The sequence below is a fragment of the Phaenicophaeus curvirostris genome, chromosome 1 (genome assembly GCF_032191515.1).
Source record: "Phaenicophaeus curvirostris isolate KB17595 chromosome 1, BPBGC_Pcur_1.0, whole genome shotgun sequence".
Taxonomy (NCBI): Eukaryota; Metazoa; Chordata; class Aves; order Cuculiformes; family Cuculidae; genus Phaenicophaeus; species Phaenicophaeus curvirostris.
Window position 1 is genome coordinate 41,234,978 of NC_091392.1, and position 58,522 is coordinate 41,293,499.

At 42.2% G+C, this 58,522-nt stretch overlaps 1 protein-coding gene across 3 annotated transcripts; it reads left to right on the plus strand.

Moving 5' to 3' along the window:
• Positions 1-262: 262 nt before the first annotated feature.
• On the plus strand, positions 263-57,761 carry IFT56 (intraflagellar transport 56). 3 transcript variants are annotated; one of them, XM_069854826.1, is made up of 19 exons: positions 263-332; positions 1,735-1,872; positions 3,032-3,124; positions 9,563-9,677; positions 16,723-16,772; positions 18,390-18,535; positions 19,795-19,966; positions 20,417-20,491; positions 21,687-21,789; positions 30,470-30,525; positions 32,255-32,308; positions 32,732-32,795; positions 39,378-39,466; positions 46,441-46,524; positions 48,666-48,735; positions 51,484-51,590; positions 55,120-55,253; positions 57,093-57,227; positions 57,308-57,760. In XM_069854826.1, the coding sequence occupies exons 1-18, from the start codon at positions 330-332 to the stop codon at positions 57,202-57,204; spliced, it is 1,665 nt and encodes a 554-aa protein (XP_069710927.1). In that variant the 5' UTR covers positions 263-329; the 3' UTR covers positions 57,205-57,227; positions 57,308-57,760. The 3 variants fall into 3 exon arrangements, with proteins under 3 accessions (XP_069710927.1, XP_069710928.1, XP_069710926.1); XM_069854827.1 differs by having other exon boundaries at positions 57,564-57,755; XM_069854825.1 differs by having other exon boundaries at positions 57,093-57,761.
• The last annotated feature ends 761 nt before the right edge of the window (positions 57,762-58,522 follow it).

Sequence of the window (58,522 nt, forward strand, 5' to 3'; positions counted from 1 at the left end):
GTGGCACCCTGGGACACGGTTCAGTCGGCACCGCAGTGTCAGGCTGACAGTGTGTCTGGATGATCTTAAGAGTTCTTCTCCAACCCTAACGACTCTGTGAACCTACGACTGAAGGTCCAGCAGCTGCAAACATTTCCCAATTCAAAGGGCCCGCACCCGGACACGCGGACAGGCGGACCCACCCTTAGCCCCCGCTCCGAGGGTGGAACCCTGGTGCGCGGCGCCCATCCCCACCCGGCGTCTTTTCGGTGCTGCTCCCGGCGCTGCGCCGCCGCTGCCCTGGCAACGGGCGCCGTCCGCGGGGCGGGGAGCCCGGGCCCGGCGGCAGGATGGTGAGGGCGGGGGGCGAGGGGCAGGGTGGTGAGGGGACAAGGGGGGCAGGATGGTGAGGGCTGAGGGCGAGGGGCAGGGTGGTGAGGGGACAAGGGGGGCAGGATGGTGAGGGCTGAGGGCGAGGGGCAGGGTGGTGAGGGGACAAGGAGGGCAGGATGGTGAGGGCGGGGGGTGAGGGGCAGGGTGGTGAGGGGACAAGGGGGGCAGGATGGTGAGGGCGGGGGGCGAGGGGCAGGGTGGTGAGAGGACAAGGGGGGCAGGATGGTGAGGGTGAGGGGCAGGGTGGTGAGGGGACAAGGGGGGCAGGATGGTGAGGGCTGGGGGCGAGGGGCAGGGTGGTGCGAGGACAAGGGGTGGCAGGATGGGGAGAGCAAGGGGCAGGGTGATGAGGGGACAAGGAGGGCAGGATGGTGAGGGCGGGGGGCAAGGGGCAGGGTGGTGAGTGGGCAAGGGGGGCAGGATGCTTAGATGTGAGGGTGGCGGGATGCTGAGGGGCTTGGGGGCAAAGGGCAGGACGGTGAGGGGCAGGGAGAACAAGGGGAGCAGGATGGCCAAGGTTGTGGGGGAAAGGATGGTGAGGGGCAGGGAGGATAAGGGGAACAGGATCGCGAGGGGTGTGGAGGGACGGGACGGCGAGGGGCAGTGGGGCGAGAGGGAAGGGATGGTGAGGGGCAGCAGGGTGAGGGGCAGGATGGTTAGAGGTGCCAGGGTGAGGGATGGTGGGAAGTGGGGCAGAATGGTGAGGGGCAGGGGCTGTGATGGTGACAGGCACCGGAGTGAGGGGTGTGGGGCCAAGGAGGATGAGGAGGGGAGTAGAGGGGGTGTAGGGGATGAGGGGTAGTGGAGGAAGGGGCAGGATGGTGAAGTACAGGGGCAAGGAGCAAGGATAGTGAGGGGCAGTGCAGCGGGATGGTGAGAGGTGCCAGGTTGAGGGGTGGTGGGGCACGAGGCGGGGGGCAGGATGGTCGGGGTGGTGACATGAGGGGCAGGATCAGGATGGTGAGGGGTGGGAGGCTGGTGCAAGATGATGAGAGGTGCCAGGGTGAGGAGTGGTGGGGCATGGGGCAGGATGGTGATGGACAGGGAGTATGGGGCAGGTTGATGAGGGACAGTGGGGTGGGAGTGGGGCAGAATAGCTAGGGGCAGAGGCAAGAAGCTGAGGGGCAGCGCGGTGGGGGGGGCACGGGACAGGATGGTGAGGGGTGAAGGGTGGGAGGCACCAGGTGAGGGGGTTAGGATGGTGAGAGGCGTGGGGCAAGGGGGTCAAGATGGTGAGAGGCACCAGGGAGGGGGGCAGGATGGTGAGGGGCGTGGTGGCTGTGGCATGTCACCTCCACCTCAGTCAGGCAAGGTCCCGCCAGGGCCCTGCTCTGATCCAGTGCCACTCTGCTCTCTGCCCAGATGCTCTCTCGGGCCAAGCCAGCTGTGGCAGGTACCCCACCGCCAGAAGAAAGGGGAAGGAAGAAAGGAAAGAAAGTGCCACAGCTGGAAGAGCTCCTGGCCCGGAGGGACTTCACTGGCGCGATTGCCTTGCTGGAGGTAACAGCCGAGGCGGGGGCCCCAACTCAAGGGGTCCCCTGGCACCCCAACTCTCCCACTCCCCTCAGGAAAGCAGTACTGGCATTGCCAGGCCTGTGCCTGATCCAGCTGCAGGGCACCCCCTCGCCTCCTTCCACACCCATTAGGCCCTGTTGCAGCAGCTTTTCCCCTCACTTTGCAGAATGAGGTTTGAAGCATTGAAACAGGCTCCCCGAGGAAGTGGTGGAGTCACCATAACAGGAGGTGTTCAAAAAGCATGTAGATGTGGCACCTCGGGACATAGTTTAATAGGCACATTTGGGCTGATAGTTGGACTGGATGATCTTAGAGGTCTTTCCCAAGCTTAATGATTCTATGTGAGGATTGCCTGCTGCTCCCCTCAGAAATGTGAAAGCAGCCCCAGCCCACTCTCATCCACAGGTGTCAAACCATCTGCAGCATGGTGACTTCCAGTAGTGTGTATAGGTGGCCAAGAAGGCCAACAGCATCCTGGCCTGTATCAGGACAGTGATGCCAGCAGGACTTGGGAGGTTGTCCTTCCCCTGTACTCAGCATTGGTGAGGCCACACCTCAAATCTTGTGTTCAGTTTTCGACCCCTCGCTACAAGAAGGACATTGAGGCACTGGAGCACGTCCAGAGGAGGGCAACAAAGCTGGTCAAGGGGCTGGAGAACAAGCCTTACAAGAGGGAGCTGGGGTAGTTTAGCCTGGAGAAAAGGAGGCTGAGGGGAGACCTTATTGCTCTCTACAGCTACGTGAAAGGAGATTGTAGTGAGGTGGGTGTTGGTCTTTTCTCCCAAGTAACAAGTGACAGGATGAGAAGAAATGGCCTGAAGTTGTGCCAGGGGAGGCTTAGATTGGATATGAGGGAAAATTTCACTGAAAGGGTTGTCAGGTACTGGCACGGGCTGCCCAATGAAGTGGTAGAGTCCCCATCCCTGAAGGTATTTAAAAGACAGGTAGATGAGGTGCTCAGGGTTATGGTTTAGCAGTGGAGAGAGATGGCTGGACTCGATGATCTCAAAGGTCTTTTCCAACCAAACGATTCTATGATTCTATAAGGTGACCTAGCGTTACTTTTTTTTATCTGTGGGGCTTTATAAACTGTGTGGCAACTGATGAAAAAAGTAATTCCTAACATCTTTTCTTCTCTGCAAAGTTTCAACGGCAAGTTGGGGAGCAGGAGGAGGATGCTGACCTTTGGATCGGGTACTCTGCCTTTCATTTGGGTGACTACAAGAGAGCACTGGAGGTAAGGTAGAGAAATTCTGCTCCCCAAGTTTGGAAATCGGGATGTTGGGATAAAGCAATGACAACAGGAGGAAATTATTATGAAATACGGAACAGTTCTGACAGGCATTTAAGGTACAATTGTACAGTAATAAGGCAGATGGTGTGGAAAACATTTTGAAATAAAAGAAAAAAGCTATTTGCCTGTGTAAATAGACCTTTTTTAATGTTATCTACTCTCTGATTTTATACTAGGCTCAGTAGCCTAATTTGTTTGGGGCAAACCAAGTTCATGTCCTATGTTTTCCATTCCTTCTTGCAGCTCGCTTTCCACAGTTTTGTTTTTCAGATTTAATTATGTCTTTGTTTTCATTGTGCAGGTTATCTGCAATGTGTGTGCTTTATTCATTCGTTCTTTAGAGTTTGAGGTCCTTGACCATGTCATGTACATTATCGTTATTCTTTGTTTTCTTGTACTAGGTAGTAAAATGAGATGTTTTTATTCTCCAGAAGGGTTAGGTCACTAAAAGACATGCTCATTACTCAAATATGCATATGGTTCTAATATTTGCACCACATAGTGCAGTTGTGTCTCTTTGCATGACTCAGTGTGTGAGTCCATATCATGGAATCATGGAATGGTTTGAGTTGGAACGGACCTCAAAGATCATCCAGTACCAACCCACCCCCAGCATGGTCAGGGACACCTCCCACCAGACCAGGCTGCTCAAAGCCCATCCAGCATGGCCTTGGCTACCTTCAGGGAGGGGACATACATGAGGTAGAAGTAGAATTTCTAAAGCTTCAGAGTAAGTTCACAAGGCACTTTTTCCCCTTAAAGTTGGAAGAGGAAATATCCGTTGGGGTCGTTGGGAATGCTCAGTGAATCAAATTGGCGATATGCACAGTATAGAATTTAGAATATTAGCATAGGACATAGTGGTAACTCAATATTCATGTTTAGAGTTGTGGAATTTAACGATTATGAATGTAACAGTTGCTGTGGTTAATGTATATTGAGATGTTAGGTGTTAATAGCAAGTGGAAATTTTAAAAAAGAGGAGTGTTTCTATATAAATGAAAAATAGCTTGCCATTTCTTTGAAATAAATTCTGCTATTTGGAATACCCAGTTGGTGCTTTTATAGCCAGAGTAGATGTAAATGTTTCCCTCTATGAAACGGTAACAGCATTTTCTTTTAAGATATAGGTTTTGCATGTGGTGTTTGATTCACCACTAGGTGATGCTGTTGATTAAAGCTTTTAAAACGGCAACATAACCGTCTTCATTGCATTTTTCTGCCCAAGCAGGGACAATAAAAGGTTTGTATGCATGGTTTGTGGTTGGTCTGCTTACGTGTGTGTTTTGAGTCATCACTGAGCTTATCTTTTCAGATTTAAGACTGATTTTTGGCACAGTGATGAATCCTGATAACTTTGTCATTTTGTGGTGGCATATGGGGAATGACCCTGTGCATTTTGACCTGCTTTCTTTTCGGGACAGAACACTGTAGTTCTAATTCCCAAGCCTGTAATAATCATGGGAAAGAATGCTTATTGTTGAGGCTGAATTGTCACTCAGTTATCAGCTTCAAGGTTGAAGTGCAATGCTGTATCTTCTCCAGTGTGTTACAGGGGCATTGTTGCTGTATTCCCAAGGACAAATTCCTTGATTATCTATACCCTCTAGGTCTTGGAACACTCTATGAGGACTGCCAAGAGCACTGTAAATAAAATACTATAGATAGAATATTCTGCAGAATTCTCCAGAGTAACCTTACACACAATCTAAATTATTTGCACTCCTAAGTGCCTGCAAATGACAATGCGTGGTTGGTGTCACTGCAATCCCAGCTCACGGTTTGTATTCCATATACTTGAGGAGGCTCTTGAGAAATTCTGCTGCTCAAATATGCTTTTGTTAATAATGATACTTTCATAATGAGAAAGGTGTGCTGGTTGCATGGCAACTTTTGGAGAGGCTTGGGAATATGGGTTAGCTGGCCATCACCCACTACTGGGAGAAGCAGGGAAAGAATGAAAAACGTGCAGACTTCCAGCTCCAACAATATCTTCAGAGAGAATGACAGCAAAGTATCTGGCACATTCACATGAGAGAATTCACGTTCTCTTATCATAGGCATGCCAACAGTCAAGTAGAGCGCTAGCCTCGGCTTCCCTGAGAGTCACACTTTCCCCTTCCTAGTAGGTAGATGTTTTTTTCAAAGGATATGCCACCAGCACTGGTATGGTGGGATCATCCCTGCTGCTGTACACCATTTTCCAAAGGGTACTGCACTGGACTCATCTCCTCCAGCAGTCACAGTGGCAGCCCCTTTCTGAGGACTGTCTGGCTTCCTTCATTGATGAGAAGAGCAACAAAGCTGGTGAAAGGGCTGGAGAACAGGCCTTATGAGGAGCGGCTGAGAGAGCTGGGGTTGTTTAGCCTGGAGAAGAGGAGGCTGAGGGGTGACCTCATTGCTCTCTACAACTACCTGAAAGGACGTTGTAGAGAGGAGGGTGCTGGCCTCTTCTCCCAAGTGACAGGGGACAGGACAAGAGGGAATGGCCTCAAGCTCCGACAGGGGAGGTTTAGGCTAGACGTTAGGAAAAAATTCTTTACAGAAAGGGTCATTGGGCACTGGAACAGGCTGCCCAGGGAGGTGGTTGAGTCACCTTCCCTGGAGGTGTTTAAGGCACGGGTGGACGAGGTGCTGAGGGATATGGTTTAGTGTTTGGTAGGAACGGTTGGACTCGGTGATCCGGTGGGTCTCTTCCAACCTGGTTATTCTGTGATTCTGTGATTCTGAGTGATTTTTTACTGAGTGGCTGATGTCTTCTAGGCATCATATGGCAACCAGAACTCCCCTAGTGGCTGGCAGCATCTGATTAGTTTTCTGGAGTTTTTCACATCTACAGTCCCTGGTGGGGAAAAAAACACCTACCTTTCTGCCCTGGATTGTTCGTAGCACTAATCTTAAACCTTTCCTGAAAAATTTCCCAGTGCCACACAAGGACCACAATCTGACCATCAGTTGCATGGCTCTGCTTCTGAGCTGCCTCATCTGGCCTAAGAAAGGGGGGAGCGTAAGACACACTTGGAGTATTGACCATTCAAGAGAGGAGCTGGCAAGGGCAGGGGCACTGCTAGGCTGGGTGGAGTGGAACAGGTTTCACATTTGCCCTCTGCTCCCTCTGACTAGGCTCAGGCATGCAGGGTGCTGGCACCGTACAGCAGCCAGATGTGGTAGTGCCACTTAGGCCCAACAGCTGCACCAGTGAGAACAAAGCCTGATTCCCAGTCCAGAGCCTGCAATGCATTGTTCCTGTCGAAGTCTCACAAACCGCAGCCAGCGATTCCGACAGTCTCTTCTGTCTGCTGCCTCCCTCCTAGCAGAGAATTGGGAGCCATTCTGCCTTTTCGCTGGACAGGACCTCCTGCCTACCTTCACTTTGATCAGGATAACTTCAGACAAAAAGGAAGTCATGGAGGGAACAGGGCTGTACTAGGGTAGTGGCTCGTCCATGAGCATTATGTGGTCTTGCTTGACAACTTCTGTTATAAATGTGGGAATACAAGTACTCTCAAGTTCCTGCCAGCTGAAGCTAGAAAGTAAAAAAAAGGATTTTTACCTCAGGGAAGTTCTGTAGGCTTCTCTGTCATGACTGTAGCAAGGTGATGATGAAGTATCTCCACACCTTCTTTGAGAACTTGTGGGGCAGCCCTATAGGTTGGCCTGTTTATTGGCTCCTCAGGATTAGCGTTTATGAGCTTGGAGTTTTCTGCCCTGACCCCAAACAAGTAATAAGGGCACTTAGCAGATTCCTGCTGGCCTCAGAGTTGTCAGTAGGCGTCCACGGTTGCAGACAATCAACGTGGTGGCCTGCTTTGGAAGGAAAATGTATGTGTCTGGTGATAGGGGTGAGAGGTGGAGGAAGGTGAAATAGCAAGAAGTTATGTTCCTGAATGGCAAAAATATGCCACAGGTTGACTGTTGGGAGAGCTTTTGGAGTATTTAGTTTGTTTGGTTTTGTGGGTTTCTTGGAAAGGAGGGGAAAAGGCATTCATGAAGTAGCCCTTGAGTGAGCGATTGCCTTCTCATGAGGGAAGGGGCAACAGTGCATAGTCTGGGCTCGTGGCCCAGAACTACAGGGTAAGGGGCACTAATAGGCCTCATTTTTATTTACCGTGTTTCCATAGATTCACACTGGTACTGCTAGAGTGCTCTTTATTTATTGCTTGCTTTGAATGTCCAAGACAGAACACGGCTTGTGTTTATGCACCTTGTCTTTACTAATTAATCTGCCCGAAGCCATAGCTGGAAGAGACCTTTGGGTGCATTTAATCTAAATGGATTTTGAAAGATTCCAGATGGTCCCAATAAACAGCAGTGGCCTGTCTCAGAGCTGCGTAACAGGCCTACATCGAGGTTGAACTGGCCTCAGTAGGGAAGGTTGGCCTATATGTAAATGTTTTCTTCTTTAGCAATTTATTTTTATTTATTTTTATTTAGTTATTTTAAATCTTCTTGAAGGACAGCCATTCCCTGAAGTGGTAGCAAAACTGAGCTGGCTTTTAATGGCATGCCTTGCTAGTAACTTCTCTGCTTGGGAGTGCAGTTTACTTCCACTTGGCAACAGAAAAAAAAAATATTTCATGCTTGCAAATCATAATCTTTATTGCTGTCAGCTTGTTTCTGTTCCTGGGATTCACTGTCCTTTGGGCATGGCTATTTTTATCTAGTGCTGTATATACATCTGTGCCTGTCCCCTGGAACTAAGAAGTCTTCCACCCATAGTGGCACAATCTGGTGAACTCTCCCTAGGCAGAGGGAAATTCCAGTTCATGGAGGAAGAGTACTGAGCTGGCAAGGAGTTGTGTTGCTGGGAGGGATGAGAAGTTTATTGTGACTGGGAGTATGTGGATGGCATTCTTTCAGCAGGTCTTATGAGAACCTTGCGTGACCCTGCCTGCTTTGCCTTATGCTGCCTGTTGGACACGGCTGGATGGAGAGCAAGAGCACCAACAGAAGAAACTTCCACTGGGGTGGTCCTTCCTTGTAATTTAACACACATCTGACAGGGAAAAAAAATGGCATTGAGATGTCTCCCTACCTCTGTTGTCAGTACCTACAGTTACACAGGACAAATATGTTTATCTTCAGGAATATCGCTGTTTGGTAGCTGCACAGTTTTTCTTGATTAATTATTTGAAAGATTCATCTGTTAAGTTCTTACTACTGCACAAATAAAAAGAAACAAAGCAGTTTATGTAACACTGTTAAGGGATATGTCATGAATGTGGATGTGTAAGAATAAGGTATCTAGTTGTTTTCTATAGCTGTTGGCTGTAAGTCTTAAAATGGGAAATGGTGGTTAGGGACAGTGTAGTAATATTTGCTATAATTATATCTTTATCTATTAGGAAATCTTGAGTACTGACTTGTAGGCTTGTATTGTAATGCAGTCATCTCCAAGCAATTTTGGTCATGAACCCCTATCAGTAAAAAATTCTTGAGCACCCTCCTCCAGTTTGCAATCATACACATATATATTTATGCCCCTCCCCGGAAGTGTTCAGGGCCAGGTTGGATGGGGCCTTGAACAGCCTGGTCCAGTGAGAGGTGTCACTGCCCATGACAGGCGGGTTGGAACTGGATGATCTTTAAGGTCTCTTCCAACCCAAACCATTCTGCAATTCTATATACATGTACTACTGCACGAATGTATTATGTAAATATAAATTATAAACAAAAATATAAATTGAAAAAATATGAGACAAAGATGAAATAAACACTATTTTAAAAATATTATAGTTATTAATTGTACCCAAAAAAATTTTCTTCCTGCACCCAATGATATTGTCTTACACAGCTGCTGGGTGCGCTCACCCCACTTTAGATACCACTATTTTAATCTATGCTCAGACATTACCTACAGAGTTACAAAAGAACATTTAATGCTTGCTCCAGTAAGTGTTACAAAGATATTTCCCTGGTGTTTATGGCTACCAGGCTTTGACTGGAGGAAAAGTTAGGAAAGCAGCAGACAAAAACTGAGAACAAGTTGGTTATGTCAATGCCTTTATAATTTTAACATATTAATCTTTTATAAATACGAATAATACTATGTTTATAATACTATATAACTATATAATAATCTAAATAACAGTTATATACTTATAACTTCAATATTGACGGAGTTCATACTCCTATGCTGGAGATTTGTAATGCTGCTCGTCCCTGTTTTCTGCTCTATTATGGTAAACAAGAAGAGTTAGATAATATACCTTAGGTTAAAATGTAATCATTTAGTTGTGAGAACTCCAGTGAACTTGAGAATAAACTATGTGATCGCAATAATTTAATGATACATTGTAAAATAGTGGGGGAAAGAATGATATTTAATACAAGTCTGTGCTCTTATGCATTTTTTAAAAATCAGACTTCTCTTCTGTACAGGAATACGAGGCCTTAACCAAACAACCAGCTTGCAATCCAGATGTTTGGGTGAACCTTGCCTGTACGTACTTCTTTTTGGGAATGTATACGCAAGCTGAACAAGCGGCCTTGAAAGGTGAGATGTGCCCCTTTGATGGAAAGGACTTGAACACTTACAAGGGGTTTCCAGAGAAAGTATTCCATGCCTTTTTTTTCCGTAGAAATAAGGGAAACTTTTGAGCAAAATTTTTCAGGTTCAGGATTTTTTTATTTGGTTTGGTTTTTTTCATTTAACAGAAGAGTTATGATGCAGTTTGATTCCTAAAAATATCTTGGGCAGGTGAAGCAGCTGGAACTGAAAAAAAATCTGGAAAATAATTTCTAAGTAGAAATAATAGTAGTGATGTGCTCAGCTGACCTCTGACTCTTGCCTTTTTAGGAAAAAACTCTTATTGAAGTATAGTTTTTCTCTTTTCTTTCTTTCTTTAGTCTCCTAGTCTTGGTTAAATCACAACAGGCTGAAAACAATGTAGGAATTAAATAATTCTGTACTTCCTCCTGCTGTGGAGGAGCGCTTTCAAAAAGGATGGGCTTGTGGTAATATTTAGGAATAATTAGATTCTCATATCCCTTTGAAATCCTCTGGAGATCATGCTGAACGTGAATCGCACAGCTAGAAATATTTTCTTTCCAGCTGTAAAAAGTTTCACGCAGAACTTTGTGATCTGTATTGTTCAAGAGGTGCGTGAATTTGTAATATTCACAGCTAATAATTTAATGTACCACAAATTTGGCTTTGGAGATTACAATCTAGGATTTGAACTGGAATCTAAAAATAATTAGGCAGTAGATCCTAAGCTCTTGCTTTGAGCTAAACCATGGAGGAGGAGAGCAGCTGGATCCTGTACCAGTTGGAGTCATTGTCATATATTTCACATCATTACAGTAACCCATCCTAGAGATGACAGATACACAGCTGGGCCTGCCTGCACCTTTATTAACTGTGAGCTGGAAGTGAGGGAAGGTTAATTTTTTTGTGCCCTTTCAGATTAGTTCATAGTAGCGTGGTGAATGGCAGGGTAGGGCATGTGGTTAGTGATTCTCTGGTACTGAAAGAAAGGGCAGGAATATTAAAGGAGTGCAAGAGCAGGGAATGTAGTTGTGTGAAGAAACGGAAAAAAATGAGTGCTCACGCTAGTAATATCAGTTCCTGATTGTATGTAATTGCTTAAGGAGGTTGCATACTGTTTTTTATAGTGAGGTGCTAAAACTTTTGTGACTACTGCAATACTGATGATTTCTGGGTACTTAAGCTTGGTGGGAAGGCAGTGACAGCTGAAGGTTTGTAACACTTGTGCTTTCTCCATTGAAAGCTTCCAAGTGTTGTATGGAACCCTTTCCAATCCTGTCACTTTGGTCTTTCTTACATTTTTGCTCAAGGGAGATCCTCTTTTAAGTTTTTTTAACATCTTAGGATTGCATCAGTGATGGCTGTTTGCAATATGTCATTGACAGCTGAGGCCATTACATCTTGTGATGTCTTACATGGTTTTGCAAAGATCCTGAAGAAGCAAAATAGTTCTTTGGATGTAGGCACAACAGATGAGGTATCTAGAAGAACACCGTTTATCCAGTAACCATCTTGAATACTGCTGAAAAAAATTATAGATAGTCTTAGTGTTGGGCTGCTTACCATTGCTGGTTTGGGATTATTTTGCCTAAATTCTTACATAATGCTTGCTGTTTGCTGCTGCAGTTGTGCTGAGCCCCTTAAAGTAGCATAATGCTAAACCAAACAAGGGGAAAATAATTTATTTTCACATCTAATTCTAAACTTCTACAGTGATGGAATCTCTGTGTGAAAGGAAACATAAATGTCAGCTAGCTTTCTGGAACAGATTTTCCACACAAACATGTAAATAACTAGAAATCAGTCAGAAGTTCTTTCTCACCATGTACTGCTGCTTATAAAGATTATTGTTAACTGTCTGAGGAAAAATGTGCAGGATACTTAAAAGTTAGGAAATTAACATTAAAAGCCATGATGTAATTATTGCATTTCATACAAGATATATAGTCCTCAGTCTCTTGTAGATCAAGGTTTTATGTTTGTTTTATAATAGATGTGAAGTGTTCTCTTAGCATGTCGTTACTTAATTCAAACTTCATACTGCATTCTCTCATGAATAAATCTATATATCAGAAGTCATATAAACCAGAATTACTGCAAGTATAAACCAAGTAGTAGAGCAAAAAGACAGCCAAGAAAAATCCTTCTTTGAAGGTTTTTCATTACAGTTGTACTTTATCTCCTCTGGGCTTTCTTCCAAATTCCTTTCAGATATTTCTGGCTTCTCCTTTTTCCCTGCTGTCCCTTTACATAACAGTTACTAATGTTTCTGGATCTGAAGTGAAGGTAGAGTTACTTCGAGTCAGCTACTGTTGTTTCATCATCATCCCATAGCAAAGCTGCCAAGTGACGCTTTGTTTACTCCTTTTGCATCTGTGCTGTTATGCATTAGCTACAAATGCTTTCCATGCTGTGTGCTACCCTATCTAGTCTTGGGAGAATGAGGCTGCAAGTCTGCACCTTGGTTTAGTTGTTAATAATAATAATAATTATGATGATGATTATTATTATTATTATTATTTTATATTGCATTCCTAGTTCTTGAGCCTTACAAAGGACAAGGATCAGCAACTCTGCCTGGCACAGTTGCACAGCAATCCTGGCAACTGATCCTAGCATTCAGAAGCCTGCATGGTGCTCTCAGAAGCTGTTGGCTAGTACTGCATTAAGGAAAACACAAGAGCTAACAGTGTTCTTTTAAAACACAAAATGTGCACACAAGTGGGGCTGCAGTTAAATCTGTTATGAAAAAATCTGTTTAGGATCAATGGAATTTTACAATTAAATTTAAGATTCATGCACAGACAAGTTTGTGTTGCTGAACCGGTCATTAAAGTTCTTTTTTTGGTTTGGCTTAGGTTTTTTTTTTCTTCCCTTCTAAATTTTGACGGGCAAAGCTTTGTAATTACTTTAACTTCACAATTCTATGTGTGTCAGATCTGAATGTGGTTTAACTGAACAGACGTAATTCTCATTTCACAGCCTTTACTGTAAAAAGCGGAACAGAGATGGGTTAGTAGGAACAGTGACATTTTCCAAACCAGTTTTGCTTATGCATGTGCTCATGTTTGCCAGCTGTCAGTTGTCACCAGTGCAAATGGGCAGTTACAATTAGGCATGGAAAAGTTGCTTGTTTTTTTTTCTTTAGACTGCATGTTCACCTACATGCAAAAGTATCTGCTTGAGGCTTTTACTGTGTTTCTTGAGAGCAGTAGTTCATTTTTCATTGTATTAGCTCTGATTTTGAATCAGCAGGGTTTGATAAATGGAACTTTCGAAGTGCACAAGTGAAAATATCAATTTATATGTATTTAAACTTTTAAGAACTACTAATACTGTTTTCTTGGTTTGTTTTTTTAAAGTATAGTAGATGTTACAGAACAGGAAAAATGGGTAGTTTTTTGCTTTGATCATCTTTTACTTGCTGTGCTTAGGCATGGTTGAAATAATGTGTATATATTGCAAGTAACTGAACATAGTTGAACTGGCTTTTAGGTATTTTGGGAATGGGAAAATTTCAATGAATGTCTTCTTTAAATTTCATTCAAGAAAATTCTGAACAGTTGAGCTATTCAAGGCTGTGTATGAACCTCACTGTTGGATGATGGTTTTTCTGAACATTCTTCCCATACCCTTGTATTTTCCTTCCACTAGTGAGACTGCGATTCTGAGGGACAGAGGGCTTCTTTCAGCTGCTGTACTCAGGTGAACAGGGCGTAGTTTCTCAGGGACAGGAGAATGAGGTTTCCTCTGCTCATATTTTCCGTGCTGTCAGGCTTAAGTCTCCTCAGCACTGTTCCATTCCTACCAGCTCCTGCTATATACATTTAAAGTGCTGCTGTAGCATGTTCATTATGTCTGCTGGGTGGGATTATTTAATGTTGGATGCACAATAGTGTTACCTGGCACTCTTACAAGACTGCACAAATGCCGGACTGTCCATGACTGAATTTCATCATCTTCTTACTGCCTGTGGCAGCAGTATGGAACCCACCAAGAGTCTGAGCTGCCATTTCTAGTGAGTTTAACTTTTTGTTTAATGATTAGTGAAGATTACTGTCTTCACTCTCATTGTAGCTGTTTATTATATCTTAACAAATACTTTGCTACATGCCTGTTCAGCATCAGCACATAAAAATACACACAACACTCTTAAGATCGATGTCAGCTTTGTGCTTGAAACATCAGCACTGATCATGACAAAAATTCTAGCATAGGAATGTCAATGTGTTTCCTAGCTGGAAAGAGATATATCCTATCCAACTACCTCAGTGATGTCTTCAACACAAGGCCAATACTAGGCCTGAAGCAGGGGTAGGTTTGTTGCCATGCAGCATTGTCCTCATGTTTATAATCCCTAGATTGCTTAGTACTGATTAAAAAAAAGCAGTAGGGCAGGAAAAGATTGTGCTTCCTTGTGGTATTAATAGATCAGTGACAATGAAATTGTGTAGCAGTAGAGAGTAATAAAAGTCTGAGCCCTTTTAAGCCCCTTAAAAGATCATTATCTCTGATAATGCAGTTGTATTGATACAAGAAGTAGCATTTTTGGTATCAGTATCCCTTCCTGCTCCAGTGATTGACAATAGTTTTATCCAATATTCATAACCAAATTTTTTCTGGAAACCAATCTGACCTTGTTCAAATGGTCCCTTGTCTTCCTCAAAAAATGCATTTGGCACTGGGAGATAATACACTGCTCTTATTGAAGGTTTCCATAGTTCTGCTTACTATATCAACAAGGCTGTATTTCTGGAGCATTTGCTCCTCTCCTCCTCTGGCTGGCATAAAGTAAAACGCCAAATGGGTAGTATCATATAATGTCTTACGAAGCAAGGCATTTTTCTCCTCCGTGCACACTATCAGAACTCAGGTTTTGTCTTTTGCTGTGTTTTAGGTGTAAAATAATGTGGATTAACCCTCCATCTTTTGCCAAGAAATAAAAAGTTATTTTTATGCCAGATCAGATGCCAGGTTTGCAAGGGCAGCACTGCAGTCATTGGTTGACCAGTGAAACAAGAATTCCTCAGTGTAGATTCTTGAGGACATATTGCTTACAAGTCACAAGTTTCACAGTGAAATTAATGCTAAAATCCACTCAAAAAAACCCTAAAACAAAGAAACAAAAACCTACTCAGAAAAAGGAATTTTGGTGTCCTTACCCATAGTACTGTGATTATACAATATGTTATTTTCAATGTAAATCCCAAAATCTGTCCTGCTGATATTTTTGGAGTCTTTGATGACCAAGTGTTTTGAATTGTAAAGGATAGTTGTGGTTGCTTTAAGTTTCACACAAAAGCACATGTGGGGTCCGTATGCTTCTAAACTTTGATATTAAAACCTATCATGTGGAGCTACCACAGTATCATAGCTGACAACGTTTTGAAGAACATGCATTTAAGTTAAGGTGCTTGAACTTTCTAACTTGATGGATGAAGTCATTTCTAGATTGTGCTATGGTGGCAGTTCTTGTGCTGCTGCTTATATACAATAGTGATTGTAGACTAGAAAAACTTTCCGTCCTTAAATAACCAGTGAGAATTCCCACATATATCCTAGACTGAAGACCACTTAGCTTCTTAACAACATGATTTTGTGCTAGTAGTACCTCACAAGATCTTGTGGTTATGTGAGAACTTTTGGGACTTCTCTGGTCTAGCAGTTCTTTAAAGATACAATTCATGAACCTCTGTTTATCTAGGTATGTGGTTAAATAATACAGCTTGGGAAGGAGGAACAAGGAGAAATAATTGCTGTACCTATCAGAAGTAGGTGGGCAGCCTTACACTGCCAATTTGATGAGAATGGCCTTGGTTTGGGCATTATCCACTTTGTTAGAAAGTTTTCTTACAATATTGAGAAAGATTAAGAAGTCTGGAAATCTCTCCCTAAATTGTTTTTAAAAAAAAATCTAACTTATTACTAGAAAATTCTCTCTTGGAGACAGGGAGGGAAGAGGTTTTGGTGGTTTGAACCCTCTTTCATGGTTTAGGATGTCAGAAGAATTATAGCCTTGTGTTACAGGCTGTTGCTTTGCTAACTCTGCACTTTTGTGGCCTCATAAACACAGTAAGTAATTCTGCTTTTTGTAAGGATTCCATGTACATCCTTTCTGTGGAACAGAGGTTGCCAGCTGGTTGGTCTGAGCAAGAATGAGAGTGCTCATTAACTGAGTAGGCTAAAGAAAATACAGGAAACAAGGGAAGGCTTTTTCGAAGATTGCTTGTGAAAGGAATTAATAGCTCTGTTGGACGAGGACCTTTGTCACTATCAGTGAAGTGAAAGGCACTCTAGTGACTCAAAGCTCTACAGTTAACAGTTCATGTCATGTAGAGTGGGTTAAATGGAATTGCTAATCCTGCTACAGCAAGACATTTCATGAACTTTAATGGCAATAGAAAGGAGACCTCTCCCTTAAATCTCTTGCCATGTCATAGTCTGACTGCAGTGTCCTTTGGTGTGCCTTTTGTTCCTAAGAACTGAAGAAATTTTAGAAGGAAGTATAATCTAATGTGCATACGTTACAAAACGGTAGCAGCAGTGGGTTTTGCAATACACTGGATGTTAACAACATGCCTAGAATTATGAATCACAACATACTTGAAATGTGATACATCATAGAAGGAGCCTTGATTAGGAGTTTATCTTTTGCTACTTTTTATTTTGTAGAAGATGCTGTGCTATGTGTCACAAAAAAAAAACCCAGATAATTATCCAGAAGGCCCTGCAGGGAAGTGATGCTGCAATTCGTAAAAATCTTAAGGCTTGTGGAAGACAGAGCAAAGTGAAAGGTTATTTTCAACAAGGATTTCAAAAGAAATGGTCAGGAAATGAAGATAGGAAGCAGGAAGGCCTTTAAAACACTCTTAAGATTGGTAGAACCTGCCCTATGTCATGACCTGCAAAGCCTGTGTCAGTAAAGAACTGTACTTGGAGTGTGTAATGAAGGAATATGAGTGCATGCATGTCTATTGAGAAAGAGTTAAAAATAAAAAAGAGGCAATCTGAGTTATTCTTTGTGGAGATACTTACTGAATTTTCCTTTCAGCACCTAAGAGTCATCTCCAGAACCGTTTGCTCTTTCACCTGGCACAAAAGGTATGATGTCTTTTTTTCACTCATGCTGTGTTTGTTTTCTTTTTGATTCGGTAATGTGTAATTTCTGCTGGCAAAATAATTAAATTGTCTGTGATGGCAGGAGAACAAATGTTTTCTATAACCACCCTGCTGTATTAAAATGTAGAGGAGAAAGTAAGTGTGAAAATATGATCTCAGAATAGATGCCCTCAGCGTCTATCTAAGGAAAGTCTTACCAACACCCTTCATATATGTCATACAGCAGAAACTTGATGGTATTTTTGATCACAAGGAACCTGGAACTTGAATAGACTCAGAAATGTATAAGCCTCTATTTTTCTTTTTCTTTGAAGAATGCAGAGTTTTACTAACTTGCAGCTGTCTTATACTTAGCAATTTGACCAAAATGGTCTATGTGCTATTACTGATCCACCTATGTCACTCAGTATCCAAGAAATGATGCCGTTTATAGCATGAAATTTACTTTAATTTCAACGACAATTTTAAATGCTTATTTCACTTACTACATATAACTGTCTTCCCTTAAATTTGGACTTGTACCGTCCTGTGTTATGCTTACGAAGTATGGTGCTGCTAAAAAGATTGAGTCAACATTCAGGATTTATACTTTCTTTTAGCTTTGTTGTCAGATTCTCTTTACTTGACTCTGAGTTAAGTTTACAACAGAAATTTTAAAACATTTTTATAGTGGCGCTGGCACTTACATATGTCTGTGATAAAGAGAATTGAATAATTCCTGGTTCATCTAGTTAGTCTTTGGAAATAAAGGGTTTTCTGAAACTATGAAGCCCTTTGCCTTTAGTTCTGTTAAGCAACTTCTCTTGCCTTTGTACTGGAGTACAGTTTTGTTACTGGCTTCAAGAGCAGGGGGAAAGGATATACAGAAAACTGAGCAGATACAGTTTGTAGGTAAGAGAAATTCATAATTACTGTTGAATCAGCAGAACCAGCAAAGAGGAGCACCATAGTAAGTGATTTGAGTAGACTGATAGGTGAATAGCCTCAGCTTAATGATTCTAGTACAAATACAACAGGTATGTTTAACCCTGTTCCTTGTTTATATCCTTGTATGTTATATGCTACACAGCAACACTTTTAAAAATAAAGCATTTAGTTGAAGAAGCTGGAATTTTAAGGGTCTGGTGTAAAAGAATTTGTTCATGCTGTAAAAGAGTCATGAAAATTAGTGCTTGTGTGTTGGCAAGTCTTGCCTTTTTCTGCCGTCCATGAGAAATAAGATTTGGATCTACAAACAGCAAAATTTCTGCTGGCTCAAAGAACAGTCAAATCTTGTGCTGCAAAATTCTGTTTATGAAATAATTAATTCAGCTCTTCTCCTCTTATCCATCAAAGCACATGACGTGTAATTATGTCTAAATCACATCTTAAAGGAAAATATGTAGTTAGTTTTAGCCTCACATTTATCTAGTTTCAACTAGTCTGCCTCTTTAATATCTTTGGCTTTCTCCACTGGTCAAATTAACTTTAAAGTAACAGAGCTTTTCCAGATGTTTAATATGAATCACCTGCTGTTTGCCAGCAAGGACAAAACTAATCCAGCTAATTAACATGTTTTTCTCGCTGAACTCTTCTGAGAATGTGTCACACTCTTTTCAGTTCAATGATGAGAAGAAACTGATGAGCTCTCACCAGAATCTGGAAGACATTACAGAAGATCAGCTCAGCTTGGCATCTATCCACTACCTGCGGTCCCACTACCAAGAAGCTATTGGTATCTACAAACGCATTCTTCTTGATAATCGGTGGGCATCTCTACTCTAAACCTTGTTGCAATGTCTCTGATACTGTTGGTACTCAAATTCCTTTTTAGTTGCTTGGTTACTGAAAGCAGGAATTTTCCCCGATTACTACATCCCTTTCCCACCACAAAATGTGCACAAGTTGCAGCACCCTCAGTGTTGTTCATTGCAAAACATTATTGAAAAATTCATGTTAAAAAAAGAAATCTGCTCTCTGTTGCTTTCTTTCAATGACATTTTTGTGTAATTCATTGTGAGATCTTTTTTTAATTTGTTACTTCTAAAATGATACATGGTCATGTACTTACTTTATTTTTTGGGATTTTTGTCCTCTGATGGCCAGTCTGGTGACCCTTGCTTGTGACTGATGACTTCTCTTAGCCTTTCTAAGAAGGGTTCAGCTCTTAGTTTTTTACGTAAATTGCATTCCTTAAAGTCTGAAATACCTTCAGTTTCTATTTATCCTGCTATGACGCTTGTTGATATTTTTTCCTATCACATTCTGCGAATTCTTAGTTCAGAATTCAACAAGGAATTCTTGAGTGGCTGGAAGTATTGTCTAATAAAATAGAAACTGCTGTCCCAGGGTACATGGCCATCTTTCTGCAGTATCTCCTCTTGAATGATTCACAGAGGTCCATCATAATGTATATAAGAGTGTCGTGTAATTCTTGAGGAGATGTTTTAACTTCCAAGTCCTGTAGAAGTTATTGCTCAAAGTTAAATAAGTAACCTTCATAACAATTATCCTTTCATTTACTGTTTGCACAAATGCCTGTCTTATTTCTGTCTCTGGTTCTTCTGGCTTGATAGTTTGTAATGGCAAGGATTTTTTGCAGTAACTGATGTAAGATATTAAGAACTATTAAAATATTTCAAAGTGTTATGTGCATATTAAATGCCTTTGTGTGTATTGCATAGAAAATCCTATACTGCCAGGCCAAATAAAGTGCTCCTATTCGATGCATTTCCTTAGTGTAATGTTGCCACCATTTCCCAGATTTGCAAACCAGAAGTTTTGTAGGTAATTCTTTTAAGCTGCAGTAGCTGCCATTGAAAAAACTATTGCAAATCTGCATCTGGATCTGTGCAATCTTAGGTAAAAACTAGTGCTCCAAAAGCTCTGAGCATTTTTCAAACCCAGTTTTGATGTACTTGTAAAAGATGTATAGACATGTCAGAGCTTTATCACTGATTTTAATGTTCTGCACTATAACTGTCTGGTGGGATTTAAATGTTCTCTTTAATCCTCTTTCCTGCAGGGAATACCTGGCTCTGAATGTATATGTGGCCCTATGTTATTACAAACTGGAATACTATGATGTATCACAGGAAGTGCTAGCTGTTTATCTTCAGGAGTTTCCTGACAGCACCATCGCTCTTAACCTTAAGGCTTGTAACTGTTTCCGACTTTTCAATGGGAAGGCTGCGGAGGTATCTATTGGACAGCCCTTCAGTTCACCTTTATTTTAGATACGGATTCTTTATAGGTTTCTTTTCTTCATTATCTGTTTTAATTGATAATGTCGATGATGGCCTTTATCTTGTCATGATGTCCTTCTCTTAGGAATGTCACCTATTTCGGTTTCCCTGGTATTAACCCATCTATCCACATATGTGTCGTACAGTTTTCCCAGTCCATTTTTGATATTGTATCTATATGTATAATATTATCCAATTGCTAGAACTATCACATAGAAGCAGAAAGGGAAAATCTTGCAGTGACCCAGCACTGCTGGGGTTGTCTTTCTGTCATCTTAGGGGCTCAGAGGAAGCTCCGTTTTATGCTTGTGTGATTGATTTTTTTTGTTTGTTTTGTTTTGGGGTTTTTTGTTGTTTTTTTTTTGTTGGCATGTTAAAATTTTGGAGTGTATGTAATTCCAGACAGAGCTTAGGAACTTGATGGACAGTGCCTCATCATCTTTTCAGTTTGGCAAGGAGCTCATTAAGCACAATCTGGTGAGTAATGTACTTCTCAGATTTAGTATGGACTACATTCATTTCTAGAGCTTTTCTTGAATGGTTCATAAAATTGAATGTTTCGAGAATTGCAGACCCAATTGAATCCCTGCTGCCTTGTAAGTCCCATTCTGTAATTCCTACCTGTATAGTCAATTTGCCATCAAGTGTATTTTTTTTCCTTGGAATTTTTCCCTGTCAGTTTGAGACTGTGTCAATAAACTAATAATAAAGCTGTTGCTTTTACCCCTGGAGGCATATTAAATAATTTATGTCCTGTAAGAATACCTTTGCAAGATACTTTGTGGAGCCCAGTCAATAAGGATACTGTAGAAATAAGTCAGAATGCATGACCCTGAACACTTATTTAGTACAACAACAATGTGAGTGGAATTAAGATAACTCAGGAAAATGGTCTTTATCCAAAAAATACTTAACGAGGTGTTCGTAGGGAAAAGTATGCTGATAAAAGCAATACTTGTGTGTTCTGCCATTACAGTCACCAATTGCCTGTTAATTTTCTCTGCAGTGGTATTATTAGTTTGCTAATTATTAGATTTCTCTTATTTAATGATGGACAGTTGCTTGCTTTCTCTTTTTTCAAGAGCAGTCACCATAAGATAACACTTTTTCCCCCAGGAGTTAAAATTGCTTTCAAACTGGACTTCTGTCAGTTAATGTTCTTTGTTGTGAGTGCTGGTCTTTTTGCCGATGGTTTATTAAATAAGCATGTTAGATTTTGTTGGAGGAACTGTCCTGTGAAACTGAAGTATGAAGAATCAACTGCTCCTGATCACGTCAGGATCTTGTGGCATTCTGAATAAATATAGAGTTGTCAGCCTTATTTTTTCATATGAATACATCATAAGCAAATTCTAGTTCTTTGTGTTCTCCTCATTCTTGTCTCAGACCATATTATTCTTTAAAATCTTTCATATATAATATATCACTGCTCTGAGCTGCTAAAAGCTGAAATAGACTAATCTTTATTGATGGATTAAATACTTGATAATTTTCAGAGTAAGGATAGTCACATGTCGTAATTCTATAGTTACATTAAAGCAGGGATTACACTAATGCCAGTACCACTGGCCTTTTCCTACTGTTGATTTTGGAACTCAAGTATTAATTTCCTTGAATTAAGAGATCATAGACGTTTTGATACAGAGTTATCATATCCTGCTTTTCTCTGCAGGTCGTGTTCAGAGGAGGAGAAGGGGCTTTGCAGGTCCTGCCTCCGTTGGTTGATGTTATTCCCGAGGCAAGACTGAACCTTGTGATTTACTATCTCCAGCAAGGTAAGTACATTTTCCTCTGGCTCTTTCATACCTTCAAGGATGACATTCATTCATCTGATCCCAACTGACTCTTCAATGAGATGCTTTTTTTCTTTGCAGTAAAATCTAATTTATTTCATTTTCTGTTTTTCTGGAAAACAGTGATGTAAGAAATCCCCATGGCTTGCAGACAAGGGTTTTAATTGTGTGCAGTCAAATAAATCTACTTCAGCAAAGCACTGAATGTTCTTGGCTTGTGGGAGATGGCTTTGGGAATGGTAGTGTTTGTGTTTATAGTTAGAGGACCTGTCCTCTGCCTGAATATGCAAGAATGGCAGGCTCGCGTCCAGTGAAGGCAAGAAGGTCTATTTCTGTAAGTATGGCACAAATAGAATATGAGCCAAAGTGATTGTGAACAAGGCAGCTGGATGCAAAGGGAACAGCTGTGACAAAGGATGAAGACCAGGCTGAGGTACTTAATGCCTTCTTTGCCTCAGTCCTTAATAGTAAGGCAAGTTCTTCCCTGTGTGTACATTCCCAGGAGCTAGAGGAGCAGAACAAAGTTCCCATGATCCAAGAGGTGGTTAGAGATTTGCTTGGCCAATTAGACACTCACAGCTCTATGGGGCCGGATGGGATCCACCCGAGGGTATTAAAGGAGCTGGCGGATGTGCTGGCCAAACCACTTTGTCATGTACTGGTAGTCCTGGCTGACTGGGGAAGTTCCACTGGACTGGAGGCTGGCTGATGTTGTGCCCATTTACAAGAAGGGTTGCAGGGAGGACCCAGGAAACTACAGGCCTGTCAGTCTGACCTCAGTGCCTGGGAAGGTCAGGGAACAGGTGGTCTTGAGTGCTATCATGAAGCACATGCAAGAGAACCGGGTGATCAGGCCCAGTCAACACGGGTTCATGAAAGGCAGGTCCTGCCAGACTAACCTGATCGCCTTCTATGACAAGGTGACCCACTTACTGAATGAGGGAAAGGCTGTGGATGTAGTCATCTTGGACTTCAGTAAAGCCTTTGACACAGTTTCTCAGAATTCTGCTTTGGAAACTGTCAGCCTCTGACCTGGACAGATGCACGCTCTCCTGGGTGGAAAACTAGTTGGATGGCCAGGCCAAAAGAGTGGTGGTTAACTCCAGCTAGAGGCCGGTCACAAGTGATGTCCCCAGGGCTCAGTGCTGAGTCCAGCCCTGCTCAATATCTTTATCAATGACCTGGATGAAGGCATTGCGTGCACCCTTAGCAAAGTTGTGGATGACACTAAGCTAAGAGGAAGTATGGATCTGCTGGAGAGCAGGGAGGCTCTGCAAAGGGATCTGAACAGGCTGGACCACTGGGCTGAGACCAATGGCATGAGGCTTAACCAGGCCAAATGCCGGGTCCTGCACTTGGGACACAACAACTCTGTGCAGAGCTACAGACTAGGGGAAGAGTGGCTAGAAAGCTGCCTGGAGGAGAAGGACCTGGGGGTGTTGGTTGACAGCTGACTGAACATGAGCCAGCAGTGTGCCCAGGTGGCCAAGAAGGCCAATGGCATCTTGGCTTGTATCAGAAATGGCGTGACCAGCAGGTCCAGGAAGGTTATTCTCCCCCTGTACTCAGCACTGGTGAGACTGCTCCTCGAATCCTGTGTTCATTTCTGAGCCCCTCACTACAAGGAGGATGTTGAGGCTCCTGGAGTGAGTCCAGAGAAGAGCAACAAAGGTGGTGAAGGGGCTGGAGAACAAGTCTTACGAGGAGCAGCTGAGGGAACTGGTGTTGTTTAGCCTGGAGGCTGAGGGGAGACCTTATTGCTCTCTACAACTACCTGAAAGGAACTCATAGAGAGGAGGGAGCTGGCCTCTTCTCCCAAGTGACAGGTGATAGGACAAGGGGGAATGGCCGTAAGCTCTGCCAGGAGAGGTTCAGACTGAATATCAGGAAAAAAAAATTCACAGAAAGGGTCATCTGGCATTGACAGAGTCTGCCCAGGGATGTGGTAGAGTCCCCACCCCTGGAGGTGTTTAAAAGACAGGTAGACAAGGTGCTCAGGGATGTGGTTTAGAGGCAGATAGGAATGGTTGGACTATGATCCAAGAGATCTTTTCCAGCCTGGTGATTCTATGATAAGGCTACAGTTTGTGAATGAGCCATTTCATTCCAAATCTACTTTACAAGTCTTAAAGGTACGTAGCCAGAATCAGTTGGAGAGTATTTTCTGCTTGTTTCTCTCCTTAGTTGGCCACCTCCTTTCATTTTTATCTGACTTTAGTTTCAGAGCTATTGCTGTTCTCCCACTGTTTTCCTTTATTCACCAGAGGGTTGACTGACTGAGTGATGAGTAGGTGTTAAGTGTAGTTATCAAAAATAAGGTGATGTGATGACTAATTTACCATTCACTGCTATCTTATAAGCCTTGTATTTTGTTGCCTTTTAAATAGTTACAGTTAGTAAGAGTATGTGTTTCAAATTAAGTTCTACTTAGGCAGAAGCAAAATACATCTTCTGCATCACTTAAAAATCAGTCTTGTTTGCTGATTTCGTTTGCTGTCAACCTTGCAGTAATTTTCATTAGTTAGATTCTGTTCTTCACTGGGGTGTACAAATGACATGCACACTGACAAAGGAGGCCAAGGAGGACTGAGGATTTGAACCTCTTTCCTGGTTAGGGTATGTTTCCATTTGAAACTACCTGACAGGAGGTTGTAGCAAGGTGGATGTTGGTCTCTTCCCCCAAGTGACAGGCAATAGGAGGAGAGAAAACGGATTTAAGTTACTCCAGGGGTGGTTCAGGCTAGACATCAGGGAAAAGTTCTTCACTGAAAGTGTTATCAGACACCGGAATGGGGCTGCCCAGTGAGGTGATTGAGTCACCATCGCTGGAGGTATTTAAAGGATGGGTAGACATGCTCAAGGATGTACTTCAGCAGTGGGCAGGTATGGTTGAACCTGATGATTTCCAACCAGATGATTCTATGATAAAGTCTAGCTAGTGTAGTAGCATCCTGCTGAGAATGGGAGAAATGGTTACTCTTACAGCTGTCCTTCCAAAACTTAAAAGGGCTCTAATAGACGTAGGCTTGTGTTAAGACATGCTATGAACTGGAGTGACTGAAGCACAGATGTGCATCCTGTTTTTCTCAACTCTTTAAGTAATAACTTTTCTTAGGGTTGGGATCAGGTATCCAGTCATGATTTGCTCCAGTGAGATTTGCTAGAGGCTTCTGTTGGAGCCTGAAGAGCATTGTTCTGCATTGATGGTGGTGTACACTCTCTAATTTTTTTTTTCAGTTGTTGGTGAGCTGAGCTTGCCTAAAATAGCAACCTATTTCTATTAAAAAAAAAGAAAAGGAAAAGAGCGAAGTGATGACTTTTGGCTCCTCTAGTACCTTGTGCTGGCTCACTAGGGGCTGGATGGGAGCCTGGCAGTTCCAATGTATTTTGCTTTAAGTCACCCTGGAGTGCTGTCCCCACAGTGTTTGGATGGTATGTACTAGCAATAAAATGTTTTGTTTGAAAGGTCTTGTTCTTATGGGCAGCTAGTATGATGCTGTATTAAAAAAATTTGCCATTAAAATGGTATCTTCACTAGGTTGGTTTACAAAGCCAGCCGTAGAAGAAGAAGAAGCCGTGCTGCTTCTTCGGCAGCATCTAGCAGCAGGACGGTGAGTTCTGTGGTGGGGTGGACTTTTTGAGGCGGTGGGAGCTTCCCGGAGCCGGGAAAATCCCAGAAAAAATAAAAAACCCAGGCGGGGGTCCTGACAGCCCCCACACGCCGGTCCCGCGCGGTGCCTGACGGGAGGGGGCGGTCCCGGCAGCTACCGCGGGAGATTTAAACTGCGCCCCTGGGAGCACCGCGACCTGGAGCACGGCGAAGAGGAGCGTGGCAAAGAGGTGCGGGGCAGTTTGAGCGGCAGTTCGAGAAGGCAGGGCGCAGAGAGGACCTAGAGACTAGAGAGAATACACCGAAGACCATGGTGGCCACCCGTCAGAAGGCTAAAGCTGCTCCGTGTGCTGCAGCAGGCAGGGTGGATGCTGCCACCCAGACAGAGCCACAGTGGGTGCATGCAGCTACCCAGACCCTGGGCTGCAGGCAGTGCCCCCCTCCCACACCGGCTCGTGCCTCTGGTCCTGGCCCCACTTGTGAAAGCTGCGCTCGAGTGGGGGAACTCCTTCACATGGTGAAGGAGCTAAGAGAGGAGGTGAAGAGACTGAGGACCATCAGGGAGTGTGAGAGGGAGATTGACCAGTGGAGCAGGGCCCTCTCACTAACTCAGCAGCCTGCTGGGGCTGGAGTGTCCGAACATCATCCACCTGCAAGCTGCAAGGTTGGGGTTACAAGAGATGGGGAATGGCAGCAAGTTCCTGCCAGAGGAAGGAAACCTACTCCCCTCACCCATACAGCAAAGCCCCAGATCCCCCTGGTGAACAAGTACCAGGTGCTGCAGGTGGAATCCAGCCCTGAGGATGAGGATGGTGGCTCCCACAGCCTAGAATCCTTCCCTAGGCTGCACCATTCTCAGAAAAAGATAAAAACATCCTCCATCAAGAAGAAGAGGAGGGTGATTGTTGTAGGGGACTCCCTCCTAAAAGGAACGGAGGGACCCATCTGCAGACCGGACCCGCTCCACAGAGAGGTCTGCTGCTTGCCAGGTGCATCAGGGAAGGAGGTAGCTAGAAAACTTCCTTCCCTGGTTCACGAGACGGACTACTATCCTTTGATAGTAGTCCAAACTGGTAATGATGACCTAACAAACAAAAAGGCCAAAGCCATCAAGAATGGCTTCAGGGCAATTGGGAAAGTGATGGAGGGCTCTGGGGCACAAGTAGTATTCTGCTCCATCCCAATGCTAAATAGAGAGGAGGGGGAAGCCAGGAGGAAGAATTCGATTAATACCTGGCTCCGAGCCTGGTGCGAGGAGAGGGGCTTTGGTTTTTTTGATCATGGGGGGGCTCATGCACCCCCAGGCTTTCTCGCTAAGGGCGGGACACATGGGTCTCCTAGGGGGGCTAAAGCCCTTGCCAGAAACCTAGCCAAGCTCATAAATCGAGCTTTAAACTAGATGTGAAGGGGGAGGGGGTTGAGCCCAGGCTAGACAGGAATGAGCCTGGACGTGGGGAATTGGTGATTGGGAGAGGGTGCGCGGGCGAGGACCACCAGTACCTCACCGCACAAAAAGTGGGGGAGAACACACCTCGGGGTGTTAAGGGAGATGCAGGCACTCTGGTGTCAACTGATCCAGTTACCAGGCAGTTGGGAACGAACCCTGTTCCCTCTAGGAGGGCTGAAGGCTCGGCAGCTCAGCTGAAGTGCATTTACACCAATGCACGCAGCATGGGAAATAAGAAGGAAGAGCTGGAAGCTGTCGTAGGGCAAGGGGCCTATGATGTTGTTGCCATCACGGAAACGTGGTGGGACGACTCATATAACTGGAGTACGACTATGGTGGGGTATAAGCTTTTCAGGCGGGACAGGAAGGGTAGGAGAGGAGGTGGGGTAGCCCTCTTTGTAAGGGAGGACTTGGACATCACTGAGATGGATTGTGGAGATGAGGAGGTTGAGTGCCTGTGGGTCAAAATCAGAGGAGCCCACCAGAAGGTAGATTTTGTGATGGGAGTCTGTTACAGACCACCCAACCAAGGAGAAGCAGCTGATGAGCTCTTCTATAAACAGCTGGGGTTAATCTCTAGATCGATGCCTCTCGTTCTGGTGGGAGACTTCAATCTGCCTGATATCTGCTGGGTGTACAACACAGCAGAAAGGAAGCAGTCTAGGAGGTTCCTGGAGTGCGTGGGAGATAACTTCCTTGCACAGTTGGTGAATGAACCAACCAGGGAAGGTGCCCTCCTGGACCTCCTGTTGGTGAACAGAGAAGGCCTTGTAGGGGATGTGGCGGTAGGTGGACGCCTAGGACTAAGCGACCATGAGATTATAAAATTTTCTGTTCTAGGTGAAGTGAAGAGGGTGGTTAGCAAGACGGTAACATTAAATTTCCAGAGGGCTGACTTTGATCTCTTCAGCAGGCTGGTTGGTGAAGTCTCATGGGAGACAGTACTCAAGGGCAAGGGAGCCCAGGAGGGCTGGGAGCTCTTCAAAGGGGTGGTCCTAGCAGCTCAGGAGAAAGCCATCCCCGTGGTCCGGAAAAAAAGCCGGCAGGGGAGAAAGCCATCTTGGTTGAATAGAGAGATCTTGAGGGATATCAAGAAGAAAAGAAATGTTTATGGCCTCTGGAAGAAGGGACAGGCCTCTTGGGTGGACTACAGGAGGGAAGTGAGATTGTGTAGGGAAAAAATCAGAAGGGCTAAGGCTCAGCTAGAAATTGGATTGGCCAAGTCAGTGAAAGATAACAAAAAATCTTTCTACAAATATATAAATAATAAAAGGCGGACTAGGGAGACCATACAGTCCCTATTGGACACAGAAGGGACAACAGTAACAGGGGATGAGGAAAAGGCTGAGGTACTTAATGCCTTCTTTGCCTCAGTCTTTAGTCGTAAGGAGGGTCGTTCCGCCTGTGTACAAACCCAGGAGCTAGAGGAGCAAAATGAGGCTCCCATGATCCAAGAGGAGGTGGTCAGAGCCTTGCTAGCCCGACTGGACAGTCACAAGTCTATGGGGCCGGACGGGATTCACCCTAGGGTACTGAAGGAGCTGGCGGATGTGCTGGCCAAACCCCTTTCCATCATCTTCCAACAGTCCTGGAAGACTGGGGAAGTCCCACTGGACTGGAGGCTGGCTGATGTTGTGCCCATCTACAAAAAGGGCCGCAGGGAGGACCCAGGAAACTACAGGCCTGTCAGTCTGACCTCAGTGCCAGGGAAAGTCATGGAACAGGTGATCTTGAGTGCTATCATGAAGCACATGCAAGAGAACCGGGTGATCAGGCCCAGTCAACATGGGTTCACAAAAGGCAGGTCTTGCCAGACTAACCTGATCGCCTTCTATGACAAAGTGACCCGGCTACTGGATGAGGGAAAGGCTGTGGATGTGGTCTTCCTGGACTTCAGCAAAGCCTTTGACACAGTTTCTCACAGCGTTCTGCTTGAGAAACTGTCAGCCTCTGGGCTGGACAGGTGCACACTCTCCTGGGTGGAAAACTGGTTGGATGGCCGGGCCCAGAGAGTGGTGGTAAATGGTGTGAAATCCAGCTGGAGGCCAGTGACAAGTGGGGTTCCCCAGGGCTCAGTGCTGGGTCCAGCCCTGTTCAATGTCTTCATCAATGACCTGGATGAAGGCATCGAATGCACCCTTAGCAAGTTTGCGGACGACACTAAGCTGGGTGGAAGTGTCGATCTGCTGGAGGGTCGGGAGGCTCTGCAAAGGGATCTGAACAGGCTGGACCGCTGGGCAGAGTCCAATGGCATGAGGTTTAACAAGGCCAAATGCCGGGTCCTGCACTTGGGGCACAACAACCCTATGCAGTGCTACAGACTGGGAGAAGTCTGTCTAGAAAGCTGCCTGGAGGAGAGGGACCTGGGGGTGTTGGTTGACAGCCGACTGAATATGAGCCAGCAGTGTGCCCAGGTGGCCAAGAAGGCCAATGGCATCTTGGCTTGTATCAGAAACGGCGTGACCAGCAGGTCCAGGGAGGTTATCCTCCCTCTGTACTCGGCACTGGTGAGACCGCTCCTCGAATCCTGTGTTCAGTTCTGGGCCCCTCACCACAAGAAGGATGTTGAGGCTCTGGAGCGAGTCCAGAGAAGAGCAACAAAGCTGGTGAAAGGGCTGGAGAACAGGCCTTATGAGGAGCGGCTGAGAGAGCTGGGGTTGTTTAGCCTGGAGAAGAGGAGGCTGAGGGGTGACCTCATTGCTCTCTACAACTACCTGAAAGGACGTTGTAGAGAGGAGGGTGCTGGCCTCTTCTCCCAAGTGACAGGGGACAGGACAAGAGGGAATGGCCTCAAGCTCCGACAGGGGAGGTTTAGGCTAGACGTTAGGAAAAAATTCTTTACAGAAAGGGTCATTGGGCACTGGAACAGGCTGCCCAGGGAGGTGGTTGAGTCACCTTCCCTGGAGGTGTTTAAGGCACGGGTGGACGAGGTGCTGAGGGATATGGTTTAGTGTTTGGTAGGAACGGTTGGACTCGGTGATCCGGTGGGTCTCTTCCAACCTGGTTATTCTGTGATTCTGTGATTCTGTAGTACCATGATCTTTTTTTGATTTAGGTGGAGTTTAGAATCTTTTCGGTTTACGTATTTTGTCAGTGGGAAGAAAGTTGCTTATTGAATTCAAATTTTACATTTAAACTTCTTCCAGTAGTGCATTTTGCTTATTAGAATTAGTATCAGGTAAGACCTACTGGACAGGCTTTGAAATATTGATTAAGGAAAGATGAACTTTCCCTTCAGAATCATGTTACCCTATCCTTCTTGAGGGGTAAATGAGAAAAGGCAGGAAGATGATGGAATTATTATTGTGACCTTGTACTGTTGAGAAGGCAGCCACTGGATTAAGAACATGGGGGGTAAGTCATCTCTGCTAGGAAAATAGTAGTAATAAAGAAGCTGTTACTCACTCTGTGTTTGTTATTTGACTCCTAGAAAACCATCAACTTTTGTGATATAAATTCAAAATGTTTTATAGTTACCTTTCTCCCTCTGTCCAAATGCTTTATTTTTTGGTCTTTGACTGTTGGGGAATGTTGTGGAGGATGAGTGACTTGTTCTAATACAGTGTGCTACGGATTGTCAAGTATTCTAACATCTCTTATTTCAGATGATGTGCAAGAGGCTTATAACCTGATTAAGGACCTGGAACCTATATTTCCACAGGTAATTAGAAACTGATGTCATGGTAAATAAAGACAGAGTTTATAAGTTGATATGAAATCTGCCACACACAAAACTGGTATCCGGAAGAGAGTTTTCTACTCATAAAACTTTTGTGTTTTCCATCCCCTTATCAACAAAAGAGTTAATGTGCATCCGTAAAGTATTATATATGTGCATATAAGAGTACACAGAAATTCAAGTAAGACTACAGCTCTTTTGCGTGCGGACTTGATTCTGGGGATCTGACCATTAGCGCACAGATAAAAGCCCTCTTCCAGCTACAGCTGCTTCTCACTTCTTGCCCTGGTGATGGTTACCATCCCTCAGATCTGCTAGCTTAGATGCTTTTGTGGTTTGTCCTCAATAAAAATGAGCTAGATTAGATAAACAGTTTGAATAATAAGTCTTTTCTAGTCCCATCTCACGTTGGCTGCAATGAGTGAAAACTGCAGTCTCCCTTGGCTGCTACTGTAATTTTCTTTTGTGGCTGTTCCAGCATCTTTAGTCTCCGATTTATTCCTCTTCGCAGTTTATTTTCCAAAGGTCACATAGCTGGGCATGAAAGGGACTTTTCATGAGTCTGTGTGAGGATTAGTTGGAGGGAGGGAAAAGGAAAATCTCAAGAACAAGGATCTGTTGATTCTGTGCTGATGTCTTCTGCTTTTGCTTTTCACTTCTTGTGTTTTTCACTGTAACAAGATTTACTTGCAGGGTTCTGCAGCTATTGGTCCTTTTGCTTCCATTTGCCCCATTATACATTCCTAATAACATCATTCTTGATCTTATTTCGACATTAGAATATTTGTGGGTCTTTTCCAGTTTTCTGCCTTACACTTGGAAGGAGCTCCCCACTAAGACCTGCAGAATCACTTGTATATCACTCCTTCAGTTCTTCTCAAACTTATTTTTTTGTCGTGATGTCTGTAGGATAATTTGGCATCTGTAAGAAAGTTGGTGTGCTGAAATGATTACTTAGCGTGCTGGTTAGTACTCTTAGATTGTCTCCTTGCACTTCCTTGTTGATCTGTATAGGTGTGGTTTTTTCCACATTTGCATCTGTGTCAGGGCTGTCCAGGTTTATCAGGAGTACCTGCTAAAACAGGCTTATAGCTATAGCTCTTAATTATAATATTTGAATAAGATTCATTTGAAATTAGTCTCTTGCATGTTGAAAAAGGCTTGCTCAGAGAAGAATGAAACTGTAGTTGTATCTCCTAGGAATAGAGCACTCTGGAATCTCTACTATTTCTAATTTTAGTAGAATAACCTGACCACAGAGCACAAACCTCTTGATGTTTTTACCCTGATGAGAAACACTGTGTATTTTGGAGCCAGGATGTTAGTGGTTGCGGTTAACCAATGTGCACACTTGAAGTGGATTTTGTGCGTTAATAGAACAATATTAAACTTGATTATTGGTCATGTGATCGTGAAGAGGGTATGATTTTATGTTATGGTGTTCCTTTTGGTGCACCATCTTGGAGCACAAGACTTACCAGAGAACATAATACTCCATTGCATTCCATTTATTTGACAGAAGTCACCAGCTAGCAAATGGAATGGATTTTGGGGGGTAACTTTGTACTATTATGCTGAAGCACTATCATAGTAGGCAGCTACCAATTAGATTGAGTTGGGATAGAGTGAACATAGGAAGAAAATAATGTACATGTAGGTTCTTATGTATCTCCCAAAATCTTCACCTTGTCTTCTCTGGTCCTTTTTTCAGGAGTACATCCTTAAAGGAGTGGTAAATGCAGCACTTGGACAAGAAATGGGCTCGGTGAGTGAAGCCCATGAAGTTCTTTGGCTTCTCCAACAGCAGAATGTGGACACATCTGTAGGCATTGGAGCAGAGTAAAAGAGGCAGTCATTTCTTATTTAGATTGCAGGTCACTGAGCCTCTTTATCTTCTTCCATACAGTATTCAGTCAAGAATGAATGAAATGCAAATCTCTGTCGCTGATGCGGACCATAAATCAAGCTGAATTTGGCTTCTCTGTCTTGCTTCCAGAAACTCCGTTTGCTTTCTACAATATTCTTGTGTACCTTGGCACTTAGAGTGGCACAGTTACCTTTTCTGGTTTTCCTTCAGCCCTGGTTTGTCTGTTAGTTGCACTCCATCTGTTCCTCAGAGCCTATTTTTGCTGTGTAGCATCAACTCTGGAACTCATGTTGGACTTTTTTTTTTTTTCCTCTTTCCCAGAGAGATCATCTGAAAATTGCTCAGCAGTTCTTTCAGTTGGTGGGTGAATCAGCCAGTGAATGTGGTATGTTTGAAATGTTTTTCTCCATTATGTAATCCTTATTGCAATATCTAAATATATACCATCAGCTCTTTGTCTAACAGCTGACTGTTAGCATGACTATTGCTGGGACTGTTGTTGCTATAGCATGAGTAACAGAAAGTCTAATTTATAGTCTAAAATGAATTTGCAAATTTAAATTGGAAGGCTCAATTGATTCCAAACCTTACTATATGAATTTGGCTGGAAAAGAGGTTGTACTGCAAACTGCTGGTCTTCACTGATAGATGCTGTGGCTGCTTGCCTTTAACTAATAATCCCCATTACAGAAATACGATAACAGCCGAATTAGATGAAGTGTGTGGCTGAAACCTCAGAGGTACAAACCCTTACAAGTACAAATCTAGGATTGCTAATGAAACCCTATTGAGTATGTAGAGTCCTAGCACAGAAACCCTGGAACTGAGGGTGATAAAAACGTAGAGGAGTTTGGCTCCAGAGAGGAATGGAGGATTTGGAACTAAGTTCTTGGTTGAATCAAAAAAACATGATAAAACCCAACAAAACAAAAAATCAATATATTGTCAGTACTTACTTCTACTTATTCAGTAGACTGGGCTTGCCAGTTTTCTTTGTAAGCATTGTCACTCAGGGTATTTCTTTAGGTGGATAACATGCATATTTACGGTGCAGACAGCTCATGGTCCTAAGAGACGGAATGCTGTCTCCTGCGCCCATGGTGACTAAAGAGAAGGAGCTCAAGAGGCAGAGCAGCAGCACTGATGAAACTTTCAGAAATACCGTTGAGCAATTCTGTTCCCCTTGCAGCCCTTGTATGGTTGAGATTGTGCAGCAGAGAGCTTCACTCTGGAGTGTTGGAAGTGGTTCCATAGATGAGGCTTACCTAATACATTCCTTTTGCAGTAAGGTTATCCTTTCAGAGCTGAGATCCCAGCTAACAGAAAGAAGCAATAGGAACTGTATTAGTGGAGGACTCAGTGGGCAAATAGCTAACTGGGTTTGTGATGCCCGTAAAGACACATGACTGATAGAACGATGGGAGACCTCTTCGTGCCCATGACGGTCAGGCAGGTCTGATGAATGACCATAGCACACATGCATAAAAACACAGAGATAGTCTGAGGAAAGATATTCTTACAAGATGTGTAGTGAAGATATAGCCCAAAACCAAAATTGAAATTGTTAGGAAGTCTTAATTCTACCATGAAATATTTTAAAATCCATATGCAAAACAAGACAGGCTGAGACTTGAGGTGTGGTTCAGGAAAACAAAAAAAAAAAAAAGAGGGCAAGACAACAGAAATGTAGTGCAATTAGGAAGATGGGTTAATTGAAAAAAATGAGCCAATAAGTAGGACTGGTTCAAACTAAAGGTAAGTGAAAACACATTACAACTGCAAGCATTTTACACTCTTGGTACTTACATGTAAAAACTGCTTCGTCATCTTATAAACTTGTGGGAGAAAGCTGGCATACAGAAGAGCACACAGCTCAAGGTAACTCCTCCGTTAAAGGTGAATTAAGGTGAGGGCATTGTGTATCCTCAGTTGAAGGACAGGTGGAGGTCAGCAAACTCTGGGTAAGAATGAGAAGAGGCAAACAGTTGAATTTAGGTAGCAAACACATGAAGCCCAAATGTGTAAGTGTTTTTATACAAATATTAAATGTTTTTCAAGAAGATTAATTAAGTGGAACATCTTGCTTTAGAAGAGGAAGTTATAAACAATGTAATATTTAAAATGTGATAGGAGGAAGCTGATGTGGGATATTGTTCCGATTTAATTTACAGTGGGGTGTTACTAAATAGTTGATGCCACTGGAGAAATGGTTCTAAACATTGTAGAAACCTCTCAAAATAAAGTAAATATCTTTAGCTGTGAGTAACATAAAATGTCTTTAAATTACATTCTGTGGTAGGAGACTCGTCATATCGAGGCTAAATTATTCACCAGATAGCCTTGATGTGGGCAATGACTGGCATATTAAAGAGGTTAGAGGTTTTATAGAGGTAGATAGTTAAGTAATAGTTGGAGACTTCTGCCCGTGTTGACCTGGTAAATGCAATAACGGCATAATATAGAGAATTAATTTTTAAATCCTAAGATTTCATCTTTCTTGGAGAACACACAAGTGAACAGGTGACTCTAGAGCCATACAAAGATTCCACAGAACCCCATTTGAAATTTTATGATGAAAATCCGATTCTTTTATGGTGATCTGAGTACAATCAAAGTCAAAACCCATGTGTTACCAAATACCTCAAAAAATTTCCACAGTACTAATTTCAAGAAGGGAAGCTATGTGACAACCTTTCTTATTGCTAACAGAAAATTTTCAGTAAAGTAGCAGTGAAAAGGATAAAATGAACCTGATTTGAACACTCGAAAGAATGTTTTGTTTCTTTAATGAAAGGGCTTGTATTCATCATTAATGAGTTATAGGAAACAAATAATAACATCACTAGGTTTGGCAATAGTACAAAATTATCCATAGTAGGAAAAATGAAAGCTTACACAATGATGAAAGCTGTACTAGTGATGATGAGGCTGGGTAATAAAATGCAAATTAAATTTAGCTTTAATAAATGCTAAGTAGTATTGGGGAGGAGGAGCAGAACTTAAACTATATTTGCAAAATTACCAGAAAGGTGGAAGAAAAAGAAGAGAACAAAAAAATAATTACTATGTTATTGTATACAGATGTGGTTCACTTTCTTGAATACCATCTGCAGTTCTGGTTCCTACGTTTATTAAAAACCATATAGTATACCAAGAAAGAGTACAATAAAGACTGCAAGGATGATCAGAGAAAGGAGGTAGATTCTTGAACAAGGAGAGATTAAATAAAAGATGGCACATGGCCTGGAAAATGACTGATTTTGCTTATGTTTGCCCTCATAAATGACAATGAGAAAAGGAATAGAGAAGAATTAGTTACTGTAACGTATGTGAAACAAGGAGTGTTGACGTAAATTATCACGCAAGACTATTAAAAAAAACCAACACCAATTACTTCTTCACATAACACAACTTATTTGATATAGAATGTTGAAAATTGAAATGTCAATTGGGTCTTTAACACAATTTTTTTCAGTGATGATTAGGAAGTCCTCAGTGCAAATACTGGAATCTGGGAGAAACTTTAGAGCAAGTAGCATTACATACCACAGCATATATTGTATGTGAAATCAGAATATAGTATTTTATAGCTGTACATTCTTATCAAACAAGCTTCTGAACCAGATACATTTTGGATTCAATGTGATAATCTTTATGTTCTTATGTAACTTAGGATATTAGCCCCTATGTTGTATTTTCATCGTCACTCATGATCTGCTGCCTTTGTTTTGCTGGATTTAGAATGGAGAACAGAATTCTTGCTGTTTGTATACTTGGGCTTTTGCAGTGCTGTTCAAGCATGTAAGTCATGCTTTAGCACTTCCCACTGGGCCAGTCCTTGCAAGGAGCTCATACCACCTGATTGTTTAAGGTCTTTATCAAGTTACTCAGCTGATTTGGGGATTTATAATACTTAATAATTATTATTTATATAAAACATATTTATAATAAATTTTGAACAACCCAATACAGTGGAAATTTTCCCTACCTATGGCAGGGGGTTTGGAACTGGGTGATTTTTAAGGTCCTTTCCAACACAAACCACTCTATTATTCTATGAAAGTAGGTTGTGCTCGCTAGAGTGAGGAATTCCTACACTGTGTCTTTGCTCACAACTGGGCCTACAAGGCTCCTGACTTTCATGTAGATAATCAAAAATTAATGGATTAAAATGAAGATGTGGAGTATTTTTTTTTTCAAAACAAAGTCCTGTCTTTCTGACTTGCTCTTTTTAATAGTGAAAATCCCACAACTACACTAAGAAGAAAGCAGCAATGAACCGTTTAGGAAGAATACAATGTCATGTATTTGTTAAATAATTTGGAGTCCTCAATTAAGCCCTTTGTCCTTGCTAGTTAGATCTCTGACTTGGAGATTCAAGGAACATAGAACAAACATTTAATGTGAAAGTCCTTTCCAGTACATTTATGCATTTCATCTCATTTGGAAGTTATGTACTTTAAGAGGAGTAGGGGCACCAAAAGCAACAAAAAAACCCCAGGAAGCACTTAACAGTGTAGGAGTCAGTATTGACCATCTAGCAGCAATAAAACTCCCAGAACAGCAGCTTGGTTTGCTGTGCTTTTTTAAGCTAAATAAAAATTCTTCATTCCAATGATATGAAATGGAACTGGCATTACGAAGGAGGATATAACTATATTTTTGTAGTTAACTCTCATGCTCTTCTCCCAGGCTCTCAACTAGGTGGAAAATTAATCAGATACAAATTTCTGAGATAAATTAAAGGAAACGGGGCAAGAGGAACATTAGTAAAAGTAAATGAATATTAACAGTTCCATTAAATGCTGTTTCTGATGCTTAACTTTATGTCTTACAAACTACCCACTACTATGCAAGCACAGTGGAGAAAAGCACCCCTTTCTCTTTCAGGCGTCCTCTTTTAGGACCACGTCAGACATATCTGGTGCTGGGTGAGAGGAAAGAAACATTTATTCTGGACTTTGTGTAGTCTTTTCTTTGAGGTTCTCTTAGGTCACCCTAAGTAGTTTTTCAAAATGAGCACTTTTTCCTCTTCCTGCTGAGTCACATGGGATGAATTTGAACTATAAAACACTACTTTTTCTCTTACTAGTAGGATTAATCACTGAGCTTTATGAGATTTACAGATCTTTTACTTGTTTGTTTTTTTTAATGAACTCTGAAAGTATGTGGAGAATGGTATCCTGGAATAAAAACATTTTCTGGCAAAATATGGACGTAAGAAAAAATACTGAAACTTAGAAACTGTCCAGTTATATATGGGGAAAGAAAGTGCAGTCATAATATTTTGTTACTGATTCATTTTTACTGAAAATTTATTCTCAACTTTAAGTCTTCTTTGCGTGTTTATGTGCTTTTTTTAAAATTTTGTTTAAAATTAATTGTTGTGAGTTTATGAACTTCAAAAATTGGATGTAAGAGAAAAGAAGTGCTTTTGAGGTACCTGCATTCTCATTACAACCAAAGTGAGTAAAGAAACACTGAGGAAAACTATTTCTATTGTTGTGATGTCAAGGCATATGTGTGGCATGATAAGTATGCCTGCATGTAAAAAAGGACAGATAAATATGCAGGCCAGTTTTTGCTCCCGAGGGAACACTTCATAAATAACCAAAGAACTTTCTTAAGTTGGAGAACTGGATGATGTGGTTCAGACATGGGTAAGTATGGATCGTCTCTACATGAAAACAACAGGACATTCAAGCTCAGTATCTCCTAGCACTAAAAGATAAAAAAAGAATCATAGAATCATAGAATAACCAGGTTGGAAGAGGCCCACCAGATCACCGAGTCCAACCATTCCTATCAAAAGGAGAATGTTCTACTTTCGGTTGAAATATATATTGAGATCTTATGTAGTGCTTTCCTTGAATAGTTACTACCCTTCCTTATTTGAAGGAGAATGTACATTTTTCCAGTGGAATGCTATATTTTGTGCTGTGGTATGGAGTCAAAACATTGGTCTTCAGATACATGAAATTTCTATATACAGAGAAGGTTTTCTAGTGTGGATGGATTGATGGTAACTCACCTACAGGAGCAGATTACCTCAGGGCTGTTGGTAGCCTAAGGATCTTCTCTCTGTCACCTTACCAAACTGAACAGAGCAGCATGCTCTCTAATGATCACTTGACGTGGTGAAATAGTAGTGATTTGGCATCACTTCCTTTTATGTCTTGCCAGCTGCTGCTTGGGTTCATCCGCCTCTGACCAGTCCCTGCTGACTGGGTCTGACAAAAATTAGTCGTAGTGAGCTTACTTCAGAATCTCTAAAAAAGCTTTGGAAGAGTTTTTCAGCAACACAGCTTGCAATTTCAGAATAGATGACCGCATAGTATGCAGCAAAGTTTCCTGACACTTATTTGAGCTGGTATGCCCAATTTATTTATGGCTTTACCACTCGTGAACAATGTAGTCCCAAATGCATGGACATTAATTTTCATATTGTATCATCACTAAGTATTTTTCTAGTGCATCTATTAATTTTTTATAACAACGTTTTCAGGCTATCAACTTTACTCTCTTACTGGAGCTAAAATTAAAATATGTAGAGCTGTGTTGTCCGGGATAACTGAAAAGCATAATTTTACAGAAAAAAATGCTAATGAGGTTAGAATAATGAACTTAGGCTTTGTATCATGTGTCATTTCCTAAGAGTAAGAATAATTCACAGTAAAATTATGCTACATAAACCGTGTCATCGAAAAGGCCTGTTACTTAAACAATTTGTCTCTGTTCAATTTGCTGTTGAATACAGCCTTGCAATAGTTATTGTATACTGTAGAGGAAGCTGACAGGATGATCTAATAGTTTTTCTAACCTCTAGTATGGTTCTTTGCCTGAAAAGACTAATAATGCTATTTTTAGAATGTAGCTGCTTTTGTAGTTGCCAGCAATCTCGGCAGTGATTTCTGTTATCATGTGATTTTTAAATTCTATAAATCTGCATTTCTCTTTTGAATTTTAGATACCATTCCAGGGAGACAATGCATGTCCTCCTACTTCTTTCTTGTGAGACAGTTTGATAATGTCATAACTTATCTCGACTCAGTCAAGGTTAGTATGCTTATTTTATAGCAGTATTACTGTAACACATGGAATCACTGCTTATGGAACTAGACTGTACCCTGCGAGACACTGTATAAACATAAAAATTTACAGAAACACAACAGTAAGAACAAAACACAGGAACAATTGTGAGACATAAGTGGTCAATACAGCAAACGGATCAAAATGTAAAGCAGCAGTTTGAGACAGCATCGATGGGTATGATGGTCTCATTACACTTGCAATTTAACCATTATCAAGCTTTCTGGTGGCATCACAAGAGATAAGGAAGGTAATTAAAGGAAGACAATGAAAAAAAATTGTGGATATTTATGGAGTGGGCAGCACGGAGAAAAAAACAAAAATGTTTTCTTAAGATCTATCAAATGAGTGATGCAGACTATTGTCCTTGGTTAATAACTGGGGACAGCATTTTAATGAATGTGCAGTGAAGACAGGACACAAAGGACTCTGAAAGTAATAACGCTTATATTTTACAGGGAAAGCAGTCAATGAAGGGCTAGGATAGGGTAGTACTACCAAAGCACTAAGCTAAGAATAATATTTTTGCAGAAGTGATCTGGGTGGAATCCTGCGTTCTTTAAAATAAGAAGAGAAGGAATTTTCAGTTACCATAATGCAGCATTATCAGATCACTGGTATTCATTGGATAAAATGGATGTGACTTACAGATATCTAGTTAGAAGTCAGATGTGAGGAAAAAGAGAGAAGCTTGAATGCGATTATAGTGTTAACTGATTGCAGACTTGTTCCAGTGATTTGGAGCTAAAGTTGTAAGAACCTTTTATTTGGTAGGAAGAGAAACGAGAATCTAAAAATAAATTATTGGGGAGATAAAAAAGAGGAGCACAATTACAGTGTTCTAAGGAGGATGAGATCTAAAGAAAAACAGGTGGTTGTAATGGTGCCAAAAGCAGCTGAACAGTGAAAAATGAGGAAGGTGTAGAGACTTAAACCTCATCTGGAAAGAGGTCATTGAAGAAACCCGAAGTGGCTGTAGGTACTGGAATGGCTCCCCTGTAGTGGAATGAAGAGACACCTCCACCATCACCCCAGATTGCAGTGTGTGTGTAATTGGAAAAAAAAAAAGAGCTGGAAACTAACAGTGAGATTTGTTTTGCCTGACTTGAGCCATTTAAAGGTCAAATTTATAATTATAACTGATCATCTGTTCTCCATCTATAGCAAACAGGTGCAGATGGTGATTTCCAGAGAAGTCATCTTATGTATTTCTTACACTTATCTTAGTATGGACTGAGTCCCCCCATAGAAATACCCAGCTTTTTCAATTTCCTTTGAAAAGTTCTTAAACAACTAGTTCTAAACTGAAAAGGTTAAGGTTAAATGCAATTACTCACCGTTTCCAAGGTATCTGGGAAGGCTTAGAAATGAGAGAGAGAGAGAGGAGCATCTGGAGAGGCAAATTGAGTTGTCACTAATATTGACATTAATATTGGAAAGTAAGGCTAGTGTTTGTAAAGGAAAGAGCCAGAAATTAACAAGACACTAAACAAAATTAGGAGGGTGAAAGCGGGCAATAGAGCGATCAGGGGATATCTCAGAGTCATGAGGCAATAGAAGTGCCACAGGGAAGGGATTAGTGAGACAATTGTTGCTGGAATGGCAACAAATTCACAATGTCTTTTCTAAGAAAATGCATTTTGTCCCTCTCAGAACACAGTTGGTTTATGGAACTCATTGTCATAGTTCAAGGTAGAGGTGAAGTTGCAAATTTGGAAGGTATTCTAGATTGTATCTAGCAGGTTGCAAAGTTATCAAGCTTAAGTAAAATCTATATCTCAAATTCTCAAAGGTTGGTAATTTGAGACATAGTTCAGTTGATAAATAGCAACGTCTCGGGGCAAATTTTTCTGTCTGCTACTGCTTTTCCTGCATGGTTCTTTTGAATTAGTTGGTCATCCTTATCATTTTTTAGCTGAGAGTGGCCCCTGCTTAGATTTACTTAGGTCATTTCCCTTGCCATCAGATCACACGGATGCAAATAATTTATATTTTTACAATCAAGGTCTAGGCAGCTTTACAGTCCCCTTTGTATTTCATTCACAGGAATAAACTTCAGTAGAATCTTTGCAGCTCCCTGAGTGGAGCAATGCACTCTGTAAAGATTGTTTGCATGATATTCTCTTAGGAAATACCACCTTCATCCATGATTGATTGAAACTGCTTTAGGCATGAGAATGTCTCAAAGGACGACTTATTATAAATGTATTGCCAGCTGCCCTGAGGGTGACATTATAAGACTGAGGATCAACTGAAAAGACAATCTATTCAGTCTCAGCTGAGTTGTGGCCACAAGGAATGCTTCCCTGTTCAGTTGAGTATCTGAGCATCTTGCTGAAATGGACATCACTCAGAGCACAGATAGTTTTATGAAAAGATTGAAGACCACTAAAAAGACCACAAAAAACGTGAAGCTTGGTACATCAGTGGGTTAAAAAAAAAAAAAAAGAGAGAAAGAAACAAACCATCTAGCTGCTGTCAATGTGTTGCACTATCAGCAGCACTAGTCCATTTCTACTGGTTTTGGTTTTGCAGCAGATCCAGTCTCTAGGACTAACACAGCCAGGATAGAATGACACAGGTTTTGAATCTGATTGCTGACAGAGTTTCTTTCCTGTTTTAATTTGAAAGTACAATGGGGGCTATTTGAACATAAGAAACTATCCAGGCAGTAAAACTGGTATCTTGCTCATCAGCTTTGTTTAACGTGGGACTTGTGCTGATTCAAACGAAACTGTCATTGAGGAAGAATACAGTAAAGTGTTGTAATTCTCATATGGTGAAACCAGTTAGTTCACCCTAAGGGTACTGAAATGTTTTCACAAACTGAGCTTAAGATTCATCCAATTGATTCATCCTTTTGCTTTCATGGAGCTTGTTGTATTTGCCAGCTTTTGGACACTAACATGGGCTGTTAGGGTGAAACGTAGACATCTGGAAAATGGTGGCACCCCCCAGCTCTCTTCTCAAAGCACTACCTGGATGTATGTGGGTGGACTGGTTCAGTACCCTTTACCTGTGACAGGGAAGGAAAGGGGTTTCTCGTGTGTCCCTATGTCATCAAAAAAGACAGAAAGCACTGGGAAAGGGTTTTGTCCCTTGCTTCCCGTAGCTTTTGTACAATCCCAGCTGCTTTTTACCCTCTCCTTGCGCTTTAATGCAAAACAAAAAGGTTGATATTCCTACGCAAATTCTGTTTCTTTTATAGATGTTGCGTAAGGGAAAAAAAAAAAATCTCTTCTTCCATGCACCTTGCTGTTTGGCACCCAGGAAGGCTTTTAGAATCATAGACTAACCAGGTTGGAAGAGACCCACCGGATCATCGAGTCCAACCATTCCTATCAAACACTAAACCATGCCCCTTAGCACCTCGTCCACCCGTGCCTTAAACACCTCCAGGGAAGGTGAATCAACCACCTCCCTGGGCAGCCTGTTCCAGTGCCCAATGACCCTTTCTGTGGAAAATTTTTTCCTAATGTCCAGCCTAAATCTCCCCTGGCGGAGCTTGAGGCTATTCCCTCTTGTCCTGTCCCCTGTCACTTGGGAGAAGAGGCCAGCTCCTGTCAGGTAGTTGTAGAGAGCAATGAGGTCTCCCCTCAGCCTCCTCTTTTCCAGGCTAAACAACCCCAGCTCTCTCAGCCATTCCTTGTAAGGCCTGTTCTCCAGCCCCCTCACCAGCTTTGTTGCTCTTCTCTGGACTCGCTCCAGAGCCTCAACATCCTTCCTGTGGTGAGGGGCCCAGAAATGAACACAGGATTCAAGGAGCGGTCTCACCAGTGCTGAGTACAGAGGGAGAATAACCTCCCTGGACCTGCTGGCCACACCGTTTCTGATACAAGCCAAGATGCCATTGGCCTTCTTGGCCACCTGGGCACACTGCTGGCTCATGTTCAGTCGGCTGTCAACCAACACCCCCAGGTCCCTCTCCTCCAGGCAGCTTTCTAGACAGACTTCTCCCAGTCTATAGCACTGCATAGGGTTGTTGTGCCCCAAGTGCAGGACCCAGCATTTGGCGTTGTTAAACCTCATGCCATTGGACTCAGCCAAGCGGTCCAGCCTGTTCAGATCCCTTTGCAGAGCCTCCCTGCTCTCCAGCAGATCAACACTTCCACCCAGCTTAGTGTCGTCCGCAAACTTGCTAAGGGTGCACTCGATGCCTTCATCCAGGTCATTGATAAAGACATTGAACAGGGCTGGACCCAGCACTGAGCCCTGGGGAACCCCACTTGTCACTGGCCTCCAGCTGGATTTCACACCATTTGCCACCACTCTCTGGGCCCGGCCAGCCAACCAGTTTTCCAGCCAGGAGAGTGTGCGCCTGTCCAGGCCAGAGGCTGACAGTTTCTCAAGCAGAATGCTGTGAGAAACTGTGTCAAAGGCTTTACTGAAGTCCAGGAAGACCACATCCACAGCCTTCCCCTCATCCAGCAGCCAAGTCACTTTGTCATAGAAGGCGATCAGGTTAGTCTGGCAAGACCTGCCTTTTGTGAACCCGTGTTGACTGGGCCTGATCACCCGGTTCTCTTGCATGTGCTTCATGATAGCACTCAAGATCACCTGCTCCATGACTTTCCCTGGCACTGAGGTCAGACTGACAGGCCTGTAGTTTCCTGGATCCTCCCTGCGACCCTTCTTGTAGATGGGCACAACATCAGCCAGCCTCCAGTCTAGTGGGACTTCCTCAGTCTTCCAGGACTGTTGGAAGATGATGGAAAGGGGTTTGGCCAGCACATCCGCCAGCTCCTTCAATACCCTTGGATGAATCCCATCTGGCCCCATAGACTTGTGGGTGTCTAGTCGGGCTAGCAAGGCTCTGACCACCTCCTCTTGGATCATGGGAGCCTCATTTTGCTCCTCTAGCTCCTGGGTTTGTACACAGATGGAACGACTTTCTTTACAATTAAAGACTGAGGCAAAGAAGGCATTAAGTACCTCAGCCTTTTCCTCATCCCCTATCGCTGTTGTTCCTTCTGTATCCAATAGGGACTGTATGGTCTCCCTAGTCCGCCTTTTATTATTTATATATTTATAGAAGGATTTTTTGTTATCTTTCACAGACTTTGCCAATCTGATTTCTAGCTGAGCCTTAGCCCTTCTGATTTTTTCTCTACACAATCTCACTTCCCTCCTGTAGTCCACCCAAGAGGCCTGTCCCCTCTTCCGGAGCCCATAAACATTTCTCCTCTTCTTGATATCACTCAAGATCTCTTTGTTCAACCAAGCTGGCTTTCTCACCTGCCGGCTTTTTTTCTGGAACATGGGGATGGCTTTCTCCTGAGCTGCTAGGATTTCCTTTTCGAAGAGCTCCCAGCCCTCATGGGCTCCCTTGCCCTTAAGTACTGTCTCCCATGAGACTTTGCCAACCAGCCTTCTGAAGAGTTCAAAGCCTGCCTTCTGGAAATTTAATGCTACTGTCCTACTAACCACCCTCTTCCCTTCACCTAGAACAGAAAACCCTGTCATCTCATGGTCACTTAGTCCTAGGCGTCCACCTACTGCCACATCGCCCACAAGGCCTTCTCTGTTCACAAACAGCCGGTCCAGGAGGGCACCCTCCCTTGTTGGTTCATTCACCAACTGTGCAAGGAAGTTGTCTTCCATGCACTCCAGGAACCTCCTAGACTGCTTCCTTTCTGCTGTATTGTACACCCAGCAGATATCAAGCAGATTGAAGTCTCCCACAAGAACGAGAGGCATCGATCTAGAGATTAACCCCAGCTGTTAATAGAAGAGCTCATCAGCTGCTTCTCCTTGGCTGGGTGGTCTGTAACAGACTCCCATCACAAAATCTACCTTCTGGTGGGCTCCTCTGATTTTAACCCACAGGCACTCAATCTCCCCACTGCCACAATCCATCTCAACGGTGTCCAAGTCCTCCCTTACAAAGAGGGCTAATTTTCTTACATTAAGTATAGTGGTTAAACCACCCTGCATTTTTCTCGTGCTCTTTCACAAGCACTGCACCTTCCCTCAGCAGGGATCCTCAATCCCATCCACGCTTGCAGCTGTGGTATTGTGTGTTCCACCTTACGTCTACCAAGTCTGCTGGTGCAGCAGTGTGGGACAGTGCTGAATGTAGAACACACTCAGCTGGCTTCTGGTCATCCGAGTTATACTTCAGTCTAAGCATGTGACTGTAATCAAATTGAAGCTATTTGGGTCAAACTCGAACATCAGGCTAACCTGTACCTTGAGTTATATTTCCTGCTTTGGCCCATGGAGCTTTTCAGAAAAGATGAAGCTAGATCAGCCTCATTAACCGGGTCTGTCCAGTCAATTATTATGGGAGAGAAAAAAATTAGCGTTGAACTTCAGGTAGAGAGAAAGGTGCGTGTAAGTAAGGCTTAAGTTTAAGGAAGTCCTATGACATGGTGTGCTGCCTGGCTACAGCCAGCTACTGTAGCTCCACCTCCATCATGTGATCCAGTATGTCAGACTGGCTTCTGTCACATAACCAGATCCACAGGATCAATTGTTGAACCTTGAGAAGTCTTGGAAAAATAAACTGTTCACCTCCTTAAGCTATTAAGGAGTCAACAGCCTATTTACCACTCTAGTGGTGAAATAAGCGCTTGGGAGGTGAAAGAGGCTATGGCAACACAGCACGTCTTCACATGCCCAAAGTGAAAATTATACCCACAAAAGCTGCCACTGCAATTTTGAGCTTGGAACATTCTCCAGATCTCTCATGGTTAACACTGTGGAATGTTCCAGCTGTGTTTGTAGTCATGAATGTAGGATGGAAAGCCAGTCCATAATTTTCTACCCACTGTTTATAAATGCCATATGTTCATAATGTGGGTTTTTCTTTTTCCTTCCCATTGTCTTGATATACTCTGACTCAGATTTAGGGAGGGGGATGTTTTTAATGTTGTTACACCATGGAAGGAGGCTTTTTTGGTTTATTTATTTAGGTTTTGTCTGTGTGGCTTACTTTCCAGAATTACTTCTACAACAATGACACTTTTAACTTTAACTATGCTCAAGCCAAAGCTGCCGTGGGCGATTTTATTGAGGCCGAAGAGGTATGTATGTACTGTAGTTAAAGAAAAACAACAGAAACATTTCCCACATACTCCCCTCATTCCTTCCTTTTCTTCCTCCAGACCTTCATGTTGGTTGAAAATAAGCAGGTTCTGTGGAACATGATCTTCCCCTTTTTAGAGGAACTGAAACTCTCAGTGAGCATGATTCAGGAAAGATTATCTTGCTAATCTTGTAATGTGAGGTATATGGGGACTCATGCTGCTTGTGGTGCATCACAAGAGTGCTTGCAGCTATCTCTAATTGATCAAAGAATGCCCTCTTAATCAGATTTCCTACGCTTTGTCTGGGATCCTAGGCAGTCTTAATGTTCAAACTGACTTGGGCATGCTAAGTAGAAAACACCGAAGAGTTAAGAGCTTTTAGGTGTCCCTAGAAATTTGTGCTTAAAAAAAACTAATGTCTTCCTCTGGGAGATGTGGGAGGAAAAGAGGAAGTGTTTACTATCTTATTCAGCAGCATCCAGATGCAGCTGGAAGAGATTAACTTCTACACACAGCATTTTTTGTGTCTATGTACAGTAGAAACTTAATTATAAGTAAAATATGCAAAAGCAAAGAGCTGTTATGAAGATGGAAGCAATATTTTTCCACAAGACAAGAAAAAAGACAAGCCAGAAAAATGTCCAAAACAGCCACATAGTCTAAGATTAATCATATAGGTTTGCTTGGCTTGGGGTTTATTTTGTTTTTCTCCTGTATTGCTTTTTAACTCTACATTTCCTGACAACAGAGACACCTTGGCTTTTTTTCTTTTTCTTTGTCTCTTTGCCCCCGGCACCCATCTCCTTAATATCTGTGACCTGAAATTGCATCTCTCATTAGGAAAAATATCCAAAGCTGTCAGGCAGAATGGATGTATGTTTCAATTCATCTACCTTAATTTAGTTAGCTTAATGAAAATGTATGCAAGTATCTTTTAAAACTATGCTAGCAGGCTATGCTGATCCTTGAGACTTCATAAAAATGATAATGCTGTAAGTAAGCTTTAGCTGCAGCCAGGCAATGAAGAAACACGAAGGTGTGAGCTGCTGTTAATTGACATTTTTCCTCTTCCAAATGATTCTGTATAAACTTGTGTAATGTAGGTGATGCATTTAAATAACAGAATTATGAAATTAAATTGATTAGTCTGGCCTAATGTCTGATCTTTGATTGTGATGACACTTTCATATAAACATCTCCCTTCCCCAGTGTCTTGTAAAGTTGTAATAATCTCCACATGTAGCACTTATTAATTATTTGAAAGCTGACATCCCTGGACATAATGAAATAAGATCTATGATAAAATGTTACTTAGAGAGATAATGCTGCTATCTTATTATTTCTTCCCTTTTGCCTCTTCCCTTCCCTCATAAAATTAGGGGATCAGCAATGTTTAACCAATAAAAATGTCAGTAATTTTGTGGAACTCACTGTTCCAGTAAGTACATCTGCTCCTATAAAGGTATTTTGAGTTTGGCTAGTAGCATCCTAGTATAGTTACAAAGAGAGGCATCGTAGCTTTTTTTCTGTGAGCAAGGCCAGAGTACATTTTAAAATATATAACTTACCCCCACGCATCCCTTTAGATGTAGAATATAACAAACAGGTATTTGTATAGTAAGTTATAAAAGACAAATGTTTCGCCTCAGAATCTTAGTGTAACCAAAATGGTTAGAAATGGCTTGTTGCTGACCTGGAATGATCTCTGACATGTATGGGGAGGAAAGGCTCATATATACGTGAAACTTCTGGTATTTCAAGAAGATGCTAATGTAATTGCTTGCATCGCTTTCTAAACAAACACATTCCAAATAGCTTTTCCCACAGGCCCAGTGTTCCTTTGTGTGGTTCGTGTTGCATGGCCGCCCACTGGCACTTGTTCAGAGCAGGCCGCACCCTCCACACAGCTCAACGTTCTGAAGCTGCAGAAATCTCTTTATAAGCATGGCACTGTTTGAATCCTTCACCTACCTGAAAGAGCCATGGCCCTGCGCTGCATTCACCTACCCTAGCTTTTCACATGAAGCAGTTGCTCATGTGACTTAAGCCTTAGCTGCGTGTTGAAACGAGGCGGGTCTGCCTCCTGTTTGTTTTAAAGTACGTGCATGTGTAATCTTTTATTTTACTTCTTCCTGCAGGTGTTTCTTTTGATCCAGAGTGAGAAGATAAAGAATGATTTTGTTTACATTAGCTGGCTAGCTCGCTGCTGTGAGTCACTTTACCTTCAACATTGCGGAATAGAGATCCTCCTCTATTGCATCAGTCTTGGCAATCCACTTTCTTAATTGAATTTAATGTTGGAGGTGGATTCAGGACTGTGAAAGTGAAAAGATGCTTGCACTAGTTGCCGTGTGGGTGGTTATTCACCTTTCATGTATCTGACTTTAGTAAACAATTACTGCTTCGATGCAGCACTGTTACTGTTCCGTCAATGCAGCTTTGTCCTAACCAGTGAATCTTTATCCTCTCAGTTGTCTGCTCCAATTGTTTGAGCAAAGATTTTCTGTCTTAAAAGTCTGAGTTACAACTCTAAAATGTTCGGAGTAAAACATAAAAAAAAGAAGCATGCGTACTGGATCAGGCACAAAGGTCTGTCGAACTCCGACAGTAGCTAATGTCAGATTTGTAGGAAAGACTCAGGGAAGCATATGTGGTATTTTTCTTCCTGCCATGTTATTCTTCATGTTATAGCAACTCCTGTGCCTGAGGGATCTCTTTTATATTCTCCAGCATGTTTTTTCTTCCATAAACTTCCATTTTTCCATTAAAACCAGAATTTTCTTGTATGTTTACTATTCTACAGCAAATTTTATTTAGTATATTCAGTTTTTAAAACATTGCAGACTACACCTCAGTACAGCTACAACACTATGTGCAAAATATTACAAAGGTGGGCTTTTCTAGTGACTCAAGGCTGAGACTCCCTAGGCAAATTTGTTTTCTTCACAGTGCCTTAATACAAAAATGTTCTATTATCAAACAGTTTTCAGTAATTGTACTTGGGATGTAATTATATATGCTTTGGGACATTATACCATGTTGCAGATGTGGTCAACATCTCTAAGGTGATCTTTCCACATAGGCAAATCACACCTATGGATGCCTATCTATGACTCTATTTTAGGACGTGCCAGTAGATTTCCTCTTTCATTAAGCTGCAGTACCTCGTTGTGTTTGAGGGTTTTATACAAGAATATTTTATGTGAATTTTTGAGATGGGAGAACTCCCATTGCAAAGGGAAATCATGATTATTCAGTACACAGCTTTTATCCTTTTCATTCTTTGCCATAGTAGTTCCTTGACATACATCTGGGGGTGCAGAACTCTTTGAAGGTGCTGCTTATGGAAAAAGTAAAATTAACACCACATTGTCAGTTGTAAATTTTCTAGCTCTTTCACGTGAGTTGCTATTTATTCTTGTGCACCTTTTGCCATTCTGAATTCCTGCTGAAGTTTCTGTAGAACTGGTCTTTTCTTCTCTGTCTATCTTGAAATTTTCATTTTTCGTTAGCAAACATCTGCTAGAATTCTTTGCTGAAACAACTGTTCAGTGATTAATATAGTTATCTTTCAGTGTCATGTAAATTACTATTAGATTCTTCTGGTTAAAAGCTGCTGAGGAAATTACAAAGCATTGTAATACATTCATGTCAAAGTATGACTAGATAATGAGTCATAAACAATTCAATGCTGAAATATTTCTAAAGGGTAAAAAATACCAGAGAGGCATCTTTTTTGGGTGCTATTTTTTTTTTTTTATACTATTGTACTATTTATACCAAATTCTTCTTAAAGAGAAGGTAAAAAACCCATTGAAATAGCACAATACTGCATTTCTCTAGATAGATGGGTTGGTATTTGGAAATTTAGGCCTGTCTGTTTGCCACTGTGTATGGTATCTGGAGCTGATGAAAGAAAAAACTCTGATTTGATGTCATGCTGCCTCCTAAATCAGAAGTGTCCATAAATCCTGTGATTTGGCATTACATGTTTCTTGTTGATAACTGCCACCCATTTTACCTGCAATGTGTGCATTAACTAATTATATCTTTGCCAAACAGTCCATCTTTTGAAATAACATGGGTGGTCCATGTGTGAACAGCCAGCTACTCAGCGAGTAGTTGGTAAGACTTGAAAAAGAAAGGAATACTTAGTTACATTTTCTTTTCTCCAGGTATTTGAGTTAGTCTGGGATTACCAGTATCAGCCTGAGATTCAACAGAATGTGTCCTTATCTCCAGAAAATCAAATTTTAGAATTCTTTGTGCTCAAACACCCTAGCAGAATTTCGATTTGCTGAGATGGAAAATTCAGCTTCTTTTATTTCTAATTGTGTAGAGCAGTAATGTTTGATGTTAAAGGCCAATGAAGAACTCTATACACACAGGCAAATTTAAAACCAGCACAACATCTCAAGCATTTGGAAACATTTTTTTCTAGTAGATGCCTAATAACAAGTTTGCTTCATGCCCCCTCCTCACTTTAGTTTGCTGCAGTTCATGGGATTTAAGTGTTTAGGTTGAGGTGGGCAGAAAGCATTAAAGACTTTAAGTTCAGTGCCAATTAAATTTTTTCTTAGTCGTGGAACACGTAATCCTAAATGTCACAATCTAAATGGATTGCCATAGTTCATTGTCCTGCATAAAATAACTTCTCTAATGCTTTCCATTCTTTTCCCTAATCATATCTGAAATCATGAGAGTTGTGCTTATTGCTGTATCTGTGAAATACAAATTGAGATGTGAACACTATAATTATTCCTCTTGACGTTGCTACTCCCTGAATTGCTGTTATCGCTAGGCAGGAGGACAAGTTTCCTTCCCAACCTCATGCTCACAAGGTGAGGCATGCATTTACATTAAGCAAAGAAATTTAGGAACATTTATTTCACTTGCCATTGAGTATTGTGAGTGGCATATTCTTTTCTCGATTACAGCTTTTTGTTGTTATTGCAGATATTATGAATAAGAAACCACAGCTTGCCTGGATGCTCTATGCAAAGATGGAGACCTCGGGGGAGTCCGTTAACCTTTTGCAGCTCATTGCAAATGATTGCTACAAAGTGAGTTTTCTCTGGCATGTTAATTCAGTGATTGTACGACAGACATATTTTTTTATACTTCCCATAATTTCCCATAGTGAGCTTTCTTTTGTAACAGTGGGTTGTCTAGTAATGTGTGATAGATGAGTTGGCAAGGATTAGTCAGTATTTTAACCTACAGGCTTTCTTGGTAGACAACCTACTGATTAAAACGTTGGTAAATTACTGCACATTTGAGCTATCAATAATGATAACTGTTTCTTCTCCTACTAGGGATTTTAAGAAAAAAAATCTAGCATAGATTCAGCAAGGAGCTGCATTTTTTCCAGGACAGTGGTATTTTCCCTTACAGACTTTAACGGCAACGACAGATACTTCTGTGTTAATCATAAGGAAACGGAGAGAGAATTCCCACAACCACTATTCTATCTGCCCGAGTCAGGCAGAGAGACACAATGTGTGGATAGTCATTAGAAATAAAATTATTCAAAAAACGGCAAGCTTATCTGCCTACAGTGGGATCCATGCTAACATGTAATAGGTCTTCTTTGGAAGTACTCCTAGTTAAAGAGGTGACGTTAAAGTAAGCTGTCTAAAATTTTTAAAAATCAAGCTAGGCAAGACAATATCCACTTTAAAATGCCCAGAGCATCCCTACTAGAACAAGTTAAAATATACACTGCCTTTCTTGTACTAAGTGTCTAGATTGTATTTACTTATTCTTATGTTTCATGCTAGTATAGTGCTGGCACACCTCTAAATTCTCATTTATACAAAAGTATATTAATAGTGAAGAGGTCTTGGGAAGCTGATTACGATTCTGTCTGAATTCCTGACATCTAATTCTTCACATGGTGTCTGTACACTGTGAAACTGAGCTCTAATTCAAGTTTTCTTGCTACTCTGCAAAGCATGGAAAGAAAACAAGAGCTTCATCCACAGGAAGGATGTAGAGGAATATAAAGAAAACTTGTTTGAGGGGATTGTAAATGGTATTATCAGAGAAATTGGTTGTCCTACACAAAGAGTAGTGCTGTGCAGGATTTCGGGAGACAATAAGAGGATGCTGTATCTGACATCTCTGCCATCTACAAGGAAGGCTGCCCTGTGTTCAGGCCTAGACAAGTAGCAGCTCAGTGACAAGAGAAAACGGTGTTCTTTGGAGAAGTGTCATGGTGAGACACAGGCTGTCCATTTCTTGGAATGCATTGGCCAGAATTTATTACATCAGAAGGTGCACTGAAGTTATTTGGGGAGCAACTAGTTTAGATTTAAATTTAAATTAAGTATAAGCTATAAGAAAGATCATCATTTTGTGATTGTGCAAATATAGTTGTTCACTGTTTTAAGAAGGAAGATGTGAGAAGAAGAGCAGAACACAGATGATGGGTGTAAAGCTCATGGATCTGTTCCAGTAGAGCCCAATGCAAGTGACCACACACAAGAGCAGCTGTTGGCATAGGCTTGTTAGAGATGCAGTGACCAAACTTGCCATCATAGAGGACAGGTAGTAAACTGGATCCAGTTGAAAACTCCGAGTGATTCTCAGTTCAGCCAAGCTCTCCAAAGAGCAAAAATATCCGCATATAATCTGCAACATTTTTGCTGTTCTCTTTCATCTGAAAAAATAACGTTCTCAAAATCCTAACAAACACATAACTGGAAATCAGAAAATTTACCTTGTGATCTCAAAAGCATTCCTCTAAAACTAAGCGAATTATCTCTTGCACATCTTTCAAGTATTCCATCCACTGTCTCACCCTAGAAGTCTTGTTGCTCATGCAAGTGGTTGTGCCTTTGGTGTTTCCCAAAGCTGCGATTTATGCAAGCAAGTTGATAATCAGACCTTATGTAAAATCTCTCTCTAGGCCATTTTAAGTCTTATTTTAGTCAGTTGATTATTTTGCCTAAATTCTTCTCAAAACCTTATTGTACTCTAGGGGAGAAGCAGCTCCACGCTTTGGATTTATCTAGAGCTCTTAAAAACTGTGCTTAAAGGACTAAATTTTTCAGCCTAATTGTATTTCTACAAAAGGCCATAAAATGACTGCCTCAAAGATCAAGGAATTTTGTTTCAGAAGTGATTAATATACTGTTAGAACCTTTCTTTCTACTCTACCAGCTGTTTGTGCCTCTTCCACTAAATGGCAAGGTCCCTGTTGTTTGAGTCTATGTAGCTTTTCCATGACTGCACCATAGCTGTAATTTAAGAAGACTTTGAGTGGGCTTCACTCAAATCCTGAATGAACATGAATGGAGCGAGGTCAACAGCACCCACAGACTAGGTGTGGCTGGATACCCTGTTGCTCTGGAGATAGAAGTTGTTTAGTAAGGAGACTTGGGTTGCAGAACTTCTGGCTAATTTCTTGCTGCTTCTTATGCAACAGCCCATGTTATCCACATGCAGGGAACTTGGGTTGAAGTACTTCCTGCTTTTATGCCAGCTAGAAGGAGGACATTAAACCCATTGTCTGCTTAATGGAACTAGATCTGTTCAGAAAGATCAGTATATTTTTCTTTTTAGCTGACACATCTGATACTGTTTATACTCACTTTCTTTATTCCCAGCCTGTGAAGGGCTTCCCAGTCACCGGTGGTAAAAATCCTCATCTATGCAAGGAAAAGGGATTTACTACTCACTTTGCAGTACCTGTGTTCGGTTCTCTGACTAAAGTATCCAAATGTAACTCCTACAGCCTGTCCTTTTTTCTCAGCAGATGCAGGCACCAAAGGATGGGAGGTTGTGCTCAGTCTTCCTTCTGTGCTCACTTATGGCATGATCCTAGCCACAAACAATATTGCTATCCAGGCTCACCTGAGTGAAGCACACTCATAAGCATAGATAAGGTCCACATGAGTTTATGTTGACTTCAAAAGCCACAGTTATTGTAGTCGCTCCCTTCACACTGACTGTCACCAGCCAACTTGGTTTTTGTTCCCATTTACAAGCAGAGAAGCTGAGGCAGAAAAGGCAGATTACATAGTGCAGTTTCCTATGCTCAGGAAAGATTTTTATTATAGAGTCACTGAATCTTACTTTGTACTGTACTGTAACAGTTAAGAAAAACATGTAGTTCTTAGTTAAACCTAAAAGAAATTAAAATATGCCTCTGTGACCATCTCTAGATGAGGAAAAGTGGTTCCATTTTCAAATGTTCAGACTAGTTTGAAGTTGACATTCTATGCAGGACTTTAGCATAGTCGGTACAACACTAGGTAGGACACTTCATACAGAAGAAGTTCTGTAAGCTAGTGTTACCTGTATATGATCAAAACAACAGGACCGGCAATTGCCAGCTAATGAAGTTCACAGTGCAGATTGTCTATAGCATGTCCGAAGACAAGGACCAGTAATGTTGCAATACTGCCTGTTTCCCTATGCAGAACTGAAATGTGCCTGTTCTATGTTGCTTGCTGCCTGCTGAAAAACAGGAAAATGGACCTTACTTCTATGTCTTACCAATAGTTTCAGAAAACTGAGCTCAAAATTTTTAATCCCCTTCTGAAAGATGGTCATATAGTCAGGAATAATGCTTCACTTTCTGTGCAGATGCGTCAGTTTTACTATTCAGCCAAAGCATTTGCTGTTCTGGAGAGACTGGACAGTAATTCTGAATATTCTGAGGGCAAGATAGGTGCTTGTGTGGGTGTCTTCCAAATGATCATAGCTGGCCGAGAAGCAAAGTGAGTATTCTGTGTTGTATCTGAATTTGTTTTGCTCTTTTCCTATTTCCAATTACCTATAAGCCAGAATCATAATCCTAGCTTTAGGAGCTACGTATCCTCTTCCAGTTCTTTATTGACCTTTCAGAGAACAGACACTCTGGCCAGTGGTTCTATGTGTAGTATTCAATTTGAAGTGTATCTTCCACAGTTATGGGATATGTGGTGGAGAATAACTTATTGATGAATGCTCTGAACCGTACGAAACCAACATGTCTTAGTCATTATACTAGGAAGAGTGATGTTATAAATATAGTATGTTCATGAACTGAAGGAAAAGAACCTCATTTCATGTTGATGGCATAACCATGGAAATCTGTCCCATGACATTTTAAGGTTCATAGAACAGAGCTAAGGAAACATTTACTCAGCACTGCGGGGAGGGCAGGATTTCTTTAGACAATGAGTAGATGAGACTGTGTTTTTGCTAAAATTTGCTTTCTGAAGACACTGTCCATGTCTGACAAATATACTTACTTGATGAAAGCTTAAAGGAAATTATTGGTGTTAATGATAATTTTGCTTTCAACCCATTTCACTGAGTGGGAGAATGAGAGAGAGCAGTGAGGCTGATTAGGAACTGTTCCCTCGTGAATAGTCTGCTGTGATGCCAGATGGCCATCCTCCCCTGGCCAAAGTTGCTGTTCCATACATGACTGCTAGGTGCATATCCTGGCTTCTACACCTTCCTTGTATTCCCTTCTCTGCTGGAATAATTTCATTAATTACTGCACCCTTCAAGTGTCCTTTTAGCAATTACTGCAGTAGATGCAGTAAAGTGCACATGGCTTGCCTGTTTTTTAATATGCATACAAGTTCTTGCTGTAAAGTAGCTGGCAAACTGCAGCTTCATACTGGGTTTTCCTATTGCTAATGTTCATTTCCATGTTATTTCATAGAATAATAGAATGCTTTGGGTTGGAAGGGACCTTAAAGTCCATCCAGTTAGACCCTCCCCCGCCACAGGTAGGGACACCTCCCACCAGATCAGGTTGCTCAAAGCCCCATCCCACCTGGCTGTGAACACCTCCAGGGATGGGGCAGCCACAGGGATGGGCAATCTGTGCCAGTGCCTCACCACCCTCATTGTGAAGAATTTCTTCCTAATGTCTAATCTGAATCTTCCCTCTTCCAATCTGGAGCCATTCCCCTTGTCCTATCACTCCATGACCTTGGAGTCCCTCCCCAGCTTTCTTGTAGGCCACGTTCAGGTACTGGAAGGCTACTATGGGGTCTACCCAGAGCATTCTCTTCTCCAGGCTGAACAACCTCTATTTCTATTTGTATGTAAAGTGCTCTGGCAGCATTAAGCGAGGTATTGGCATATTGAAGACAAACAAGTAGCATTAAAGAAAAGAAAAAAGTTTGCTTTTGTTCTAGGGTACTATTTTGCAAGAGTAAGCATTTATATAAAAATACACACTTGTGTGTATGGGGCCTTGGGCAGCCTGACCTAGTGAGATGCAGGAGGGTTGGAACTAGATGATCTTTAAGGTCCCTTCCAACTCTAACTATTCTGTGATTCTATGTGCACACTAAACCCCAAACTAATTACATTTTGCTTTTTTTTACTTTTAATTTCTCGCTTTGTTGGAATTGTATACAAGCCCTCCCTCCCCTTTTTTTTTTTTGTCCCTTGGGATCTTACCTACTCTCCATTGTTACCTATTCCTGCTCTGCTGATGAATGGACTTCTCTGTCTAGAAGCCATGTTTTGCAAAATCGTTTGGATTTGGATGGCTGTTTATTATATCAGTTTGGTCTCGCCCTCATGTGAATCTTTGCTTTTCACCTTCGTAGAGGGAGCCTGCAGGAAGTGCTGCATCTCCTGAAGAGCACCAGTAATTCTAAAGTAGAATACATTGTCCGCATCATGAAAAAGTGGGCCAAGGAGAACCGAATCCCTCTTTAAGTGAGTGCCACAAAATGAACCAGGTCAGTTCCTGTTGTGTGTGTGGCTGTAAGATGTGGGTCTTTGTTTCTCCTGTGCATTCTGGGTATCTCCTTCCTTGCAGGACTGTCGACTATCAAGCAGGTTGACCCAGCTGAGCAACAGCGTAGTGCAATGAGGCTGAAAAATATTCAGCAAGTTGGGATTTTTTCCCTAAAAGTTTATTGGTGCGTTTTCTGTTGCACCACTCTTCATTCCTCAACCAAAGTTTCTCAGGTTTTTAGTAGTAATTCTAATTGCCCACAAGTCGAAGTGCTCCTCGGACATTCCCCAGATTTCTCAACACAAGTTACTTGTGCTTTGTGGGATTTTTTTTTCAGCGAATCTGCTGGCCTCGGGAGAAGAATCATTTGTTACATGGCTGAGTCAAATCTCCTTCAGCAAGATGTGGAATGTGGCAAGCAGAGAGGATGACGGTGGCAACCCAAAGCCAGTACTAGGGTATCAGATAGTACATAGACTTCTATATTTTACCTGTCTGGGGTAAAATACAAACTGTATTCTAAGCACTGTCCTTTTCTGGATAAATGTTGATAGCTAATAAATTCATCTCTTATTTTTCTCTATAAGGATTGTTCTCTCTCTTACTATTAATTCTGAAGATGAGGGTTAATCAGCCCCAAATGCCAAGCTCAGTTGGCAAGATTCAGCAGCGGGCACACTAAGTTCTGCAGCCGGGCACTAGACTGAGGCAGAAAACACGCTCTGTGATGCAAGGGAGCCCCCGCAACAGGGAGCAAGGGGCGAGCAGCTCCTGACTAGGTTGCAGCAGCTGCCACGTGGCAGCTAATGTGGGGCAGAGCGTTCCCAGAAGGGTCCATGGCGGATTTAAATGGCACTTTGGGAGGGGACCTGGGGGTGTTGGTTGACAGCCGACTGAACGTGAGCCAGCAGTGTGCCCAGGTGGCCAAGAAGGCCAATGGCATCTTGGCTTGTATCAGAAATGGCATGACCAGCAGGTCCAGGGACGTTATTCTGCTCCTGTACTCAGCACCAGTGAGACCGCACCTAGAATACTGACATAGGCTGGAAAAGTAGCATGGCAAGCTGTAGGCAATCTAGAAGACTCCGAGAGTGCCTTGAAGATAATTTCTTAATCCAGCTAATAGAGACCCCCACCTGAGGGGATGCAATACTGAAACTGATGGTCACTAATACAAGTGAGCTCATCAGTGACATTAGGATTGGATGCAGCCTTGGCTGCAGTGATCACACACTGGTGGAGTTCAAGGTCCTGAAGGATATGGAACAGGCGAGGAATATAGTTGGGACCCTGAAT

Bases quoted from the DNA above. Each gene is read 5' to 3' on its own strand.
- IFT56 (XM_069854825.1), top strand. The intron at 32,309-32,731 runs GTGAGTGAAGCC...CCTCTTTCCCAG, and splicing joins TTGGACAAGAAATGGGCTCG to AGAGATCATCTGAAAATTGC. The intron at 39,467-46,440 runs GTTAGTATGCTT...CTTACTTTCCAG, and splicing joins CTTATCTCGACTCAGTCAAG to AATTACTTCTACAACAATGA.